The 72,089-nt window shown below is 41.1% G+C and overlaps 3 protein-coding genes, 1 long non-coding RNA gene and 1 pseudogene across 4 annotated transcripts; all 5 read right to left on the bottom strand.

Moving 5' to 3' along the window:
• Positions 1-16,079: 16,079 nt before the first annotated feature.
• On the bottom strand, positions 16,080-33,022 carry LOC115126356 (tumor necrosis factor receptor superfamily member 5-like; annotated as a pseudogene).
• Positions 33,023-34,098: 1,076 nt separating this feature from the next.
• Positions 34,099-45,183, bottom strand: LOC115126354 (tumor necrosis factor receptor superfamily member 14-like). Its single transcript, XM_065021100.1, has 7 exons — positions 45,000-45,183; positions 36,044-36,050; positions 35,642-35,772; positions 35,426-35,551; positions 35,134-35,289; positions 34,813-34,900; positions 34,099-34,686 (listed from the first exon to the last, which is right to left on the bottom strand). The coding sequence occupies exons 1-7, from the start codon at positions 45,181-45,183 to the stop codon at positions 34,485-34,487; spliced, it is 894 nt and encodes a 297-aa protein (XP_064877172.1). The 3' UTR covers positions 34,099-34,484.
• Positions 45,184-52,125: 6,942 nt separating this feature from the next.
• LOC135572593 (uncharacterized) lies at positions 52,126-53,933 on the bottom strand. The gene is made up of 4 exons (XR_010464433.1): positions 53,744-53,933; positions 53,547-53,566; positions 53,267-53,309; positions 52,126-53,082 (listed from the first exon to the last, which is right to left on the bottom strand). It is a non-coding gene; the product is annotated as an uncharacterized LOC135572593 (long non-coding RNA).
• A 113-nt stretch (positions 53,934-54,046) lies between these two features.
• Positions 54,047-55,253, bottom strand: LOC135572666 (tumor necrosis factor receptor superfamily member 14-like). Its single transcript, XM_065021099.1, has 4 exons — positions 55,160-55,253; positions 54,753-54,878; positions 54,461-54,616; positions 54,047-54,138 (listed from the first exon to the last, which is right to left on the bottom strand). The coding sequence occupies exons 1-4, from the start codon at positions 55,170-55,172 to the stop codon at positions 54,047-54,049; spliced, it is 387 nt and encodes a 128-aa protein (XP_064877171.1). The 5' UTR covers positions 55,173-55,253.
• Positions 55,254-63,533: 8,280 nt separating this feature from the next.
• On the bottom strand, positions 63,534-68,127 carry LOC135572592 (tumor necrosis factor receptor superfamily member 14-like). The gene is made up of 6 exons (XM_065020926.1): positions 65,465-68,127; positions 65,033-65,132; positions 64,811-64,936; positions 64,525-64,680; positions 64,012-64,099; positions 63,534-63,895 (listed from the first exon to the last, which is right to left on the bottom strand). Exons 1-6 carry the CDS (start codon positions 65,492-65,494, stop codon positions 63,634-63,636), a joined length of 762 nt encoding a protein of 253 aa, XP_064876998.1. The 5' UTR covers positions 65,495-68,127; the 3' UTR covers positions 63,534-63,633.
• Between the last annotated feature and the right edge of the window lie 3,962 nt (positions 68,128-72,089).

Below are 72,089 nucleotides of genomic sequence, written 5' to 3'. Positions count from 1 at the left end.
TAACACCCCGGCAGTCCTACAATCTAAGATAGATGCCCTCAATCTCACACAAATCATCAAGGAACCCACCAGGTACAACCCTAAATCTGTAAACAAGGGCACCCTCATAGACGTCATCCTGACCAACTGGCCCTCCAAATACACCTCCGCTGTCTTCAACCAGGATCTCAGCGATCACTGCCTCATTGCCTGTATCCGCTACGGAGCCGCAGTCAAACGACCACCCCTCATCACTGTCAAATGCTCCCTAAAACTCTTCTGTGAGCAGGCCTTTCTAATCAACCTGGCCCGGGTATCCTGGAAGGACATTGACCTCATCCCGTCAGTTGAGGATGCCTGGTCATTCTTTAAAAGTAACTTCCTCACCATTTTAGATAAGCATGCTCCGTTCAAAAAAATGCAGAACTAAGAACAGATATAGCCCTTTGTTCACTCCAGACCTGACTGCCCTCGACCAGCACAAAAACATCCTGTGGCGGACTGCAATAGCATCGAACAGTCCCCGCGATATGCAACTGTTCTGTGAAGTCAGGAACCAATACACGCAGTCAGTCAGGAAAGCTAAGGCCAGCTTCTTCAGGCAGAAGTTTGCATCCTGTAGCTCCAACTCCAAAAAGTTCTGGGACACTGTGAAGTCCATGGAGAACAAGAGCACCTCCTCCCAGCTGCCCACTGCACTGAGGCTAGGTAACACGGTCACCACCGATAAATCCATGATTATCGAAAACTTCAACAAGCATTTCTCAACGGCTGGCCATGCCTTCCGCCTGGCTACTCCAACCTCGGCCAACAGCTCCGCCCCGCAGCTACTCGCCCAAGCCTCTCCAGGTTCTCCTTCACCCAAATCCAGATAGCAGATGTTCTGAAAGAGCTGCAAAACCTGGACCCGTACAAATCAGCTGGGCTTGACAATCTGGACCTCTATTTCTGAAACTATCCGCCGCCATTGTCGCAACCCCTATTACCAGCCTGTTCAACCTCTCTTTCATATCGTCTGAGATCCCCAAGGACTGGAAAGCTGCTGCAGTCATCCCCTCTTCAAAGGGGGAGACACCCTGACCCAAACTGTTACAGACCTATATCCATCCTGCCCTGCCTATCTAAGGTCTTCGAAAGCCAAGTCAACAAACAGGTCACTGACCATCTCGAATCCCACCGTACCTTCTCCGCTGTGCAATCTGGTTTCCGAGCCGGTCACGGGTGCACCTCAGCCACGCTCAAGGTACTAAACGATATCACAACCGCCATCGATAAAAGACAGTACTGTGCAGCCGTCTTCATCGACCTTGCCAAGGCTTTCGACTCGGTCAATCACCATATTCTTATCGGCAGACTCAGTAGCCTCGGTTTTTCGGATGACTGCCTTGCCTGGTTCACCAATTACTTTGCAGACAGAGTTCAGTGTGTCAAATCGGAGGGCATGCTGTCCGGTCCTCTGGAAGTCTCTATGGGGGTGCCACAGGGTTCAACTCGGGCCGACTCTTTTTCTGTATATATCAATGATGTTGCTCTTGCTGCGGGCGATTCCCTGATCCACCTCTACGCAGACGACACCATTCTATATACTTCCGGCCCGTCCTTGGACACTGTCCTATCTAACCTCCAAACGAGCTTCAATGCCATACAACACTCCTTCCGTGGCCTCCAACTGCTCTTAAACGCTAGTAAAACCAAATGCATGCTTTTCAACCGTTCGCTGCCTGCACCCGCACGCCTGACCAGCATCACCACCCTGGATGGTTCCAACCTTGAATATGTGGACATCTATAAGTACCTAGGTGTCTGGCTAGACTGTAAACTCTCCTACCAGACTCATATCAAACATCTCCAATCGAAAATCAAATCAAGAGTCGGCTTTCTATTCCGCAACAAAGCCTCCTTCACTCACGCCGCCAAACTTACCCTAGTAAAACTGACTATCCTACCGATCCTCGACTTCGGCGATGTCATCTACAAAATTGCTTCCAACACTCTACTCAGCAAACTGATGCAGTTTATCACAGTGCCATCCCGTTTTGTCACTAAAGCACCTTATACCACCCACCACTGCGACTTGTACGCTCTAGTCGGCTGGCCCCTCAAGCATATTCGTCGCCAGACCCACTGGCTCCAGGTCATCTACAAGTCCATGCTAGGTAAAGCTCCGCCTTATCTCAGTTCACTGGTCACGATGGCAACACCCATCCGTAGCACGCGCTCCAGCAGGTGTATCTCACTGATCATCCCTAAAGCCAACACCTCATTTGGCCGCCTTTCGTTCCAGTTCTCTGCTGCCTGTGACTGGAACGAATTGCAAAATCGCTGAAGTTGGAGACTTTATCTCCTCACCAACTTCAAACATCTGCTATCTGAGCAGCTAACCGATCGCTGCAGCTGTACATAGTCTATCGGCAAATAGCCCACCCATTTTTACCTACCTCATCCCCATACTGTTTTTATTTATTTACTTTTCTGCTCTTTTGCACACCAATATCTCTACCTGTACATGACCATCTGATCATTTATCACTCCAGTGTTAATCTGCAAAATTGTAATTATTCGCCTACCTCATGCCTTTTTGCACACAATGTATATAGACTCCCCCTTTTTTTCCTACTGTGTTATTGACTTGTTAATTGTTTACTCCATGTGTAACTCTGTGCTGTCTGCTCACACTGCTATGCTTTATCTTGGCCAGGTCGCAGTTGCAAATGAGAACTTGTTCTCAACTAGCCTACCTGGTTAAATAAAGGTGAATTTTTTTTTTTTTTTTTTACATCTGCTAACCATGTGTATGTGACAAATAAAATTTGATTTGATTTACTCTGTAGTGCAAAACTCACTCTGAGAGCCCCCACCTATCTACTTACGCAATGTGATCTTTCACGCTCATTTTTCAAAATAAAATAAAAGCCTGAAACTATGTCTAAAGACTGTTGACACCTTAGGGAAGCCATAGAAAAAGGAATCTGTTTGATATACCTTTAAATGGAGGATAGGCATGCATAGGAACAGAGAGGTTTAAAAATAAGAGGCACTTCCTGATTGGATTTTCCTCAGGTTTTCGCCTGCAATATCAGTTCTGTTATACTCACAGACAATATTTTTACAGTTTTGGAAACTTTAGAGTGTTTTCTATCCGAATCCGACATATGCATATTCTAGTTTCTGGGGCTGAGAAATAGGCAGTTTCAAATGGGTACGTTTTTTTGCCAAAAATGAAAATACTGCCCCCTACACGGAAGAGGATAACAGTGTCCTCTATCCCTCTATCCCTGACCCTAACTACAGTATAAAAGTGATTTAACTATAATAGTGTCATCTATCCCTCTATACCTGACCCTAACTACAGTATAAAAGTGATCTAACTATAATAGTGTCATCTATCCCTCTATCCCTGACCCTAACTACAGTGTAAAAGTACTATAATAGTGACATATATCCCTCTATCCCTGACCCTAACTACAGTATAGAAGTGATCTAACTATAATAGTTGTCACGTTCTGACCTTAGTTCTTTTATTATGTCTTTGTTTTAGTATGGTCAGGGCGTGAGTTGGGTGGGTTATCTATGTTCCTTTTTCTATGTTTTGGGATTTCTGTGTTTGGCCTGGTATGGCTCTCAATCAGAGGCAGCTGTCAATCATTGTCCCTGATTGAGAACCATACTTAGGTAGCCTGGTTTAACTTTTGAGTTGTGGGTGATTGTTTTCTGTGTCTTCCACACGGAACTGTTTCGGTTTGTTATTTCACTTTGTTATTTTTGTATTTTGTCGTGTTCAGTTTGTTCTATTAAATATGGACACTTACCACGCTGCGCATTGGTCCTCCTCTTCTCCTTCATACGACGACCGTTACAATAGTGTCATCTATCCCTCTATCCCTGACCCTAACTACAGTATAATAGTCTATCCCTCTGCATTCAAACTAAAGGAAAATAAACAAAAAAGAAACAACTTCATGTTACAAGACGGTTCAAACTAAAATTAAAATTAAACTTAAAACTTTGCTAATCTCATGTTTGTTTCTTTGTCTTGAACAATGTCCTCATCCAATTCACTTACTTTGTCTAAAATGTAAACTAAAATTGAACATATCTGATTGAAAGACAACCTGCTGTAAAATGTATACTGAAACTGGCATGCATTAACTTAAATTAAATAAAGAATATATTAACAAAACTAGACAAATTGAAGTGAACAAAATCATTTCTACATTCAATCAACAGATTCTTCTCCTTCTCGCATCCATTTGGCATTTTGAAAAGTTGTCGGGAACAGGACGAATGATAGACGACATGAGGAATGAGGAAAAACTTCTCCCTGTGTTTCACCCTGTGTTTCTTTGTATTGTAGGTGGAGCCCTGTTGGAAAGAGAATCAACTAACTCACAGACAGAGCAGCAAACAATATAGCATGATGTTAACCCTTAGTCACCGTGGTCAGAGTTAGGAATTCCTCAGTAGTTCATATTTTAAATCTATATAAAAGGCTGCATGTAATGTTACCGTCTGGTATAAGACCTAAAACTGATCTAATCTTGCTTGGTGGCCTTGTCTGAGTCTTGGAACATGGCCACAAATCAGAGATACAGAGAATGCTGTGGACCGTGAGGAGGAAGACAACACAGTATCACTTACTGAACGAATGAGAGAAGTGGAGAGAACCAACAAACCAGTAATGCAGGAGTTAGAGGCCAGGCAGAATCAAATGATCTCTTCTGGTTTGTATGCAAGGAGACACATTATCAAACACAGCTTTAGAGCCCAGCCTAAAATGTGGGAGGATGAGCCCCCAATCCTAAATCCACCCTTAGTCCCCACCTCTGAGATCTGAAAGGTTTGAAAAGGTGTGAGCAATCCTGTCAATAAAAGGTGACACTCTTATTATATATTATCCCAATCAATACTGTATTTGTACTCTGCAAGTACAGTGAGTCCCTTGTGTAGAACTTTGTCCATAAAGAAAGGAGAGTTTATCACCAGCTGGCCTAGCTACAAGCCATGTCCAGGAAGATAGTGAAGGATAGGTTGGTTCAGCTACAGGCCATGTCCAGGAAGGTATAAGCATGCTTTGAGTGTGTAGATTTGTAGATTAGGTTATATATCTATAACTGTGAATCAGACCTGGGTCAAATATGTATTTCAAATTATTGAAATACTACAGCTCTTCATTATTTAGCTTAACCGGCAGACAGAGTTTGCACTTTTGGGACAATTTAGTTGTTTCCATTGTTCCCAGATCAAGCACATCTAAATTCCATTAAAATACATAGAATGTTACTTCTCAGTAAGCTTATTTTCAGTTACCCTGCTTACATGAGGGTATGAGGAACTAACTCATTGTGATACTGGAGGATGAGAAAGACAAGCTGAGCAGGTAGGGACACACCTTTGGGGAATATTCAGTTGTTTCCGTTGTCTAAATACAGCACAACACTTTATTTTCAGTTCACCTGTTTCAATGACGGTATGAGGAACTAACTCATGGTATGGAGGAGGAGAATGACACCCTGATGCAGGTTGCGACACACCTTTCCAGTTACTTAATCAGATAACTTTGTTAATACGCTACACTTCCTCTTAAAGAGACAAAGTTAGAAAGCCTGAATCACAGTTAGGAAGCCTAAATACCTGTGTGTCTGTGCACTAGAATAGAATAGTGGCGCTGCGGTCTAAGGCACTGCATCTCAGTGCAAGAGGAGTCACTACAGTCCCTGGTTTGATTCCAGGCTGTATCACATCCGGCAGTGATTGGGAGTCCCATAGGGCGGCACATAATTGGCCCAGCATTGTCTGGGTTTGGCCTGGGTAGGCCATCATTGTAAACAAGAATTTGTTCTTAACTGACTTGCCTAGTTAAATAAATAAAATAAAAATATCTACTGTGTGTGCTGTTGGAAACGTATGTTTGCGACTTTTACAATAAGAGCAAGCTGTATGTCTTAGTTGAAGTCAAACCTGAAAAACCAGCCTCTTTATAACCGCAGAATTAAAGTGTTCCAACACTTTAAACTCTTGAAAGTGGAACACGGTTACGCCTCTTTCTGCTTTCAGGTTTTTTTGTGGTTCTTAGTGAAAGTCTTGAAAAGCTCTTAATGATAACAAAATAGATAATAAATACGTAACTTTTGCTCATGGATGTCTTAGAAAATAGACTAGGGCAAGTGATTATGTCAAACAATGCTTCAATGAGAAACCTCTAAGATTGGCAGGTAATGTAAAAGAAAGGGTTTAGATCACAGGAGGTTGGTGGCACTTTAATTGGTAACAGCTGGAGCGGAATAGGTGGAATGGTATCAAACACAAGGTTTCCATGTGTTTGATACCATTCCATTTGCTCCATTCCAGACATTATTATGAGCCATCCTCCCCTCAGCAGCCTCCATTGGTTTAGATAATGTATCTCCAGCAATACAGGTCTGTCTTAACTCTGATTTGTGAAGGGAATCATTCAGTGTTCATCATCAAATGTGATCATTATCAAAATCAAATATGATTTGATCGTTAGATCTTATAGTTCGGAGGCTCAGAATCCCTGCTTCCCCAGGAACAGTAGCTACTGGGGATCATAATAAACGTGTCTTCAATGAGAGAAAGTGAAAGTGGTTGAGTCAAGTGAAGCGACTCATAACAATCTTCCAACTGATCCTTTATTCTGACTGATGCCATAGAACGCTACAGCTCCAATCATATTAGATCCGCATGAGGATTGTCACAAATATAATCATATCATCATCATTGACTCTCTCCATGTCCATATCACCATTTCTGTGATATATATTTTGCTGAATCTGCACACTAGTGAATCCATAGTAACAAAATACATGTTCATTATATATAAAGAGCATACATCCGGTCACTGGCTAGGTTGTACTGACCTCTACTGTCAATAATAGATATGAACTAAGTCTAAAGTCAATCCAATATCAATACAAGGAATTTCTCATTGATCCATTGAGATTGTGATCCTCCAGGTTGTCGTCCAGCTGCAGGAGGAAGTGTCCCAGAGGAAACAGCATGCAGCTGAGGTAAAGATCAGTCAGATGAAGCAGCTCAGCTGAACGCTGAAGGTGGAGAGAGGCCCAGGTCTGCCAGGAGACCATTGACTCTCTGAACCTGCAGAGCAACAACAGCCTAGTGGTCCTGGAGTAGATACAGACCAAGGAATTACTGACCTCTCTCCTCATTCATAATCATATGGAGTAGATATAGACCAGGGTATGACTGACCTCTCTCCTCATTTAAAGTCTTAATCATGCTCTATATGAATAGTGACCAATGATGTACTGACCAATGATGTAGTGTCCAATGATGTAATGACCAATGATATACTGACCAATGATGTAGTGACCAATGATATTCTAACCAATGACGTAGAGACCAATGACGTACTGAACAATGATGTACTGACCAATGATGTAGTGTCCAATGATGTAGTCACAGATGACGTAGTGACCATTGATGTACTGACCAATGATGTAGTGTCCAATGATGTAGTCACAGATGACGTAATGACCAATGATATACTGACCAATGATGTAGTGACCAATGATATTCTAACCAATGACGTAGAGACCAATGACGTACTGAACAATGATGTACTGACCAATGATGTAGTGACCATTGATATTCTAACCAATGACGTAGCGACCAATGACGTAGCGACCAATGACGTAGTCACCGATTACGTAGTCACCGATGTAGTGACCAATGATGGCTCTAGTGACAAATTATGTAGTCTCCAATGATGTAGTTATACAAAGGTCTGGACACTACCACCTTTAATGATGTTTCAATCCTTTTTCATCTAGACTTTATTAGCCCAGCACCTATGTTTAAGGATGTGCGTCTCACCACAAACATTTCTATATCAATCATGTAAGGCATCAATATTAAGGCATTCTTAATGAAGGATTTAAAGAGTTAAGTAGATCAGCTATTAAAGGTTTATTAGTTATTACATCATAATTATACCTGGTTCCATGTCTTCCAGCATGAGAGGCTGAGATTGAAGATCATCCAGGCTGTGTTCTCTTCTCCTGGAGCCAAACAACCCCAAACTGAAGTCAGTGATCAGGCTCTTCTCCCCACTATGCAGGTACCTCTAGGGAGTTTAGGTCTGGGTACAGTTTGTGACAAATCACTGTGTAACAAGCTGTGTATATGTCCAGGTAAAAAAGATTTACCCTGTTTAAGCCCTTGAGTCAACTGAATACCAGATAGGCTACACAGGCTACACCCATTTACCAGATATCCACGTTTTATGACACCCTGACTAATTGTTGCCTTTCCTAGCATGTAGCCACAAACTATGGCCATGACAATTTGGGAGCTTAGGTTAAAACGTTAATTGTATTTATTTTAGAAAATCATTGATGACTGTTTAATTTCTACCAAAAAAATGCAGCAGGAAGGAGAGAAAATCCCTCCACTTACACTTAGCAATGTACAGAGAGCTAAAGCTGAGAGTGGGGGAGTGAAAGCAGCAGCTCCAACACCACAGAAGATCTCATGTCACACAGATGAGGGGCTGTTAACACAGACAAACTGGAACAATGCATTTCAAATAATTAACACAGCAAGTGAACGTTGTTTTTTGAGGTAAAACTGCATTTAATTTAACATCTTGTAGTATTATATTCAACCTTTAAGTGCATCCATTACATAAACATTTAGTACTCTCCTTCCAGACTCACAATAAGCATCTCCAATCCAAAGTTAAATCAAGAATTTGCTACCTATTTCGTAACAAAGCTTCCTTCACTCATGCTGCCAAACATACCCTCGTAAAACTGACCATCCTACCGATCCTTGACTTCGGCAATGTCATTTACAAAATAGCCTCCAACACTCTACTCCGCAAATTGGATGCAGTCTATCACAGTATTTCACTGGTCGTCCCCAAAGCCAACACCTCCTTTTGTCATCCTTCCTTCCAGTTCTCTGCTGCCAACGACTGGAATGAATTGCAAAAAAAAAAAAAAAAATCACTGAAGTTGGAGAACATATCTCCCTCACTAAATTTAAGCATCAGTTGTCAGAGCAGCTTACCGATCGCTGCAGCTGTACACAGCCCATCTGTAAATAGCCCATCCAACCAACTACCTACCTCATCCCTGTAATGGCATTCATCCTCCTCGTCTGATGAGGAGTAGCGAGAAGGATCGGAGGACCAAAATGCAGTGTGGTAAGTGTCCATAATGTTTTTTAATAAAGACAATAGAACACTCGAACAAAACAACAACTGATGACGTGAATATACAAAACCGAAAACAGTAGCGTGTGAACCAAACACCCACAACTTTAAAGTGAAACCCAGGCTACCTAAGTATGATTCTCAATCAGGGACAACGATTGACAGCTGCCTCTGATTGAGAACCATACTAGGCCGAACACAGAAATCCCAAATTATAGAAAAACAAACATAGACAACCCACCCAACTCACGCCCTGACCATACTAAAACAAAGATATAATAACAGAACTAAGGTCAGAACGTGACAATCCTCATATTTGTTTTTTGTTTCTGCTCTTTTGCACACCAGTATTTCTACTTGCACATCCTCATCTGCATATATCACTCCAGTGTAAATTGCTAAATTGTAATTACTTCGCTGCTATTGGCCTATTTATTGCCTTACCTCCTTATTTCATTTGCACACACTATATACAGATTATTCTATTGTTATTGACTGTACGTTTATTTATTCCATGTGTAACTCTGTGTTGTTTGTGTTGCACTGCTTTGCTTTATCTTGGTCAGGTCACAGTTGTAAATGAGAACTTGTTCTCAACTGGCCTACCTGGTGAAATAAAGGTGTTCTCAACTGGCCTACCTGGTGAAATAAAGGTGTTCTCAACTGGCCTACCTGGTGAAATAAAGGTGTTCTCAACTGGCCTACCTGGTGAAATAAAGGTGTTCTCAACTGGCCTACCTGGTGAAATAAAGGTGTTCTCAACTGGCCTACCTGGTGAAATAAAGTTGTTCTCAACTGGCCTACCTGGTGAAATAAAGGTGTTCTCAACTGGCCTACCTGGTGAAATAAAGGTGTTCTCAACTGGCCTACCTGGTGAAATAAAGGTGTTCTCAACTGGCCTACCTGGTGAAATAAAGGTGTTCTCAACTGGCCTACCTGGTGAAATAAAGGTGTTCTCAACTGGCCTACCTGGTGAAATAAAGGTGTTCTCAACTGGCCTACCTGGTGAAATAAAGGTGTTCTCAACTGGCCTACCTGGTGAAATAAAGGTGTTCTCAACTGGCCTACCTGGTGAAATAAAGTTGAAATTTGTACAATTTTTTTAAGTAGATAATATTACAATTTTCCCTTTTTTGTCGTATTCATTTTCAGGACACATTTGTATTATTCCAATTGGGAGTATTGCACAGTGTAACACTTTTGTTATAAAAATACACGTATGTAGATAATAATAATGGATAATGTTGACAGCTTGACGGGTCATTTGGTGATTTTGAAGTCACAGCATAAGCTCAAGTTTATCTTAGGGCCTACCTCATATTTCTGTAAACAGTTGGGGACACAAAACATAGTAGTGAAACCTATAGTTATGTAGTAAAGTCAACTGATAAAGACTGATGGACAGATATATTGGTGGCTGGCTAAATGGTGCCAGAAATATGATTTATTTGTAACCAGCTGTTAAATTTCTCCTCCAGTCAACTCGCCTCTTCAGTTTGACTGATTTAACTGGGACATGGTAAATGTGATAACTTCACATTTTGAGGCCAGGTAGGCTGGAAATCCAGTTGTCAGTGCAGTTGCATATTCTTCCCAACGGGGTAGGCCTATATCAACTGATTTTCATACAATTTAAAGTTTAATTGCCGTTGATATCTTAAAGCTGCAATCGGCAGTTGCTATATACATTTTTGTATATAGAAAGGCATTTTATAGCTGTTTGGAGCAGATTTAATATAGTGCATTGTGGATTATTCCTGGCTAATCAGACCACCCCAGCAGCCCCCAAATGAGGGGGGTTGGTTCTCCACGTGCTTTGGGGGCGCCAAACAGAACAATATATAGACACGGTATATTGTATAGGACCACATATATAATGTGATCACGTCATTAGCCATGATTTTTTATGAAAAATGTTGCAGGAAATTAGCATTAAAACTGCTAAACGTTGTCTCAGCCTCATGGCAGAATGTGTAGATTAGCTACAAAACAGAAATGTTTTCTCTCTGCCCCATGGCAAACAAATCTAAGTAAAATAAAAACTTGTGGGGTGCCAATGTAGTATGGATTCAGTTTAGCTTCTGTTCACGTGTTGAATGTTGAGCTTTAACCAAGCCTGTACTTTGAAGGATTTGGGGCGGTTTTTGATGGAGACATGCATGTCATCTGCAAAACTGTGGAGGATAATCCTGTCACCTGATTAACATAGCAGAGTGGAATTATGGAGAGGATGAACATGGTGGGGGACACCACAGGTGATTGAGTGGACCTGCACTCTTCTACAATACTTATTCTGACCTTTAATGTGAGATAGAAGCAGATCAGGATAGTTCCTGAAATATTGTCTTTTCACCCTTCTGTGATCCATATAGTCCATAGTGAGGTTGACTCTTTTTGTTTATGTTCTTGTCATCTTCTATGAGTGTGATGTTGATGTCCATGTAGTGTAAAGATATCCATTTTGAATTTTCCTTCCCTATTTAATCTTCGCCTTATTCAGTATCATCTGAAAGTTGTAACTTCTTTGTTAACTTCACGAACCCTGGCTAACAAGTTGAATCAGCAATACAAAATGTGATTTAATTATTTATTTACTAAATACCCTAAATAATCACACAGAATTACATCTACACAGAATGTTTCATATATTGATTACAAATTATGTCATAAAGGAAAACGTCCCTAGAGGATGGAACAGATACGACAGCTGGTTACACAAAGAAAGGGGGTTGGGTTTGAGTGAAAGAACGGGAAGACTGAGGAGCAAAAAGGTTGTGTGTCTCTATCGGGCCGTAGGCAGCTATGCTATCGTAAATACAGTATCTTATGCATTCTAAATAACCGCCCATTTGAAAAAGGAGAATGCAATAAATATTTACTCTGAGCTGCCCTTTGGTAGATTGGTCGTCGATAGAAGGCTGGTTGGTCCAGCATGGATCTCTGGTCCTCGGAAGAATGTCTCTGGTGGTAAACTGGATCCGTTGTAGTATCGTTGTGTGTGTTAGACTGGGTACGTCGTCCGTCCTTTCCTAGTCCACGTTTACAGCAGCTGCTGTAAACTCAAAGGCTAGGAGGTATCACTTCTGGAGTGAATAAGAGCTCAAAATTCATACCAAGTTGCCATACTTATAAGATCATTCTATATTATGGCTGGTATAGTCGTTATTCATCCGTTCGGCGTGTTGACTGTCATCTTCACGTTGAAATTCGATGCTAATTTCATTAGGTTATTATCAGAGAGCTGTCGAAACGTTGGTAATTACATTTTTGCATCTGAGCTCCTAGAGTGTGCGGCTCTCTTTTATTTTCAAGTTTTCTACTCCGCTAGTCAGTACCTCGCCTAAATAGGTGTGCGTTTCTTTTTCTTCTAGATCTTACCGCGAAAACACAACATATGATTATGTTAGGTCATAGCAGAGTCAAAAAAACAGCCATTTTTCCAGCCAAAGATTGGAGTCACAAAAAGCAGAAATATAGATAAAATTAATCACTAACCTTTGATGATCTTCATCAGATGACACTCATAGGACATCATGTTACACAATACATGTATGTTTTGTTCGATAATGTGCATATTTATATCCAAAAATCTCAGTTTACATTGGCGCGTTACGTGCAGTACTGTTTTGTTTCCAAAACATCCGGTGATTTTGCAGAAATACTCATAATAAACATTGATAAAAGATGCAAGTGTTATTCACAGAATTAAAGATAGACTTATCCTCTATGCAACCGCTGTGTCAGATTTCTTTTAAACTTCACGGAAAAAGCATAATCTGAGAACAGCGCTCAGCCAAAAAGTCTGCCATTTTGTAGTCAACATAAGTTAGAAAAAACACTATAAATATTCACTTACCTTTGATGATCTTCATCAGAAGGCACTCCCAGGAATCCCAGTTCAACAATAAATGACTGATTTGTTCCATAAAGTTCCGTAAAGCCCATCAATTTGCCACTTGTTGTTAGCGTGTTCAGCCCAGTAATCCATCTTCATGAGGCGCGAACACTTCCTCCATGACAAAAAGTCAAAAAGTTCCATTACAGGTCATAGAAACAAGTCAAATGATGTATGCAATCAATCTTTAGGATGTTTTTAACATAAATCATCAATAAGGTTCCAACCGGAGAATTTCATTGTCTGAAGAAAAGCATTGGAACGAGAGCATACTCTCTCGTGACCGCGCGTCATGAGACCGAGGCTCTCTGCCAGACCTCTCACTCAAAGAGCTCCTATGAGCCCCTCCTTTATAGTAGAATCCTAAAACCAGGATCTAAAGACGGTGACATCTAGTGGAAGCCCTAGGTAGTGCAAGCACATCCATATCTAACAGGGATTTGAATAGGCACTGTTTTGAAAATCGACTTCTCACTTCCTGTTTGGATTTCTTCTCAGGTTTTTGCCTGCCATATGAGTTATGTTATACTCACAGACATCATTCAAACAGTTTTAGAAACCTCAGAGTGTTTTCTATCCAATACTACGAATAATATGCATATATTAGCATCTGGGGCTGAGTAGGAGGCAGTTCAGGCTGGGCAGGCTATTCATCCAAAAGTGAAAATGCTGCCCCCTAGGCCAAAAGAGTTAACTTCTTTTTAATCCAGCCACCGTGTCAGATTTAAAAAACGCTTTACGGCGAAGCAAACCATGCTATTATCTGAGGACGGCACCCCATCATTCAAACACATGACAATCATATTTCAACCCGCCAGGCGTGATACAAAACTCAAAAATAACTATATAATTCATGCCTTACCTTTGAAGATCTTCTGTTGGCACTCCAATATGTCCCATAAACATCACAAATGGTCCTTTTGTTCGATTAATTCCGTCATTATATCACCAAAATGTCAATTTATTTGGCGCATTTGATTCAGAAAAACACCGGTTCCAACTTGCCCACTCGCCCAACATGACTACAAATGATCTAATAAGTTACCTGTAATCTTGGTCCAAACATTTCGAACAACTTTCCTCATCCAACTTTAGGTATTTTAAAACTTAAATAATCGATACAATTTAAGACGAGATAAACTTGGTTCAATAGCGGATAAAATCAAAGTGGAGCGAGCTTCAGGTTGCGCGCCCCAAACAAGAGTCCACTTGGTTATACACCCAGAAAGGAAAGGGCTACTTCTTCAGTACTCAAAGGAAAAAGATCAACCAACTTCTAAAGACTGTTGACATCTAGTGGAAGCCATAGGAAGTGCAAACATATTTCTATTAAAACGGGCTTGCCATAGAAAACTAATAGAAAACAGATTGACCTCCAATTTTTTTTCTCCCCTGGATGGATTGTGCTCGGGGTTTTTCCTGCTAAATCAGTTCTGTTATACTCACATACATTATTCAAACAGTGTTAGAAACTGCAGAGTGTTTCTTATCCAAATCTACTAATGAGATGCATATCCTAGCTTCTGGGCCTGAGTGGCAGGCAGTTTACTTTGGGCATGCTTTTCATCTGGATGTGAAAATACTGCCCCCTATCCCAGAGAGGAAGCTAAAAATGACATTTAATCTCTTCACAAATTGTTTAATATTTAAACATTTAAATTTCACAACAATTCCATGTAAATCTGATAACTAGAATGTGTCAACTTTCCAAGATACAGTTTATCATGTCTTAGACGCGAACTGAACTGGCATCATATTCATTAAGTACCAACGCATATTTTCAACTGGTTGGATTACCGAAATATGGTTCCGTTTCCCATCTTTTGATGTCCCCAGAATCTCTATGTTAACAAAGGACTTTTCCAGAGTCAACTCTATAGAGTAGAGAGATGAAACGGGTCATAAACCTCCCCCATTAGGCCAACGTCATGACAATGGACACACCTGACCTTTCCCCGGGAGGAACAGACCTGGCTCCTACTAATGTTTCCTTCATCCCCAGTTTTGGAAGACAGGCTGTCTATTAAGGTCAAGGCCTTTTTCATCTGTACAACACAAAACAATTGTGCCAGCCTGGAGTCTAGATCACGTTTACCATGTAGTGGACAGAAATTCAGCCCTACTGCCTAGTCTAGTTTTCAAGCCAATGAACCACATATTATACTGGATTGTTCTGATGAATGTCCTGAAGGTTTGAATCTGATAAGCATAATATTCATAAGAAGTCAAGTTCACGATAATATGTAATAAATCAGAAATATTTTTTGTTCAAATCTGGCTGAAATGCATGAACTTAAGCATACCATTCTGATAAGTTAAAGGTTACCTGTTCTTGTTCCCACAAACAGCATTGACGGTCCCTCTGTGTCTGATACCTAGTAAAAGGAAACCTCAACTCAATAAAACTTTAAAAAGTGCAACCCTTGAGGTAATAGACATAACTGTCAGCCATCTCCTTACCACACTGAGTATGATAGAGAATACTGCTGTATAAAGTGGGTATTGGGGGATTATTAATTTACATACATCTGTAGGGCTTTGTGTCTCTGGAAAAGTCCTCTCTGGATAGGTACAATAATTAACATAGAGAAACAATTCGATAACATACACTGAATGGTCATGATTTTCATAGCATTGTATATTGAATTTTATTCATCTGTGTGCTCTAGTATTTATTTTATTAATTTAGCAGACCCTTTTTCCAGAGCTACTTACAGTAGTGAGTGCATGCATTTTTCATACTGTTCCTCCATGGGAATTGAACCCACAACCCTGGCAGTGCAAGCACCATGCTCTACCAACTGAGCCACACAGGAACTGTACTGGTGCTCACTGTATATAGCTGCATTCTAGTGTATTTTATTTGAATGCTCATGTAACTATTTTGTATTTATTTTTTAACTGCATCGTTTGGAAGAGCTTGTTAGCAAGCATTTCACGGTAAAGTCTACATCCGTTGTATTTGTAAGTGACAAATAAAATGTGATTTGATTTAGTGATGGATATTTCTCATTTGTTCATCTAGACAATTAAAACAATAAATGAAACTGTACAATTCCCAAAAATAAACTCAAGATACAAGATCTTTTCTTTTTCTTTTAATAGCTACTGTCGTCACTGCTGCTATCACAGCTAGTAACACCACCACCACCACCATCACCACCACCACAGCAGATATTATTTCAGCCATGGAAAGGGAGGTCTGTGGTCCGCATTCAGAGTCGGACCAATGAGTTCCAGGTTTAATTTGCTGAAGCTTCAAGATATCACATCTATGATAAGAGAAACTGGCAATCAACAAGTTTGTCATCCAACTTTCAGTTTATATATCAGTGAGCATTTTATTGTCGTATTTAGTTTATATTTTGATGGAAATTATACATGAGCCACACTTACTGTGTGTGTGTCTGGCAGCATGTAAATGATCCATTTGAATAGGTGTCACCAGTACAGTCAGAACACACAGTATCTGTAGATGTTGTTCCTGCACCAAAACAGGGTGAAACTCATTAAGGATCCTATCCTTCAGATGTGCTTAACTCAAGGTTGCATAAATCATGTACTAATGTCAATGGAAGATTTGCATGAAGACCAACCTGTGTGACTGATGTATTGACCAGGTTTACAGCTGCTGTGTCTCTGGGCTGCTCTACAACCATCCTTAGTTGGGTCTAGACAGTAGAACCCCTCCAGTGTCCCACAGACAGTGTCTGATGAAGGTCTACATGGCTGCTTTACCTTCAAACCCAAACCTAGAGAGAAAACACATCACTTGGTATCTGAAGCTAAATGTAAAGCCTGTTGTAAATCAGAAATGTTTCACTTACAGTCCATATCAAGCTTTTAAACTGTGCCATGGTTCCTCAATCCTCACCAACTGGATTTGTGACTTTTTTAGGAGTTTTGAAGTATCGAAATGAGCTGGCCTGTAGACTTAATGTATTTTAGTACATGTAAATATAATCTGTTCAGTTAGTAAATTATGATACCATGATGAATTAGTAAAAAAAAAACAGTATTAACCTGTTGACGGGTTAGTGTTCCCATTTAGGAACGAACCCTCCCACGTTCAGCTGGAACGTGGTGCATGGAACGCAAAAAAATATTCTTAGAAATATTTAACCTCCACACATTAACAAGTCCAATAGCTCAAATGAAAGATAAACACCTTGTTCATCTACCCAGCGAGTCAGATTTCTAAAATGTTTTACGACGAAAACATAGCACATATTTATGTCAAACAACCACCGAAGACACAGCTAATTTGCATAGCCAAGTTGAACAAAATATGCAATCAACAAACGCAGGATTAAAAGAAAAATAATTCACTAACCTTTTGAAATCTTCATCAGATGACAGTAATAGGACATGTTACACAGTACATTTATGTTTTTTTCAATAATATGCAATTTATATCCATAAATCTCTGTTTACAATGACGGCATGTTCAAAAAATGCTACTAAAATGTCCGGAGAAATGATGATAGCAGACGTTATCTGACGGAGCTAACAAGCAATACACATCATAAACTTTAACTAAATATACATGTTCTACACATAGATAGAAAGATACACCTCTTCCTAATCCAACCGCTGTGTTACATTTATTTTTAACGTTACAGAATTCGTTCACTAGGCTATAATATGAGACGGTGCTCAGAAATTAGCATTATGGCTCCTCTATCTTGGAGTCCACAGAAAACCAAATTTACCACATAAATATTCCCTTACCTTTGATGTTCTTCCATCAGAAGACCTGGAAGGGGTTATACTTACCAAAAGCATCGTTTGGTTTTGAAGTCTGTGTCTTTAGGTTATCAAACGCGACAAATTCCGGTCGAAATGCAGCCAAAATTCTTGTGGATGCGCACCAAAACTTCAAAATTACATATTATATGTCGACTAAACTGGTCAAACTAAGTGCAGAATCAAGCTAAAGCATGTTATAAACGTGGAAAACAATCCTTAGCACGAACAGAAACACCCACATCGTTTGGTCAATCCTGGAAGAAAGAGAGCACTGGAGCGTCCGCGTGCATGAGAGTACTTATTTTTTCGCGTGACCCGGAGGTTTCAGCCCGCCAAAAGTCTCGTGGTCGCGCGATTCTCACAATGGCAAGCCCCATTGAAAGCAGACATCGCGCTGAAGACATACAAACTGTTCCCAGGTCTGTAGGTGCTTGGGAAGGGTGGGGGCGATGATGTCAAAGTTGGGCCAACTTTTATGATGACAAGAGAGAGTTTGGGAGAATGGCTGCCCTGAGAGTTCTGCTTTACATACAGACATAATTTGAACGGTTTTAGAACCTTTAATTTTAATTATTATATGCATATATTAGCAATTTTGGACAGATTTTTTTTCTGTTTACTATGGGCACGCAATTCCTCCAAAGGGGGCAGTAGTCAGCCCTATCTTTAACAGGTTTTAAGATAGTATGAAACCGAAATAGGCAAATAAGTATTAGAGAATGCTGCCAGAAATACATTAACCACAACATCAGATGAGTACACTAGTCTATTCACAAAGTAACTCTGAATATTTAGCCAAAACGTAATAGCAAATTATACCCACCCATACCAGCTAGCTAATTTACCAATGAGGAAATACTGTATAGACGAAAGGCATATCATTCTCACTTGATAAAGACATCAGAACATTGTGACGATACATTAATACTGATACGAGCCAACTATTATGTCTATATATATTATTATATGTCACATATACTTTTAAATACTTATCTGTGCCTCTTGTTAAGCTAGTATAGCAAGCAGGGTGAGTTCACAAACGTCATATTGGCTCCGTTCAAATTCTTAGAAAATGCATATTTTCTTCCAAGAAGTATGACTGGAGACCATTGAATTTGGTCTGTAATAGGTCTGAAATATTAGGAGGTACATTATACAAATAAACTTAACTGGCCCACTCACACCCTTGCAGTTCACATTTAGCTTTAATACATTTTTACAGTGTAAGGTCATTGGAACACTTGAACATAGCATTTTACTGCAGATCCTCTAAATCAAATCACAAATCAAATCACATTTTATTTGTCACATACACATGGTTAGCAGATGTTAATGCGAGTGTAGCGAAATGCTTTGTGCTTCTAGTTCCGACAATGCAGTGATAACCAACAAGTAATCTAACTAACAATTCCAAAACTACTGTCTTATACACAGTGTAAGGGGATAAGGAATATGTACATAAGGATATATGAATGAGTGATGGTACAGAGCAGCATACAGTAGATGGTATCGAGTACAGTATATACATATGAGATGAGTATGTAGACAAAGTAAACAAAGTGGCATAGTTAAAGTGGCTAGTGACATAAGAATGCAGTCGATGATCTAGAGTACAGTATATACATATGCATATGAGATGAATAATGTAGGGTAAGTAACATTATATAAGGTAGCATTGTTTAAAGTGGCTAGTGATATATTTACATCATTTCCCATCAATTCCCATTATTAAAGTGGCTGGAGTTGGGTCAGTGTCAATGACAGTGTGTTGGCAGCAGCCACTCAATGTTAGTGGTGGCTGTTTAACAGTCTGATGGCCTTGAGATAGAAGCTGTTTTTCAGTCTCTCGGTCCCAGCTTTGATGCACCTGTACTGACCTCGCCTTCTGGATGATAGCGGGGTGAACAGGCAGTGGTTCGGGTGGTTGATGTCCTTGATGATCTTTATGGCCTTCCTGTAACATCGGGTGGTGTAGGTGTCCTGGAGGGCAGGTAGTTTGCCCCGGTGATGCGTTGTGCAGACCTCACTACCCTCTGAGAGCCTTACGGTTGAGGGCGGAGCAGTTGCCGTACCAGGCGGTGATACAGCCCGACAGGATGCTCTCGATTGTGCATCTGTAGAAGTTTGTGAGTGCTTTTGGTGACAAGCCGAATTTCTTCAGCCTCCTGAGGTTGAAGAGGCGCTGCTGCGCTTCTTCACGACGCTGTCAGTGTGAGTGGACCAATTCAGTTTGTCTGTGATGTGTATGCCGAGGAACTTAAAACTTGCTACCCTCTCCACTACTGATCCATCGATGTGGATAGGGGGTGTTCCCTCTGCTGTTTCCTGAAGTCCACAATCATCTCCTTAGTTTTGTTGACGTTGAGTGTGAGGTTATTTTCCTGACACCACACTCCGAGGGCCCTCACCTCCTCCCTGTAGGCCGTCTCGTCGTTGTTGGTAATCAAGCCTACCACTGTTGTGTCGTCCGCAAACTTGATGATTGAGTTGAGGCGTGCATGGCCACGCAGTCGTGGGTGAACAGGGAGTACAGGAGAGGGCTCAGAACGCACCTTGTGGGGCCCCGTGTTGAGGATCAGCGGGGAGGAGATGTTGTTGCCTACCTTCACCACCTGGGGCGGCCCGTCAGGAAGTCCAGTACCCAGTTGCACAGGGCGGGGTCGAGACCCAGGGTCTCGAGCTTGATGACGAGCTTGGAGGGTACTATGGTGTTGAATGCCGAGCTGTAGTCGATGAACAGCATTCTCACATAGGTATTCCTCTTGTCCAGGTGGGTTAGGGCAGTGTGCAGTGTGGTTGAGATTGCATCGTCTGTGGACCTATTTGGGCGGTAAGCAAATTGGAGTGGGTCTAGGGTGTCAGGTAGGGTGGAGGTGATATGGTCCTTGACTAGTCTCTCAAAGCACTTCATGATGACGGAAGTGAGTGCTACGGGGCGGTAGTCGTTTAGCTCAGTTACCTTAGCTTTCTTGGGAACAGGAACAATGTTGGCCCTCTTGAAGCATGTGGGAACAGCAGACTGGTATAGGGATTGATTGAATATGTCCGTAAACACACCGGCCAGCTGGTCTGCGCATGCTCTGAGGGCGCGGCTGGGGATGCCGTCTGGGCCTGCAGCCTTGCGAGGGTTAATCCCACGAGGGGACAATGGATTGTCACCATATTTACACAGAAATAAACATACATCAGAGAGACTGAGCACTGATGGCTGGTGAAACAAGCGCAACCCCTGACCAATGCAAATCTTTATTACATGAATAATCTGCTAAACACTGTATAATACAATATGTGCAAAATATGCATCAAAAGCAAATGAACTATACAATCATGGAGGACTGTAAGAAAAGTAATGAATTGTGGATTATTAATTGCAGTCCTTTTGGGATGCATCAGGGTCACACACAGGACATAGCCTTCACTCTGCACCATTACCTTTGTGGGGAACGGGGATTATACAAATCCATGGTCGCACAACAAGTCCATTCTTTCCAAACCAGTGTCCAGGCCATGTTATTCAAAGGTCCTTTGCACAGCTTGTATCAACATAATCTACAGTACACCATTATCAGAAGCACTAGTTCCATGGGGATGTTATGGGACCATCTGTAGGTTTCCGCAGTTTAAGGATAATTGCTCCAAAAATGCAATTGTATCCTGCACCATCATTCAAAGACCAGGTACAGTGTCATACAAAACTCCTTTAGTTCGTTCCAGTTATGCTCGAATGACTTGGACTGACGATTAAAATGAAGGCCACCTGACCTTACCCTGGACAGAACAGACCTGGCTCCTTCTAAGGTTTACATCTTCGTCCCCAGTATTGGAAGATTTTATGTGGCAGCACCTAACTTTTATTTAAAAATGGAGTCTAGATCACATTTACCATGAAGTGGACAGAAAATGGACCCTACTACGTCTCAGGCCAATCAACCTCAGACTGGATTGTTGTAAAGAATGTCATAGGGGCATGAATCTATTAATATTAACAACATGTCAAGTTTCCTAAAAGATGAAAAGTTCTAAATCATACATATTCTGTCATCTGGCTGAAGTTCACGAGAACTCATGCATACCATTCTGTACATATGTAAACAGAACCTTTACCTGTTCTTGTTCTCACAAACAGCGTTGTTCCCTCGGTGTCTGATTCCTACAAATAACACCTCAACTCAATAAAACATAAAAAGTGTAACCCCCAAGTCAATAGAAATAAAGGAACCATTTCTGTCATCTATCTCCTTGCCACAGTGAGTATGATATAAAATGCAGTGGAGGTGCACATGAACATACCTCTATAGGTGTTTGTAGGCCTTTATGTACATCTGTAGGCCTTTATGTACATCTGTAGGCCTTTATGTACATCTGCAGGCCTTTGTGTCTCTGTAGAAATAAACATTAGCGTTGAGACAAAATAATTAATATCGTCATATGACCAATAGGCAGTGGTACTGTCAGAATAGACAAAAACTGGATATTTCTCACTATTCATCTAGGCCGGCCAGGGATGGGCAACTGGCGGGCAGGCTTATGAAGGCCCTCGGATCAATTTTCTCAAAAAACAACCCCTTTTTTTGGAAAACTCAGTCAGGGTCTCAACTTACTGTTTGTAAGTTAGTAAGAACAGCTCTATTATATTCTGCTTAAATATTGTATACACTGCCCAGTTAATAAATACTTTATAGTAATGTATGTTGGCTGGCCAACCCCTGAGTTATCAGTCACGACCATCAATGTGAAAAACATTGAACTGAATCATAATTAAATATAATCACCCTTCAATTAGTAAATTATGGTATCTTGCTGAATTTAAATACATAAAAAAATAGTTTTAAGCTAATTATAAACTTTGAGAAGTATCAAACTGAATATTGGCAAATGATTAGTAGGAGGCAAACTTTCCTCCGGTCTAAAAGAAATATCCCAAAGCCCCAGGGCAGTGATTGGGGACATTTCCCAGTGTAGGGTGCCGTCTTTCGGATGGGACGTTAAATGGGTGTCCTGACTCTCTGTGGTCACTAAAGATGGCACTTATCGTAACCACGGTGTCCTGGCTAAATTCCCATCCTGGCCCTCATACCATCATGGTCACCTAATCATCCCTGGCTTACAATGGGCTTATTCTTCCCCCTCCTCTCCCCTGTAACTATTCCCCAGGTCGTTGCTGTTAATGAGAACGTGTCCTCTGTCAACATACCTGGTAAAATAAGGGATATATAAAATATAAATATTATAGAATACTGCCCTCTAGTGGTGACATAGCCTTGTACATGGAGCAAAGTCCATTCTACCAAAGACAGCACAGGATGAAGACAGACTAAAACTGATTCACCAATAGAAATCCTCAACCATGGGCCTCCCGAGTGTTGCAGTTGTCTAAAGCATTACATCGCAGTGTTTGCTATACCTTTAGAGGTCTTGGTTTGAGTCTAGGCTCTGTGCAAATGGGGGATGATGATGATGATGGACAGGCTTATTTATAACAATAAACAGGTTTGAGGAGAGGAAATCTATTTGATTTATCTTTGCATTTTAAAATAATTACTAATAAGCATCTCTTTCCTAGGCAATTATTTATAAATGTTGTGTTTTGTTTTGATTGCTATATTTTACATTATATTAGTTGTTGTATCTCAAATGCAGATCTGGATCTGTTCTCTCCACCCCTTTCATCTGCACTGATGGGTCAATACTTGATAGTTGAAATCAATATGCTTGATGAAATCGTTTGGTTGATTTTTGCGTTTGCTTTTAACATATTGTTTAATTGATGTGTACGGTGTATTCGGAAAGTATTCAGACTCCATTACTTTTTTCACATTTTGTTATGTTACAGCCTTATTCTAAAATTGATTAAATCAATCTACACACAATACCCCATAATGACAAAGCAAAACCAGGTTTAGATTTTTTTGCAAATATATAAAAAAAATTAAAAAAAGATAACACATTGACCTATGTATTCAGACCCTTTACTCAGTACTTTGTTGAAGCACCTTTGGCAGCAATTACAGCCTTGAGTCTTCTTGGGTGTATGACACAATCTTGGCACACCTGTATTTGGAGAATTTATCCCATTCTTCTCTGCAGATCTTCTCAAGCTCTGTAAGTTTGGATGGGGAGAATCGCTGCACAGCAATTTTCAGGTCTCTCCAGAGATGTTAGATCGGGTTCAAGTCCGGGCTCTGGCTGGGTCACTCAAGGACATTAAGAAATCTTTCCCTAAGCCACTCCTGGGTTGTATTGGCTGTGTGCTTAGGGTTGTTGTCCTGTTGATAGGTGAACCTTTGCCCCAGTCTGAGGTCCTGAGCGCTGTGGAACAGGTTTTCATCAAGGATCCCTGTACTTTTCTCCGTTCATCTTTCCTTCAATTCTCACTAAAACATCCCCACTACACGATGCTGCCACAACCATGCTTCACCGTAAGGATGGTGCCAGGTTTCCTCCAGATGTAACATTTGGTATTTTGGCCAAAGAGTTCAATCTTGGTTTCATCAGACCAGAGAATCTTGTTTCTCATGGCCTGAGAGTCCTTTAGGTGCATTCTGGCAAACTCCAAGTGGGCTGTCATGTGCCTTTTTCTGAGGAGTGGCTTCCGTCTGGCCACTCTACCATGAAGGCCTGATTTGGTACAGTACTGAAGATATGGTTGTCCTTCTGGAAGGTTCTTCCATATCCACAGAGGAACTCTGGAGCTCTGTCAGGGTGACCATCGGGTACTTAGTCACCTTCCTGACCAAGGCCCTTCTCCCTCGATTGCGCAGTTTGGCCAGACAGCCAACTCTAGGAAGAGTCTTAGTGGATCCAAAGTTCTTCCATTTAAGAATGATGGAGGCCACTGAGTTCTTGGGGACCTTCAATGCTGCAGACATTTTTTGGTACCCTTCCCCAGATCTGTACCTCGACACAATTCTGTCTCGGAGCCCTATGGACAATGCCTTCGACCTCATGGCCGGATTTTTTGATCTGACATGCTCTGTCAACTGTGGGACCTGAGCTCAATTTTGAGTCTCATATTAAAGGGTTTGAATACTTACGTAAATAAGGTATTTCTGGTTTTTATTTGTAATACATTTGCAAAACATTCTAAAAACCTCTTTCCACTTTGTCATTATGGGTTATTGTGTGTAGATTGATGAGGACATTTTTTTATTTAATACATTTTAGAATAAGGCTGTAACATAACAAAATGTGGAAAAAAGAGAAGGGGTCTGAGTACTTTCATAATGCACTGTAGATATGTTTAGTGTAATTGATGCTTATTGATATCCATGCAGGGCTCATCTGCGAAAGAGACCATGGGGATGGGGAAAATGGGAGACACCTGGTGGTGGGTGGAGACAAGCACAAGACAGGTGAAACAAATCAAATCAGGGTGTGACAGAAATAAATAATAGCCTTGGAAATAGATGCTTATTTCTAATTATTTTAAAAACCAAAGATATATTAAATAGATTTCCTCTTCTCACTAACGGCAAATGATTGCATCTTGTTATTAACCTATTTATTGTTATTAATAAGCCTGTCCATCATATCCCCCATTTTTCAAAGTACTAGTCTACTTGCCTGTTTTCAAAGCTATACGTCAACCACTAGAAACTGTGCATAGGCATGGTCTAAAGTTTGTGAGAAGAGGAGCACATTTTCACTTCAAGTTCAGTTTTTATAAATGCAACTTTTGCGTGAAAACTGGTGCATGCATGTTTTGGAGTCTATTATGTAAATACTTATGGTATATTAATGAGGCCCCAGGTCTGTCAGGTCTGTTTCACAAGCGTTCCCTGGAAATCTTGCGATGTTACGCCTCTGGGTTTAGAAGTTCTGTGGTTCTACTCCCACAGCAGGGCAAAGAACAAAAAGTAGTCAGGCAAAGTCTGTGTTTTAAAACATGTTCCATGGTCAAATAAATGCCCCCATAGCAAATCACTGTGAAAAATACATATCGAGTTCTAGAGCAAAAACTATTCCCGGTGCCACATTAAAAGTATTGTAGGGAAACTTCAGTAGGGTCTGTAGAATGTATATACAGTATAGTGTCATTTCATGGGGCTCTGAATAATATGGAGTGTTGTTGGCTTTTAAAACTTCTTAGGGCTGAGATCCAGTTAACGAGATCGATATGACAACAGCCAGTGAAAGTGCAAGGGCGCCAAATTCAAACAACAGAAATCTCACAATTAAAATTCTTCAAACATACAAGTGTCTTGTACCATTTTAAAGGTAATATTGTTGTTAATCCCACCACAGTGTCCGATTTCAAATAGGCTTTACAGCGAAAGCACCACAAGCGACTATGTTAGGTCACCAACAAGTCACAGAAAAACCCAGCCATTTTTCCAGCCAAAGAGTGGAGTCACAAAAAGCAGAAATAGAGATAAAATTAATCACTAACCTTTGATGATCTTCATCAGATGACACTCAGAGGACTTCATGTTACACAATACATGTAGGTTTAGTTCGATAAAGTTCATATTTAAAAATCTCAGTATACATTGGCGCATTATGTTCAGTAGTTCCAAAAACATCCGGTGATTTTGCAGAGAGCCACCTCAATTTACAGAAATACTAATTATAAATGTTGATGAAAATACAAGTGTTATACATGGAACTTTAGATAAACTTCTCCTTAACCTCATAGTCCGCCCCATCCCGCATGCGGTATCGTTACTACAGCCTCAAGCTCATTACCATAACGCAACGTTAGCGATTTCTAAAAATCGCAAATGAAATGAAATAAATATGCCTGCTCTCAAGCTTATCCTTTTCTTAACAATCCTGTCGTCTCAGATTTTCAAAATATGCTTTTGAACCAGAGAAAATCAATAATTTGTGTAAGAGTGGTGATAGCTAGCTTAGCATTTAGCGTTAGCATTTAGCACGCAACATATTCACAAAAACCAGCCAAGGAATCAAATAAAATAATTTACCTTTGAAGAACTTCAGATGTTTCAATGAGGAGACTCTCAGTTACATAGCAGATGTCCAGTTTTTCCTGAAAGATTATTGTGTAGGACACATCGTTCCGCTTTTGTTACTATGCATTTGGCTACCGAAACTAACCGAAAATTCAGTCACCTACACGTCGAACTTTTTCCGAAATAACTCCATAATATCGACTGAAACATGGAAAACGTTGTTTGAATCAATCCTGAAGGTGGTTTGGCATATATCTCTCCATTGAAAGCCCAGTCCTTGAAGCAAGCTTTGTTCTCTGATTCGAATGGAAAAATACTGGGACCTGACTTTTGCGCACCAATTGCCACGCAGACACCAAGCGGGACACTTGGCAATTGTAGTCTCTTATGGTCAATCTTCCAATGATATGCCTACAAATACGTCACAATGCTGCAGAGACCTTGGGGAAACAAGATAAAGTGTCCGTTCATTCCTGTCGCATTCACAGCCATATAAGGCGATCATGGAAAACGTAGCCTCAGAAATCCTGTTCATTTCCTGGTCGGTCAAACATCTTGGTTTTGCCCGAAGCATTTGTTCTAGGGGACTCACAGTGAAAATCTTTGCAGTTCTGGAAACGTGAGAGTGTCTTCTTTCCAAAACTATCAATTCCAAGCATATTCGAGCATCTTTTCGTGACAAAATATTGCGCTTAAAACGGGCACGTCTTTTTATCCAAAAATGAAATACTGCCCCTATAGGACTAACAGGTTAATGCAACCGCTGTGTCAGATTTCAAAAAAGCTTTACGGAAAAAGCCAGCCATGCAATAATCTGAGTACGGAGCTCAGAGACCAAACAAGCCAAAAATATATCCACCATATTGTGCAGTCAACAGAAGTCAGAAATAACATTATAAATATTCACTTACATTTGATGATCTTCATCAGAATGCACTCCCAGGAATCCTAGTTCCACAATGAATGTTTGTTTTGTTCGATAATGTCCATCATTTATGTCCAAATTCCTCCTTGTTGTTAGCGCGTTCAGCCCAGTAATCCAACTTCATGAAGCATGAGCAGAAAAAAGTCCAAAAGTTCCGTTACAGTCCGTAGAAACATTTCAAACAATGTATAGAATCAATCTTTAGGATGTTTTATCATAAATCTTCAATAATGTTCCACCCGGAGAATTCCTTTGTCTGTAGAATTGCGATGGAACAGAGATCGCTCTCACGTGAACGAGTGTCACAAGCTTGTGGCATTCTGGCAGACCTCTGACTCATTCCCCTCTCATTCAGCCCCACTTCACAGTAGAAGCATCAAACAAGGTTCCAAAGACTGTTGACATCTAGTGGAAGCACTAGGAAGTGCAAGATGACCAATATCCCACTGTATCTTCAATAGGGGCTGAGTTGAAAAACGACCAATCTCAGATTTCCCACTTCCTGGTTGGATTTTTTCTCAGGTTTTTGCCTGCCATATGAGTTTTGTTATACTCACAGACATCATTCAAACAGTTTTATAAACTTCAGAGTGTTTACTATCCAAATATACTAATAATATGCATATATTAGCAACCAAGACTGAGTAGCAGGCAGTTTACTCTGGGCACCTTATTCATTCAAGCTACTCAATACTGCCCCCAGCCATAAGAAGTTTTAACTCCTCCCATTACATTCGCCACAATTAAAATCACTGTATATGGAATACATAGTCTTTTAGAGCAAAAACTATTCTATGTGCCGCAGTAAAATTATTGTAGGGAATACTCAGTAGGGTCTGTAGAATGTATATTTAAATGATAATGTCCGAGAAGCCGGTGTTTGGAGGATATACTGGCACAGGTGTTAGGTCCAAGGCGAAGTCAATATATCCAATATATCCTCCAAACATCGGCTTCGATATTCAAATAATGATTGACATGTTTTCATAAAAAAATGTATTTTGATGATTTTTTAAAAACTTTATTTAAAGGTCAGTTAAGAACAAATTCTTATTTTCAATGACGGCCTAGGAACAGTGGATTAACTGCCTGTTCAGGGGCAGAACGACAGATTTGTACCTTGTCAATTTGAACTTGCAACCTTCCGGTTACTAGTCCAACACTCTAACCACTAGGCTACCCTGCCGCCCCAAATTCATTCAAACTATTTCATCCTTCCACAAGATATAGTCCCGACACAAATCTAATGGTTGCTACCCAAGCTGGCTGGTTCGGTTGCTAAAGACGCAGCCCAGTCGTTCTTTTTGTTCTGTATCTATGGACGCGATCCAGTCATTCGTTCTAAATGTTTCATACCAAACTGGCTGGCAACGTTTTTATCCCTTGCTTGCAAGCTAGCCAACTACAGCTAACTTAGTGTCACATCATAAAGTGTAGCCAGAATAACACCAAAGTAGCAGCATTTGCATTTGTTTTAGCAGTTTTCTAGTGACATTTATTTGAACACATCCATAACAATGAGCTAATGAGGCGCGATTTCCCCTGGCATAGAAAATGTGCCAAATAAATGTCACTATGTGCTCTCTCATCAGGACACTGTTGTTCAGAGGAGCTAGCCAACAGCACAGCTAACACAATCACTTCAAACTGAAGCTGGAAAGACTGCAAACTATCTGCACTTCGTTTAGTTTGACCTTTTTTCAATTGACATTTCTTTCACACCCGACACGTTCATTACTATGGGACAGCTGGATATTGAAACAATGTTGCAAATGTCGGAGAGGCAGAAAGATTTATACAAATCTCGGCTGTTGAAAACGAAATGTTAGTCTAAAAGAAATGTGAGATAATGTCTAGATGATTTTTATAGTGGAGATTAAGCTTATAAAGTGCCTGGCTGGGCTGATGAGACAGTGGATTGTGCAGTCAGATGGAACAGAGTAAATAGGCATTTTAACATAATAAATTTAGCCTGTAGTAACTTTGGAATAGACACCTGCTGGAATGCGGTTTTAACCAATCAGCATTAGACCCACCTCTTCTATAAATGGTGTAATTTCATGGGTTTCTGAATAATACTGTGTGTTGTTGGACTTCTACTCCACCTATTACATTCACCAAAATTAAAATAACTGCAAATGGAATGCATAAACGTGTTGGGGTCTATTGTTCACATGGTTCATAAATGAGGCAGAACAGACATGGAAAACAAAAGGGAGAGAACAGCGGAACGTACAGTTTTTCCTGCCTATTTGTTGTAGTGAAATTACACAATCATTCATCAATATGAAAATACGTATGTCATTCTTAAAGTTAGGCTACAGCGCGGAAACATGTAAAGTAGATTATTTCTACGTAAACACGTCATATTCATCTTACCCCAGCCTTGATCCCAGTAGTGTAGGGACAAATTTGGACAAATTTGGACAAATTTGACTTGCTTTATGACTACTTAGTTGTTTCCATTGTTCCTCGATCAAGTACAGCTAAAGTCTTTTAAAATATACTGTGAATGTGACTTCTCAGTAACATGGCTTTATTTTCAGTTCTCCTACATGTGGCAGTGTGAGGAACTAATGATAATGCTGTAACATCAGATAACTTCAAATCAAATTTTATAGGTCACATTTAAAAATAAATATTTAACCTTAATTTAACTAGGCAAGTTTGTTCTTAACTATGACAGCCTACCAAAAGGCAAAAGGTCTCCTGCGGGGACGGGAGCCTGGGATTGAAAAAAAAACTAAAATACATTATAAATATAGGACAAAAAACACATCACAACAAGAAACACAACACAACACTACATAAAGAGAGACCTAAGACAACAACATAGCAAGGCAGCAACACATGACAAAACAGCATGGTAGCAACACAACATGGTAGCAGCACAAGACATGGTAAAAACATTATTGGACACAGACAACAGCACAAAGGGCAAGAAGGTAGAGACAACAATACATCACGCAAAGCAGCCACAACTGTCAGTAAGAGTGTACATGATTGAGTCTTTGAATTAAGCGACTGAGATAAAACTGTCCAGTTTGAGTGTTTGTTGCAGCTTGTTCCAGTCGCTACCTGCATCGAACTGAAAAGAGGAGCAACCCAGGGATGTGTGCTCTCTTGGGTAGGGGGGTATTTTCACGTCCGGATGAAACGCGTGTCCAAAGTAAACTGCTTGTTACTCAGGCCCAGAAGCTAGGATATGTAGATTTGTATAGAAAACACTCTAAAGTTTAGAAAACTGTTCAAATTATGTCTGTGAGTATAACAGAACTGATATGGCAGGCGAAACCCCAAGGACAAACCATCCTCCCTCCCAAAAATTCAGCCTACCACTATTTTCAATGGCTATCACTTTTATTATAAGGCCAATTCCTCCCATATTGCAGTTCCTAGGGCTTCCACTAGATGTCAACAGTCTTTAGAAAGAGTTTCAGGAAAAATTGTCCAGAAATTGTAGTTTTTCTTGGTGGCTCCCATTTTGGCTGTAGTGTTTCCAAGAGCGGGGAAGAGAGCGCGTTCTTATTTTTCTCTGGTAAAGACAATAGCGATTTTATCATTTATTTACGTATTAGGGTACCTAAGGTTTGATTATAAACGTTGTTTGACTTGTTTGGAAAAGTTTAACGTTTGGGATTAGTTTTGTATTAATTTTGATGGAGGGAAACTGGGTGGATTATTGACTGAAGCGCGCCAGCTAAACTGAGTTTTTATGGATATAAAGAAGGACATTATCGAACAAAAGGACCATTTGTGATGTAACTGGGACCTTTTGGAGTGCCAACAGAAGAAGATCATCAAAGGTAATGCATTTTTTATATCGCTATTTCTGACTTTCGTGTCGCACTTGCCTGGTTGAAATATGTTTTTCATGTGTTTGTATGCCGGCGCTGTCTTCAGATAATCGCGTGGTTTGCTTTCACCGTAAAGCCTTTTTGAAATCTGACACAGCGGCTGGATTAACAAGAAGTTAAGCTTTATTTTGATGTATACACTTGTGATTTTATGAAAGTTAAATATTTATAATACGGTAGTTTGAATTTCGCGCTCTGCAATTTCACTGGATGTTGGCCAGGTGGGACGCTTCCGTCAACACCGGGCCTCAGGTGTTGAGGATCAGCAAAGTGGAGATGTTGTTTCATACCTTCCCCACCTGGGGGCGGCCCGTCAGGAAGTCCAGGACTCAATTGTACAGGGCGATGTTCAGATCCAGGGCCTCAAGATTATTGATGAGCTTGGAGGGTACTATGGTGTTAAATGCTGAGCTATATTCAATGAACAGCATTCTTAAATAATGTAGGTATTCCTCTTGTCCAGATGGGATAGTGCAGTGTGATGGTGATTATATCGTCTGTGGACTTATAGGGGCGGTAAGCAAATTGAAGTGGGTCTAGGGTGACAGGTAAGGTGGAGGTGATATGATCCTTGACTAGTCTCTCAAAGCACTTCATGATAACAGAAGTGAGTGCTACGGGCGATAGTCATTGAGTTCAGTTAAATTTGCATTCTTAGGTACAGGAACAATGATGGTCATCTTGAAGCATGTGGGGACAGCAGACTGGGATAGGGAGAAATTGAATATATCCGTAAACACTCCAGCCAGCTGGTCTGTGCATGCTCTGAGGACGCGGCTAGGGATGCCATCTGGGCTGGCAGCCTTGCGAGGGTTAACACGTTTTAAATGTCTTACTCACGTCGGCCACGGAGCAGGAGAGCCCACAGGCTTTGGTAGCGGGCCGTGTCAGTGGCACTGTATTGTCCTCATAGAAGGCAAAGAAGGTGTATCATTTTTCTGGAAGCAAGACATCGGTGTCCGCGACGCGGCTGGTTTTCCTTTTGTAGTCCATGATTGTCTGTAGACCCTGCCACATATGTATCATGTTTGAGGCGTTGAATTGCAACTCCCCTTTGTCTCGATACTGACGCTTTGTCTGTTTGATTGCCTTGCAGAGAGAATGGCTAATCTGTTTGTATTCTGCCATTTGGGGCAATGCAAATAGTTTGGTAACCATTAGATTAGCTGTTCAGGAATCTTATGGCTTGGGGTAGAAGCTGTTAAGGAGCCTCTTGGACCTAGACTTGGTGCTCCGGTACCGCTTTCCGTGCGGTATCAGAGAGAACAGTCTATGACTAGTGTGGTAGGAGTCTTTGACAATTTTTAGGGCCTTCCTCTGACACCGCCTGGTATAGAGGTCCTGGATGGCAGGAAGCTTGGCCCCAGTGATGTACTGGGGCGTACGCACTACCCTCTGTAGTGCCTTGCGGTCGGAGGCCGAGCGGTTGCCATAGCAGGCAGTGATGTAACCCGTCAGGATGCTCTTGGTGGTGCAGCTGTAAAACCTTTTGAGGATCTGAGGACCCATGCCAAATCTTTTCAGTCTCCTGAGGGGGAATAGGTTTTGTCCTGGCCTCTTCACGACTGTCTTGGTGTGCTTGGACCATGTTAGTTTGTTGGTGATGTGGACACCAAGGAACGTGAAGCTCTCAACCTGCTCCACTACTAAACTTCAATAAGAGAACCTGAAAGTGGTTGAGTCAAGCGAAGCGAGTCATAATAACCTCCCAACTTGCCCTATATTCTGACAGATTCCAAATAATAACATGGGATAACCAGAACGGATACCCCTGTATCAGCCATTCCCATAGTAATGCTAGTTTACCTATGAAATATACCCATGAACATTTGGAAGCTTTAGAACATTGCATAAAATACTGAATGTTTGTTTGTTTTAGAAAATCATTGATGACCGTTCAAAGTTCTACATGAACTGCCGCAGAAAGGAAAGAGAATCCCTCCTGTTACTCTCAGTGATGTACAGGGAGCTAAATATGAGACTGGGGGAGTATAAGCAGCAGCTCCAACACCACAGAAGAAGATCTAATGTGAGAAAGCAGCAGCTCCAACACCACAGAAGAACATCTAATGTGAGAAAGCAGCAGCTCCATCACCACAGAAGAAGATCTAATGTCACACACAAGTGGAGGAACTCCTGAGAGCTGAAACTGGAAGGGATATTTTTGAAGTGGGCATCCTCCATGTATTTCAAATAATAAACACTTACGGCAACTGGACATACTGTTGTAATCGCCAATCAGAATGCTACAACCAAACAGACTGACCTGCCTATTTAATCTCACCTCCAGGGTTAACCTAGAACAGAGTAAAGTCCTTGAGTGTGGCTGTAACTGTTACACTTGCACGCCATCTCATGGAATGACATGTCAATTAATTTAGGCTACTGCTGGAATGAATTCACTAGTGGCCTAGGACTTTTTTTAAATTGAGCAACACGTTTTTATTTGTCAAACAGCAAAAAATAATGCACACTTTTGTATTGGTCACATGCGCCGAATACAACCTAACCAACAATGCAGTTCAAGAAATAGTTAAGAAAATATTTACTGAATATAATTTTTTAAATAAAAAGTAACAATAAAATAACAATAATTATTTTCTTTATTGAACTAGAAAGAAAGAACAAATTCTTATATTCAATGACAGCCTAAATTCTATCAGCCTTGTTCAGGGGCAGAGCGACAGATTTGTACCTTGTCAGCTCGGGGACTTCAACTTTCAACCTTTTGGTTACTAGTCCAATGCTCTAACCACTAGGCTACGCTGCCGCCCCAATATATACAGGGGGTACCAGTACCGAGTCAGTGTGTGGGGGTACAGGTTATTTGAGGTAATTTGTACATGTAGGTAGGAGTAAAGTGACTATGCATAGATAATAAACAGAGAGTAGCAGGAGTGTAAAAACAAAGGGGGGGGGGGGGGGGGTTGTAAATAGTCCGGGTGGCCATTTCATTAATTGTTCAGCAGTCTTAACAGCAGAAGCTGTTAAGGCTCCTTCTGGACCTTCTTCTGACCATTATTAAAAAGAAAGCCCCTCCAGCTAATATAATGACAACTGCCAGGGCACCAATAATTCCGCTTCTAGCTGTGGAATGGGATAGTAGTGATCCACACTCTGAATCCGACCAATGAGTTCCTGGTTTAATTTCCTGAAGTCCCAACGATTCACATCTGTAAACAGATCAATACTGGCCATGAATGATTCATTTATAACTTGGTGATACATCTTTCAGTTTTAGATTTGTGGTAGGTAAATTTGTATTTAGGGTAAAAACTATTTGTGTAAGCCACACTTACCCAGTGTGTGACTGGCAGGCTGCTAATGATCCATCTGAATAGGTATCACCAGTACAGTCAGAACACACAGTATCTGTAGATGTTGTTCCTGCACAAATGGAGGTTTAAAATATAAGTTTAAATAAAAATATATAAAAACTGTCTTCCCAAAACAAACTTGTGACCATCGTACTTAAACTTTCCCCATGTACTAATCTTAACTATGGATTTTAATTGTCTAATGATTTCAATCAAACAATCAGCTACTTTTAATTCAGTAGAATAACTTGGCACACTAGAAATCATGACAAAATCATGTTGAATACTTGAAAGGAGACAAACCTGTGTGATGGATGTATTGACCAGGTTTACAGCTTCTGTGTTTCTGGGCTATTTTACAACCATTTTTGTTTGAGAACCAACAAAAGAACCCCTCCTGTGGCTCACAAAAATCATCTGATTGTGATGTGCATGGCTGTTTCACCCTCAAACCCAAATCTATGGAGAACACATTTAATTCATTATCTTAAGCAAACATATTAAGCCAGTCAAATGTCAATCATAAATCACATCTGACAGCCTGTAGCACATGATGTCAGTATTAATGTCTGGCTGTTATAAATGTAGAACTCACCTGAATCACATCTGGAACATGGTGCACATTTCATGAGACCATTGGGCTCATCAAAGAATGTAAAAGCAATACAGGACACACAGGAGGTAGTGGTGAATTTTGTAAAATGCTTATGTACACGATTTCCTGGGGAAGAGAGAATCACAATGTCATGTTTTTCTATTGGTGTTGATCATTTATGAACCTCTGGTGATGATGTAAAGACAGGTTCCTCACCTGGTGAACACAAGGGACAACATTCCTCCCCTATTCTGTACTCGGCTCTACCACATGCAATACAGGATCCAATGCTTCCAAGCACCAATATAATAGTTGAAAAAATTGTCAACAAATTCCCAAAATCAAAACTTATGTGTATTTATAAAACGTACAGAACTAGTTAGCACAATTCTAACCTATATAATCTAATTTCAAATATAATATAATTATGTAGGACCAGGTGGAGCTTCCGTCAGTGAGGTGGCACCCCCCATGGTGTGTAAGAATTGAGCATACTGTGTAGTGCCAGGAATTTATGCTGTGTGAAACATGCCATGCCACAAAATGTGCAAAACAGAAATGTTTAACTTACAGTCCATATCAAGATTTCAAACTGTTCCATGGTTTGTCAATCCTCACCTATTCACTGGAAAACACACACAATGGATTTGTTAAATTCTTAAGAGTTACGGAGTATGATGAACTGACCTGAAGACTTCATCAAAACTAATTGGAATATTAGTGGATCTATGAGTGCTTAACAGAAATGGTCAAAAAGTTCTAGTAAAATAGACATGCGAGGTGGATATACAACTGGTTAACAAGAATAATAGATTGTGCCTCATCAAAAACTCTGTTTGCAAGTTAAAACTGGTGTCTGGCAGATTTATAAAATACCCTTATTTAATTATTACCTGGACAACTAGAATACTCACCATGTGCTACCAGGTTCATGGAAAAAAGGGAACTCAAATAAAAATCTCCAAGTTTAAAATTAATATGAACTCCAACACACTCGCAATCTTGATGCTTCCAACAATTGAATGGATCACAATGTTATTGATGTATTGATCCAGTCAGTCGTTGGAAGCATCAAGATTTCCAGTGTGTTGGAGTTTTTCTTGATTGAAAACACAACCATAGAAAAATATTTTTTCACTAACGATATGAAGTTGAATTTGAGACTGAACAAAGCAGGTGTCACTGTCCTCTATTCTAACCCTTGAACACAGTACTGCCTGCTACTTCTCTCTTCTCTATGATAGTGGCACATAGCATGTGAATATCCATGTAAAGTATGAGTGGGTGTACATGAAGGGAAGTCCTGCTTTATCCATTCTATCAAATTAGTCATTTCTCGAAGAAGGGTAATGGAGGACACACGTTTAAGAAGTTTAGCCTATTTGTGAAGGCTTAGATATTCTACACTAGAGTTCCTTTGGTAACTATGGAGCTATGTCAGTTCCAACATAGATTTTATTTGAATTGCAGAATTTAGAATGTGTAATAGGATAATGAATTATTTTTAATGCACAAATTGAATCATTGCATTAATACATTTAACTTGTATCACTACTGGTTGTGTTTATGCCACGCTAAAAGTTAGGCTAATACATTTTTACTGTTCAGTTACATGTCGTTACTATAAAACCCACAAGAGATCTGCTAAAGCAGTCATTTGGACTGCTCCTGAATTTAAAAAAATTTAACACTACCATTTTTTAATACACATTTTTTATTATTCTGCCATTTTTTAAATCGTGCCCCACTATAGGTCTACTGCTGCATTGGCATCTCTGAATTCCATGCGCTCATTTCTATAGCTACGTACCATTGGATCACAGTGTATCAAAATTAAACTAATGCAAGAGTACCAGCCTTTGCAATATGGACTATTGCAAAGGCTGGTACTCTTGCATTAGTTTAATTTTAATTCAGATTTGTATGACTAAACAAGTGACAATAATTTTGAGAAACAAAAACGTTATTATTGAAATGAAATTGTTCCATGAAAATGGGCATTATAAATAATCATAACTGGCATCGATAGAAAAGGTAAATAAATTGTAAGCTTCTCCAAACTTGAAACTCAACAGCTGCCTATGGTCTGTATTATAACACCCATTAACAACATTTGCAAGCGGTCCGCCTATAAAAATCAAATGCCCATGCATGAAGCATGAAGCAATGTCCTACACTGGCAGCAGGCAAAACATAACTATGAAAGCCTACAGCCAGGCCTACAGCCAAGTCAGGGCTGCTCACATTCACAATAGTATTTTGTCCGTTTTCTTGTTACAAACAAGCAAGCTTTTAAATATTTTTGTTAAAAAAATTACTTGGCCAAAGTTTTCCATTTTTCAAGAACAAGGGAAAAAAATCGATGGAGTTCAGCAGCGCATTTCCTAATCAAAATGCAGTTGAGTCACCAGAGGCAGAACAGACATGGAATAAAATGGAGAGAACAGCCTTGTAAAATTACAAATACAGTCATTCATCAAGATTAAGATGTCATCATTTTTTCAGTTACGGCATGTTAAAGTAGGCTATTTCTACATATACACACATCATCTGTATCTTACCCCGTCTTGGTTCGCAGTTGGACTATTTTACTTTCACTCTGACTTTCCAAATAACGTTGAGAAAAGTGGGAGGCAACCTACTGATAATCCACTATACAGTTTAAATGGATAATCCACCCCAGAAATACAAATCAATTTGGTAAAAGCCTATATTTTATCAGTGGGTAAAATACATTTCCCCCCATTAATTAACTTCAAAGCGGTCTGCCTAGGAAAATCATGAAATCGTGTAGGAACGCATCATAGCCACAGTATATAATTATTGTCACTTGAGATGGTGTGTAATCCTCTAACACATTTCATAACGCTTTTAAAACAATGTCCTACACTTCAAATTGCCAAACCAGCCAATAGATGGAGGCTATGGCCATACTTCGTTTATCGTCATGTAGTCACCTCATACAAGTACTTGGGAGTATGGCTAGACGTACACTGTCCTCTCAGCACATCAAAGCTGCAGGCTAAGGTTAAATCTAGACTTGGTTTCTTCCAGCTCCTCTTTCAACACAGCTGCCGAACTAACCCTGATTCAGATGACCATCCTACCCATGCTAGATTACGGAGACATAATTTATAGATCGGCCGGTAAGGGTGCTCTCGAGCAGCTAGATGTTCTTTACCATTCGGCCATCAGATTTACCACCAATGCTCCTTATAGGACACATCACTGCACTCTATACTCTTCTGTAAACGGGTCATCTCTGTATACCCGTCGCAAGACCCACTGGTTGATGTTTATTTATGAAACCATATTAAACCTCACTCCCCCCTATCTGAAATATCTACTGCAGCTACTCATCCTCCACATACAACACCCGTTCTGCCAGTCACATTCTGTTAAAGGTCCCCAATGCACACACATCCCTGGGTCGCTCCTCTTTTCAGTTCACTGCAGCTAGCGACTGCAACAAGCTGCAACAAACACTCAAACTGGACCGTTTTATTTCCGTCTCTTCATTCAAAGAATCATGGACACTTACTGATAGTTGTGGCTGCTTCATGTGATGTATTGTTGTCTACCTTCTTGCCCTTGTGCTGTTGTCTGTGCTCAATAATGTTTGTACCATGTTTTGTGCTGCTACCATGTTGTGATGCTGCCATGTTGTGTTGCTACCATGCTGTGTTTTTATGTGTTGTACATACTTTTAGAGGATCTCTGTGGTATGCTAACGCCCATATAAATATAACAGGCTTGAAACCTCTAACCCTGGCAATTAATTTGATTTTACATTTAGCAAATATTCTTAGGATTAATGGCCTTGTTGAAGGGCACATCGGCAGAATGTTTTTTTCCTTCCACCTTGTCTGTTTAAGGATTCGAACCAGCAACCTTTCGGTTACTGGCCTAACACTCTTATCCCGTTAGGTTACCTGACGCTCATCTCTCTGACGCTCCTCTCTCTGACTCACAAACACATACACAAAAATAAAAATTAACTCACTAAACAATAATTTACAGATGCAATAGAAAAAGATACAATTCCTAGTTTTCTTTTTCTAACTATTATTAATTAGAAAACAGCTCCAGCTAATATCATGACAACTGTTTTCTTCTTACCAACCTTATATTTATTTGACATTTTCTTCATTGGGGGAGGGGGCAGAGGGGGTTACAGGTACAATATTTAAATTCATATAAAATAATATTCCATAATGTATATACATACATTTTACCCACGGTCTGCTACTCAGAAGAAAACTAACTAAAAGAAGAGTAAAGAACCCCAGCCTCCCATCCATTCCTCCAACCCCACCCAGCTAACATGTCTCCACCCCAACCTCCCATCCCATTCCTCCAACCCCACCCAGCTAACATGTCTCCCACCCCAACCTCCCATCCCATTCCTCCAACCCCACCCAGCTAACATGTCTCACCCCAACCTCCCATTCCATTCCTCCAACCCCACCCAGCTAACATGTCTCCACCCCAACCTCCCATCCCATTCCTCCAACCCCACCCAGCTAACATGTCTCCACCCCAACCTCCCATCCCATTCCTCCAACCCCACCCAGCTAACATGTCTCCACCCCAACCTCCCATCCCATTCCTCCAACCCCACCCAGCTAACATGTCTCACCCCAACCTCCCATTCCATTCCCCCAACCCCACCCAGCTAACATGTCTCCATCCCAACCTCCCATCCCATTCCTCCAACCCCACCCAGCTAACATGTCTCCACCCCAACCTCCCATCCCATTCCTCCAACCCCACCCAGCTAACATGTCTCCACCCCAACCTCCCATCCTATTCCCCCAACCCCACCCAGCTAACATGTCTCCATCCCAACCTCCCATCCCATTCCTCCAACCCCACCCAGCTAACATGTCTCCATCCCAACCTCCCATCCATTCCTCCAACCCCACCCAGCTAACATGTCTCCACCCCAACCTCCCATCCCATTCCCCCAACCCCACATGTCTCCATCCCAACCTCCCATCCCATTCCTCCAACCCCACCCAGCTAACATGTCTCCACCCCAACCTCCCATTGTGGTGAAGTAGTGGTGAAGTAGCCTTGTGCAATGTCCATTCTACCAAAGACAGCTCAGTATGAAGACAGACTAAAACTGCTTCATCAATAGAAATCCTCACTCACACTTGTAGGGGATTTCATGGCGACTCGTGCGTAGAAACACGTAATCGGGTCTAATGGTCTCTCGGGCCGAACTGCGCATTTTTATTTTATTTCACCTTTATTTAACCAGGTAGGCTAGTTGAGAACAAGTTCTGATTTGCAACTGCGACCTGGCCAAGATAAAGCATAGCAGTGTGAACAGACAGCAACACAGAGTTACACATGGAGTAAACAATTAACAAGTCAATAACACAGTAGAAAAAAAAATTAAACATAAAAAAAGAGTATATACATTGTGTGCAAAAGGCATGAGGAGGTAGGAGAATAATTACAATTTAGTAGATTAACACTGGAGTGATAAATGATCAGATGGTCATGTGCAGGTAGAGATACTAGTGTGCAAAAGAGCAGAAAAGTAAATAAATAAAAACAGTATGGGGATGAGGTAGATAAATTGTGTCGGCTATTTACAGATGGACTATGTACAGCTGCAGCGATTGGTTAGCGGCCACATGAGGTGTTGGCTTTAGGGATGATCAGTGAGATACACCTGCTGGAGCGCGTGCTATGGGTGAGTGTTGCCATCGTGACCAGTGAACTGAGATAAGGCAGAGCTTTACCTAGCATGGACTTGTAGATGACCTGGAGCCAGTGGGTCTGGCAACGAATATGTAGCGAGGGCCAGCCAACTAGAGCATACAGGTCGCAGTGGTCGGTGGTATAAGGTGCTTTAGTAACAAAGCGGATGGCACTGTGATAAACAGCATCCAGTTTGCTGAGTAGAGTATTGGAAGCCATTTTGTAGATGACATTGCCGAAGTCGAGGATCGGTAGAATAGTCAGTTTTAGGAGGCTTTGTTGTGAAATAGAAAGCCGATTCTAGATTTGATTTTGGATTGGAGATGTTTGATATGAGTCTGGAAGGAGAGTTTGCAGTCTAGCCAGACACCTAGGTACTTATAGATGTCCACATATTCTAGGTCGGAACCATCCAGGGTGGTGATGCTAGTCGGGCGTGCGGGTGCAGGCAGCGAACGGTTGAAAAACATGCATTTGGTTTTACTAGCGTTTAAGAGCAGTTGGAGGCCACGGAAGGAGTGTTGTATGGCATTGAAGCTCGTTTGGAGGTTAGATAGCATAGTGTCCAAGGAAGTATACAGAATGGTGTCGTCTGCGTAGAGGTGGATCAGGGAATCGCCCGCAGCAAGAGCAACATCGGCCTGAGAATTGAACCCTGTGGCACCCCCATTGAGACTGCCAGAGGACCGGACAACATGCCCTCCGATTTGACAGACTGAACTCTGTCTGCAAAGTAGTTGGAGAACCAGGCAAGGCAATCATTAGAAAATTTGTCACTTTCACGAGGTTGAAGAAATAACATGTTCAACTACTTAAGGCATTGGCTCCAATCTAGGTTGTGCCTTTAGATTGAGAAAATGTCCAACTAATGCGGAATTTTTCAAAAACGGTATTTATAAACCGTTCATATGTACAAATGGACCATGCCTGCGTGTGACAGTTTTAAAACAAAAATTGTAATTTTTCTAGTTGACATGAAAATGTGCTCACCTTCCCACAAACTTTAGACCATGCCTATGCAAAGTTTCTAGTTGGTGAAGTATAGCATTGAAAATAGGCAAGTATTGTGTGCAAATGGGGGATATGATGGACAGGTTTATTCATAACAATAAGGTTAATAACAAAATGCAATCATTTGCCATTAGTTAGAAGAGATAATCTATTTAGTTAATCTTTGCATTTTAAAATAATTACATAGGCATCTATTTCCTAGTCAATTATTTATAAAATGTTGTGTTTTGAGGATCTATTTCATTGTATCTCCACCCCTTTCATCTGCACTGATGGGGCAATACTTGACAGTTAATCAATATGGTTGCTGAAATCATCATCAGGTAGATTTTTGTGTTTGCTTTTCATTTATTGTGTAATTGGTGTATATAGATATGTTTAGTGTAATTGTTGTTGATTGATGTTCATGCAGGGCTCATCTGCAAAAGAGACCATGGTCTCAGCATGACTCATTCCATTGTATGCTTAAATAAATACAGTGTTGATGGCCTTTAACTCCACCCATTATTCACCACAAATAAACTCACTGTATATGGAATACATACTGGCTTTTAGAGCAAACACTATTCTATGTGCCGCAGTAAAATTGTGCATGTTTTGGGGTCAGTTGTTTTTACATACACACGATTTATAAATGAGGCCCAAGGTCTGTTTGGCAAGTATTCTACCCCCACAATGGGGTAACGAACAAAAAGTAACCAGGCAAAGTCTGTCTGAAAAGAAAAGGTAGAGAACAGCAGAGCGTACAGTTGGCCTGCCTATTCGTTGTTGTAAAATTACACAATCATTCATCAATATGAAAATATATGATTCTTAAAGTTAGGCTACAGCGCGGTACATGTAAAGTAGGTTATTTCTACGTAAATACGTTATACTTATCTTACCGCAGATCAGTAGTGTAGGGCCCTGGACTAAATTTACTTTCACTTTCCGTTCAGCGTAACAAGAAACACGTTTTCAAAATAAAAGTTCCCATCAGAATAACAGAAACGCGTCAATAACCGATATTTACTCATGAGAAATAATTGGGCTATTTTTTTCATATTTAAGTGACATTTGCAACACGTAGGGTTTTTAAACATGTTCAAATAAATGCCCCCAGTGCAAATCACTGTATTTGAAATATATATTAGCTTTAAAAGCAAAAACTATTCTAGGTGCCAAAGTAAAACAAAAATATTGTAGGGAATACTTAGTAGGGTCTGTAGAATGTATATTTAAGTGATAATGCCCGAGAAGCCGGTGGTTAGAGGATATATTGGCACCGGTGTTGCAGTGCAGTGCCTTAAGACATTGTAAATAGATGAGTATTAAAACTGTCACCTGATAAAGCGAACTGTCACCTGATAAAGGGCGCTACATTATACTGTTTAGGCAGAGGTAAGGATTTTTAAAATATTATTAATATTTTTGAAGCAGGAGTCCTCCATGCATTTCAAATAATAAACAAAGCAACTGTACTTTGTTTTATCCAGTTCTTCACTAACAAAATGTACACCCATTACTATGTGAGAGATTTATAATAGTTTCATATTTCTATTATCTTATGTCTGTTGACAGATTTATTGGTGATTACGTGATGTTGAAGTCACACAGCTAAATATTTTAACAAACTAAAAACTGTTAACCACTTTGAGTAAAACCAGTTGATTTATAAAGTACCAGACTCAATATTTCTGTAGCCTGTGGGATACCTTCTAGAGGGCAGTCATGTATTGTCATTAGTGCACATTTTATGAAATTCTAATGCCTTTGTAGAATGAGTGAGTTAATAACCCTCTTACTTGGATTCATAGAATAGTGACATTCAGAGAATAGTGACATTCAGGAGGTCATAAGGTCAATCATGTTGTAGCAGTCTGGTGTAATAGTTGTGCTTCCATTTACAGTTCAGTAGTGCTCTAAATGTGCAGTATTTACTAAAACAATCTAAATGGTAATTTCCCATGCTAATGGAAGCATTTACCCAGGAACGGTGGGCATGACAATTTGAAAGATTTAAAACATAACATGAAATATTGACCGTTTTTTGTTTTGTAGATGACCTCCATGCATTTCAAGTAATAAACCCAGCAAGTGTACATTGTTAGGCAAAACTGTATTTAATGTAACATCTTGTACAGTATTATATTATATTTAACCTTCAACAAGTTACATAAACATTTAGTAGATCACATTTAGTAGATCACATTACCATTTTTCCAACAGAAAACATTTCTTTCTAAATAAAATTATATTATTCAATTCGGAGTAATGCAGTGTCAAACTTTGGTTGTACAACTTGTTTTTCTGTAAAGAACTTTGCTGGATAATATTGACAGCTTGACTGGTCATTTGGTGATTTTGAGAACAGTTAAGGCTGAGGAGTACGTTTCAAACATCCCCATGTGATACAAATACACAGTGGTCCTCTGTCAACAGGCATCTAGAAGTCATATTGTTCCTACTGGAGGATGTGTTTCAGTGTTTCATTTCTTTATATTACAATACAATGTTCTGTAGAATCCTGTTTTTATACCAACCAGATTCTACAATATCACATTTAACATGTAGTGTTAAGATATAGATGTCTGGACCAGCCAGCCAGTGGAAAACAGATTACAGAATGTTGACTCCTTGACTGACGGGGGGGCTTGAATCTTTTTATTTTATTTTACCTTTATTTAACTAGGCAAGTCAGTTAAAGAACACATTCTTATTTTCAATGACGGCCTAGGAACAGTGGGTTTAACTGCCTGTTCAGGGGCAGAACGACAGATTTGTACCTTGTCAGCTCGGGGGTTTGAACTTGCAACCTTCCAGTTACTAGAGAGGTCAGGTCCTTTTTCCCCCATCTTCAAATATGTACTGGGGACACTGGAGGAAAGGGTCTGGGCCTCTTCATTGCTGATTGTCAGGGAAATAGGAACTGTTGGTGTTCTGATTTCCTTGTGGCCAGACCACATCCCTCTGTGGTTGATTTCCTCCACGACCTCCTTGGTGGCCAGGACCAGGCTGGTAACCTCCTTGTGCCTGCTGGGGAGGTCCTCCATAGGTTTGGGATTGCTGCTGATATCCACCTTGTTGTTGGTATCCTCCTCCGTTTCCTCCTCTGAAATATCCTCTCCCTCTTCGGTTCACTCCAGGTGTTGTAACCCATCCTTGATATTGAGGATTTTGTGGACATTGGTTCCTCATGTGTCCAAATTCTCCACACCACCAGCATTGCATAGGTGGCATTCTGGGTGATGGTGTTCCCTATGGATGTGGGTTCCCACAGGTCTGAGGGGGAAATTGTACAAAAGGCACTATGGGCTGTGGTTACTGGGTCCTGGGTCTCTCTTTTTCCCTTGTTCCGCCACCCATTGACTCTTCAACTGTTTCAACTGACTTTGAGCATAAAACGTCTGTCCTTCAGTTCGAGTTAGTCACAATATAGTGGCTGACAGTATGGTAACCTTATTACTCTTCTTCTTACTGGCTTGCCTTCCTTGACTATGTCACATCACACTTAGTGTTATCAAATGTTCCTGTGACTGGATTTCTGTACTTTTCTTCTTTGTTTGTCCATTTACAAAACACCCAGTCCAGGTCGGTTTTCAAGTAGGGATATTTGTCCTGTAAATATTGTTTAGGACTAAGTTTAGGACTAATACGTTTCATTGGTGTGGGACCCACTTTCTCTGCACTGCCTTTGGTCGAATCTGTCATGGCGCCCCGTGATTTTGTTTTAACCAGGTTCTATGTAATGTGGACTGAGTGACTTATCTGTATGGTACTGTAGAAAAACCCAGTTCAATCCCCTTACACAGGTAGTAAAACCTAACATAGGATGATCTACCCAACGCAGGTATATTGTCTCTAACCCCTCTTTCTTTAGTTTCGCTACATTCATTCACTAACCACACTACTGTAAATGATTCCACATATATGTGGTAAATAACCACAATTAGTTTCAATTGTATTTTAACTTCAGTACGGGGGGGGGGGTCTCCCTGTCTCCTCTCTTGTGGATGTAATGGAAGAGTAAACTCACATGTCTTTCCCAATATGCAATTCACAAATGTATCCCTTCTACTAGTCTATACATGTCTAGATTTATTTCAGTACATAGAAATTCTTGATATTGACTAGCATATATCCATTCACTGTTATCAAATACACTCAACTCATACAACAATTGTCCCACCCCAAATCTATAATCACACCCCTTATATATTTTAAAAAACAATGCCTTCCCTCATTTAAGGTCATCATACTGTTTTTTTGCGTCTTCCTTCCGGTAAGAGCACCGTACATAAATCCAGTATCTTCCCTCAGGTAAGAACACCATACATAAATCCAGTGTCTTCCCTCAGGTAAGAACACCATACATAAATCCAGTGTCTTCCCTCAGGTAAGAGCACCATACATAAATCCAGTGTCTTCCCTCAGGTAAGAGCACCGTACATAAATCCAGTGTCTTCCCTCAGGAAAGAACACCGTACATAAATCCAGTATATTCCCCCAGGTAAGAGCACCGTACATAAATCCAGTGTCTTCCCTCAGGTAAGAGCACCGTACATAAATCCAGTGTCTTCCCTCAGGTAAGAACACCATACATAAATCCAGTGTCTTCCCTCAGGTAAGAGCACCATACATAAATCCAGTGTCTTCCCTCAGGTAAGAACACCATACATAAATCCAGTGTCTTCCCTCAGGTAAGAGCACCGTGCATAAATCCAGTGTCTTCCCTCAGGTAAGAACACCGTACATAAATCCAGTATATTCCCTCAGGTAAGAGCACCGTACATAAATCCAGTGTCTTCCCTCAGGTAAGAGCACCGTACATAAATCCAGTATATTCCCTCAGGTAAGAACACCATACATAAATCCAGTGTCTTCCCTCAGGTAAGAACACCGTACATAAATCCAGTATATTCCCTCAGGTAAGAGCACCGTACATAAATCCAGTGTCTTCCCTCAGGTAAGAGCACCGTACATAAATCCAGTGTGCTTCCGGGTTGGAGCGATCTGGTCGCATCCGCGCTTCGGTCTGCAGGTTGTATAACTTTTTCATTACATTTCATTACATTTCATTATAGTACAACGGTCTGATTTGTCTAATCTTAGCAATTTCCTCTTAGCTAGCTACATAGTCGTCGTTGTATCAAAGATAATTGCGTAATTATCGTATTTCGTCGTCTCCTATCTGTCCAACACGTTCACCGTCTACCGTAGCACTGTAGTACTATCACACTCAACTGAACGTCTTGATTAGTGTAGTGTTAGCTAGCTACATAGCTAGCTACATAGTTGTCTTTGCTGTCTTCGTATCCAAGATAATTGTGTAGCTTAGAGTGTGGAGTCTTAGAGTGATAATTGCGTTATTATCGTATTTTCGTCGCCCTCCTATCTGCCTAGCAGCTAGCATACGTTCACCGGCTACCGTAGCACTGTAGTAACTATCACACTCAACCGAACGACTTGATTAGTGTAGTATTAGATAGCTACATAGTTGTCTTTGCTGTCTTCGTATCCAAGATAATTGTGTAGTTTAGAGTGTGTAGTCTTAGAGTGATTATCTTAATTCACCGAGGTTAGCTAGCCAGCTATTTTGTCGTCCTTAACGTAGGAGACACTCCTAGCTAGCCAATAGCCAGCCAACGTCTACTGAATAGAACTTTCGCATTCCGGTCGCATTCCGCGTCGCTCCACAGGTAGTATCACTTTTTCACTTCATTTCATTACAGTCCCAACGGTGTGATTTGTTTGATCGTAGCTAGCTACATAGCTAGCTACATAGCCGTCTTTGTTTCAAAGATAATTGTGTAGTCTAGAGCGATTTTCTAGGTTAGCTAGCCAGCTATTGTCGTTCTCCTACGCAACGTAACGTAACCAACACTGCTAGCTAGCCAGCTAGCTCCCGATAAGCAGCATTGTAGAAACTTCACACTCAACGGTACGACTTGATTAGGGTAGTGTCAACAACGCAGCTAGCCTACCCCAGCAGTACTCTATCATTTTAATCATTTTAGTCAATTAGATTCTTGCTACGTAAGCTTAACTTTCTGAACATTCGAGACGTGTAGTCCACTTGTCATTCCAATCTCCTCTGCATTAGCGTAGCCTCTTCTCTAGCCTGTCAACTATGTGTCTGTCTATCCCTGTTCTCTCCTCTCTGCACAGACCATACAAACGCTCCACACCGCATGGCCGCAGCCACCCTAATCTGGTGGTCCCAGCGCGCACGACCCACGTGGAGTTCCAGGTCTCCGGTAGCCTCTGGAACTGCCGATCTGCGGCCAACAAGGCAGAGTTCATCTCAGCCTATGTCTCCCTCCAGTCCTCGACTTCTTGGCTCTGACGGAAACATGGATCACCACAGACAACACCGCTACTCCTACTGCTCTCTCTTCGTCCGCCCACGTGCTCTCGCACACCCCGAGAGCTTCTGGTCAGCGGGGTGGTGGCACCGGGATCCTCATCTCTCCCAAGTGGTCATTCTCTCTTTCTCCCCTTACCCATCTGTCTATCGCCTCCTTTGAATTCCATGCTGTCACAGTTACCAGCCCTTTCAAGCTTAACATCCTTATCATTTATCGCCCTCCAGGTTCCTCGGAGAGTTCATCAATGAGCTTGATGCCTTGATAAGCTCCTTTCCTGAGGACGGCTCACCTCTCACAGTTCTGGGCGACTTTAACCTCCCCACGTCTACCTTTGACTCATTCCTCTCTGCCTCCTTCTTTCCACTCCTCTCCTCTTTTGACCTCACCCTCTCACCTTCCCCCTACTCACAAGGCAGGCAATACGCTCGACCTCATCTTTACTAGATGCTGTTCCTCCACTAACCTCATTGCAACTCCCCTCCAAGTCTCCGACCACTACCTTGTATCCTTTTCCCTCTCGCTCTCATCCAACACTTCCCACACTGCCCCTACTCGGATGGTATCGCGCCGTCCCAACCTTCGCTCTCTCTCCCCCGCTACTCTCTCCTCTTCCATCCTATCATCTCTTCCCTCTGCTCAAACCTTCTCCAACCTATCTCCTGATTCTGCCTCCTCAACCCTCCTCTCCTCCCTTTCTGCATCCTTTGACTCTCTATGTCCCCTATCCTCCAGGCCGGCTCGGTCCTCCCCTCCCGCTCAGTGGCTCGACGACTCATTGCGAGCTCACAGAACAGGGCTCCGGGCAGCCGAGCGGAAATGGAGGAAAACTCGCCTCCCTGCAGACCTGGCATCCTTTCACTCCCTCCTCTCTACATTTTCCTCCTCTGTCTCTGCTGCTAAAGCCACTTTCTACCACTCTAAATTCCAAGCATCTGCCTCTAACCCTAGGAAGCTCTTTGCCACCTTCTCCTCCCTCTTGAATCCTCCTCCCCCTCCCCCTCCTCCCTCTCTGCAGATGACTTCGTCAACCATTTTGAAAAGAAGGTCGACGACATCCGATCCTCGTTTGCTAAGTCGAACGACACCGCTGGTTCTGCTCACACTGCCCTACCCTGTGCTCTGACCTCTTTCTCCCCTCTCTCTCCAGATGACATCTCGCGTCTTGTGACGGCCGGCCGCCCAACAACCTGCCCGCTTGACCCTATCCCCTCCCTCTCTTCTCCAGACCATCTCCGGTGACCTTCTCCCTTACCTCACCTCGCTCATCAACTCATCCCTGACCGCTGGCTACGTCCCTCCCGTCTTCAAGAGAGCGAGAGTTGCACCCTTCTGAAAAAACCTACACTCGATCCCTCCGATGTCAACAACTACAGACCAGTATCCCTTCTTTCTTTTCTCTCCAAAACCCTTGAACGTGCCGTCCTTGGCCAGCTCTCCCGCTATCTCTCTCAGAATGACCTTCTTGATCCAAATCAGTCAGGTTTCAAGACTAGTCATTCAACTGAGACTGCTCTTCTCTGTATCACGGAGGCGCTCCGCACTGCTAAAGCTAACTCTCTCTCCTCTGCTCTCATCCTTCTAGACCTATCGGCTGCCTTCGATACTGTGAACCATCAGATCCTCCTCTCCACCCTCTCCGAGTTGGGCATCTCCGGCGCGGCCCACGCTTGGATTGCGTCCTACCTGACAGGTCGCTCCTACCAGGTGTCGTGGCGAGAATCCGTCTCCTCACCACGTGCTCCCACCACTGGTGTCCCCCAGGGCTCTGTTCTAGGCCCTCTCCTATTCTCGCTATACACCAAGTCACTTGGCTCTGTCATAACCTCACATGGTCTCTCCTATCATTGCTATGCAGACGACACACAATTAATCTTCTCCTTTCCCCCTTCTGACGACCAGGTGGCGAATCGCATCTCTGCATGTCTGGCAGACATATCAGTGTGGATGACGGATCATCACCTCAAGCTGAACCTCGGCAAGACGGAGCTGCTCTTCCTCCCGGGGAAGGACTGCCCGTTCCATGATCTCGCCATCACGGTTGACAACTCCATTGTGTCCTCGTCCCAGAGCGCTAAGAACCTTGGCGTGATCCTGGACAACACCCTGTCGTTCTCAAATAACATCAAGGCGGTGGCCCGTTCCTGTAGGTTCATGCTCTACAACATCCGCAGAGTACGACCCTGCCTCACACAGGAAGCGGCGCAGGTCCTAATCCAGGCACTTGTCATCTCCCGTCTGGATTACTGCAACTCGCTGTTGGCTGGGCTCCCTGCCTGTGCCATTAAACCCCTACAACTCATCCAGAACGCCGCAGCCCGTCTGGTGTTCAACCTTCCCAAGTTCTCTCACGTCACCCCGCTCCTCCGCTCTCTCCACTGGCTTCCAGTTGAAGCTCGCATCCGCTACAAGACCATGGTGCTTGCCTACGGAGCTGTGAGGGGAACGGCACCTCACTACCTCCAGGCTCTGATCAGGCCCTACACCCAAACAAGGGCACTGCGTTCATCCACCTCTGGCCTGCTCGCCTCCCTACCACTGAGGAAGTACAGTTCCCGCTCAGCCCAGTCAAAACTGTTCGCTGCTCTGGCCCCCAATGGTGGAACAAACTCCCTCACGACGCCAGGACAGCGGAGTCAATCACCACCTTCCGGAGACACCTGAAACCCCACCTCTTTAAGGAATACCTAGGATAGGATAAAGTAATCCTTCTCCCCCCTTAAAAGACCTAGATGCACTATTGTAAAGTGGCTGTTCCACTGGATGTCATAAGGTGAAAGCACCAATTTGTAAGTCGCTCTGGATAAGAGCGTCTGCTAAATGACTTAAATGTAATGTAAATGATATTCCCTCAGGTAAGAACACCATACATAAATCCAGTGTCTTCCCTCAGGTAAGAACACCGTACATAAATCCAGTATATTCCCTCAGGTAAGAGCACCGTACATAAATCCAGTGTCTTCCCTCAGGTAAGAACACCATACATAAATCCAGTGTATTCCCTCAGGTAAGAACACCGTACATAAATCCAGTATATTCCCTCAGGTAGGAACACCATACATAAATCCAGTATATTCCCTCAGGTAAGAACACATTACATAAATCCAGTGTCTTCCCTCAGGTAAGAACACCATACATAAATCCAGTGTCTTCCCTCAGGTAAGAACACCGTACATAACACTTTCAATCACTTGTCACCCAGTACCTCAGTACTGACTTGGTTCATCCTCATCTATAACCAAGTTCCTCACACAAGGTTCCATTAGACCCTCAGGAATTTCTAACTATTACACCTGGGATTCTGGGTCATTTATCACATATACATAATATTACGGGCTTGTACATGCATGTAGGTATTGACTGTTCCTGTAATTATCAACCCTATGAGTGAGATGCCACTTACATACTGGAATGAGTCCTCAACCACACAGTGCTTTTTCTAATTTCAGACTTTTGGTTTAACAGGCATCTGTAAATTACCTTCTAATTTGATACGCTGCACAGTGGGATGAAGATCATCCAGACGCAGTGGTCACTCACTCCTGGCGAGCTCACCAAATGTTGGGTGGTCCTTTGGGGTGATGTAAGTTTCCTTTAACAATCAGTCTTTAAGATAGATGACACAGGAACCTTGGTATAAAACGCTTTAGTAATAAAATGCAATTGCAGACAGTTTCACATACAGAATACCTCAGTAGTCTATAGTAAACATCTGTGTGGCGAAACAGGAGACCACACTCTTTATACAACCTACCGTCAATCATATCTTAACATTATTTCATTGGATTAGATAAAGCAAAGATTGTAGAAAAGTTATCCATTTGAATTTTCCTTCCCACCCTTTTGACGATGTTTCTCATTTCTGGGGCACCTTCCCCAAGCGAAAGCTGCATCCTGCACCAGTATCCAGTAATCTGTGTCTCAAGATATTATCAAGTCCCATTTGGAGTTCCATAGTCTGGGCTGACATAGATGTTGTGGTCCTGAAGTTATGAACACATTTGACTTTCCCCCTGGGCAGAGCCGAGGGTTCTCAGCTACTGAAGCTGTTTCCTAGCAAGGTGAAGCTAATTTATACTCATCACATGCTCTTTTCCATTTTAGACCAGTCTGTAGGCAGAGCAGAGGGTTCTCAGCTACTGAAGCTGTTTCCTAGCAAGGTGAAGCTAATTTATACTCATCACATGGTCCTTTCCATTTTAGACCAGTCTGTAGGCAGAGCAGAGGGTTCTCACCTCCCGAAGCTGTTACCTAGCAAGGTGAAGCTAATTTATACTCATCACATGCTCTTTTCCATTTTAGACCAGTCTGTAGGCTGTAGGCAGAAGCTGATATGTGACCTCCCCTCTGAAGCATCTTACCAGTGGTGCCCACATGAAAAGCTAGCTATTCGGTGACACAAGTGGGGACAGTTCAGGCTGAGGAGTAAGTTTCAAACATCCCCATGTGATACAAAGGCACAGTGGTCCTTATACCAACCAGATTCTACAATATGAAATTTAACATGTAGTGTTAAGATTTACTAGAGATGGCTGGACCAGCCAGATTACACAATGTTGACTCCCTGACTGTGACAGGGGCTTGAATCTGGGGAGAGAAGTCATTATCAGATATTCATTTACATAGCTTGTCCTATATTATTGTATCATATCATTGGTCTTGACTTGACAAAGTTATAAACCATATACATTTACTTATAAATATGTTTGAAATTCTTTTAACTCAAACTATTGTGTACACATATTTAGAAAACCTTGAAGGTGTGCCTTACCATTTCCCCCAGACAGCATTGGTATTTCCTGATCTGGGGATGCCTATCAAATGGAATCAGTAATTAGTAGAACACATTGGGCCAGTTTCCCAGACAGAGATTACACTCAGTCCTGGACTAAGAAGCACATTCAATGGAGATAAAATGGACAAAGTGCTTTACATTCCAAAACAAGGCGTAATCTCTGTCTGGGAAACTGGCCCAATAAATTCAAATTTCACAGAAGAAAGAACAAAGTAGTACAATGTGATGAAAGATATTCATAGATTTCCAAACATACCTGTGTAGGTATTTGAGGGTCTATAAAAAAAGACAGATGACCAATATTGTAATAAACATACCATGTAACCATGACGATAACAAACAGTAGTAATCTACTCTATATGAGAAGTAAAACATGTAGCATTCACAGAGTAAACTGAATATCACAGGCAATGAAAACAATGAATGGTTCAAATACAATTCCAGTCATCTTACCTAAGTTTTGTCTTGTTTTCAATATTTCTCTTCTCACCATTTCTCTTTTTATCATAAATAAACAAACACCAGCCATGATGGCTATCGGAAAAAATAGAACACCAGCTATGATTCCAGCTATGGGAAGTGAGGATACTCCACATTCTGAATCCGACCGAGGAGTTCCTGGTTCAATTTCCAAGAATTCACATCTACGTTAAAGACATAAACCGAGGTATGTTTTTTAAAGTTTCTATTTGAGTATATTAATGTATTTATATCTTCAGGGGAATAACCTTTTGAACTAACTAATCATGTTCACACTTACTCTGTATGTGGTTGACAAGATGTTAATGATCCATCTGAATAAGTTTTATCAGGGCAGACAGCACACACAGTATCTGTAGATGTTGTTCCTGCAGAAATACATGTTGAAATGTTAATGATCCATCTGAATAGGTATCACCAGTACAGTCAGAACACACAGTATCTGTAGATGTTGTTCCTGCACAAATGGAGGTTTAAAATATAAGTTTAAATAAAAATATATAAAAACTGTCTTCCCAAAACAAACTTGTGACCATCGTACTTAAACTTTCCCCATGTACTAATCTTAACTATGGATTTTAATTGTCTAATGATTTCAATCAAACAATCAGCTACTTTTAATTCAGTAGAATAACTTGGCACACTAGAAATCATGACAAAATCATGTTGAATACTTGAAAGGAGACAAACCTGTGTGATGGATGTATTGACCAGGTTTACAGCTTCTGTGTTTCTGGGCTATTTTACAACCATTTTTGTTTGAGAACCAACAAAAGAACCCCTCCTGTGGCTCACAAAAATCATCTGATTGTGATGTGCATGGCTGTTTCACCCTCAAACCCAAATCTATGGAGAACACATTTCATTCATTATCTTAAGCAAACATATTAAGCCAGTCAAATGTCAATCATAAATCACATCTGACAGCCTGTAGCACATGACGTCAGTATTAATGTCTGGCTGTTATAAATGTAGAACTCACCTAAATCACAGCTGGAACATGGTGCACATTTCATGAGACCATTGGGTTCATCAAGGAATGTAAAAGCAATACAGGACACACAGGAGGTAGTGGTAAATTTTGTACAATGCTTATGTACATGATTTCCTGGGGAAGAGAGAATCACAATGTCATGTTTTTCTATTGGTGTTGAGCATTTATAAACCTAGTGGTTAGAGCGTTGGACTAGTAACCGGAAGGTTGCGAGTTCAAACCCCCGAGCTGACAAGGTACAAATCTGTCGTTCTGCCCCTGAACAGGCAGTTAACCCACTGTTCCTAGGCCGTCATTGAAAATAAGAATGTGTTCTTAACTGACTTGCCTGGTTAAATAAAGGTAAAATAAAAATAAAAAAACCTCTGGTGATGATGTAAAGACAGGTTCCTTACCTGGTGAACACATGGGACAACATTCCTCCCCTATTCTGTACTCAGCTCTACCACATGCAATACAGGATCCGATGCTTTCAAGCACCAATATAATAGTTATCTGGAAGTAGAGAAAGAAATACACTATTCACTCAAATTGAAACTGATGTGTATTCATAAAACTTACAGAACAAGTTAATTTTCCTAACTAAAATATTCACTATTCAAATGTGTAATTATATAGAACTATTTTTTAAACTGGCTTTTGTAAATGTGGTGTCGTACTGTGAATTGAGCACACTGTTTGGTGCCAGGAATTTCTGTTGCGTGAAAAGAGCCTCGTACAAACCATCCTGATCTCATGAGTTTACATTCTGTTTCACGGCGTACAAGGCTAGTAAAAAGACTCAAAGCCACAACATGTGCAAGTCAGAAATGTTTCTCTTACAGTCCATATCAGGCTTTCAAACTGTGCCATGGTTCCTCATTCTTCCCCAACTCACTGGAAAGACCCACGTACCAGATTTGTGACGTGTTTAGGAGTTCAGAAGTATTGAGATGAACAGACCTGTTGACTTAATGTATTTTAGTACATGCACTGTATAGTAATAGCTCTTGTATTCTGCTTAAATATTGCATACACTGCACCGTTAATAAATATAATATAGTAATGTACGTTGGCTGGCTACCCCTGAGTTATTCACATTGATGGTGGTGACTAAAAGTTTACTGAATCATAATAAAAAATAACCTTTATTTTTGAAAATTATGATCTTGCCGAATTAAATCACAGAAAAAAGTTTGTAATAAGCTCATCTGAGAAGTGTGAAACAGAAATTGGCAAATTATTATTAGAGAATGCTGCCATCTTGTGGTGAAGTAGACTTGTACATTGAGTAAAGTCCATTCTACCAAAGACCGCACAGTATGAAGACAGACAAACTGATTCACCAATAGAAATCCTCGATCACAATTGTAGGCGATGTCATGGCTACTTTGGCTTGCCAAACTCATGCGTGTAGCAACACGTCATCGGGTGTAACGGTCGTAGAGCTGAACTGCGCATGTGCAAAATATCAACTCAAAGGCCCTCCTTCGATATAGAATTGTTTTTGACGAAAATGAAAACGTGTGAATTTGTCACTTTCACGAGGTTGAAGAAATAACATGTACAACTACTTAAGGCATTGGCTCCAATCTAGGTTGTGCCTTTTAGATTGAGAAAATGTCCAACTAATGCGGAATTTTTCAAAAACGGTATTTATAAACCGTTCATATGTACAAAATGGACCATAAAACCTGCGTGTGACAGTTTTAAAACAAAAATTGTAATTTATAAAATCTGAATTTGACATGAAAATGTGCTCACCTTCCCACAAACTTTAGACCATGCCTATGCAAAGTTTCTAGTTGGTGAAGTATAGCATTGAAAATAGGCAAGTATTGTGTGCAAATGGGGGGGATATGATGGACAGGTTTATTCATAACAATAAGGTTAATAACAAAATGCAATCATTTGCCATTAGTTAGAAGAGATAATCTATTTAGTTAATCTTTGCATTTTAAAATAATTACATAGGCATCTATTTCCTAGTCAATTATTTATAAAATGTTGTTTTGAGGATCTATTCTCTCCACCCCTTTCATCTGCACTGATGGGGCAATACTTGACAGTTAATCAATATGGTTGCTGAAATCATCATCAGGTAGATTTTTGTGTTTGCTTTTCATTTATTGTGTAATTGGTGTATATAGATATGTTTAGTGTAATTGTTGTTGATTGATGTTCATGCAGGGCTCATCTGCAAAAGAGACCATGGTCTCAGCATGACTCCCTGCTTAAATAAATACAGTGTTGATGGCCTTTAACTCCACCCATTATTCACCACAAATAAACTCACTGTATATGGAATACATACTGGCTTTTAGAGCAAACACTATTCTATGTGCCGCAGTAAAATTGTGCATGTTTTGGGGTCAGTTGTTTTTACATACACACGATTTATAAATGAGGCCCAAGGTCTGTTTGGCAAGTATTCTACCCCCACAATGGGGTAACGAACAAAAAGTAACCAGGCAAAGTCTGTCTGAAAAGAAAAGGTAGAGAACAGCAGAGCGTACAGTTGGCCTGCCTATTCGTTGTTGTAAAATTACACAATCATTCATCAATATGAAAATATATGATTCTTAAAGTTAGGCTACAGCGCGGTACATGTAAAGTAGGTTATTTCTACGTAAATACGTTATACTTATCTTACCGCAGATCAGTAGTGTAGGGCCCTGGACTAAATTTACTTTCACTTTCCGTTCAGCGTAACAAGAAACACGTTTTCAAAATAAAAGTTCCCATCAGAATAACAGAAACGCGTCAATAACCGATATTTACTCATGAGAAATAATTGGGCTATTTTTTTCATATTTAAGTGACATTTGCAACACGTAGGGTTTTTAAACATGTTCAAATAAATGCCCCCAGTGCAAATCACTGTATTTGAAATATATATTAGCTTTAAAAGCAAAAACTATTCTAGGTGCCAAAGTAAAACAAAAATATTGTAGGGAATACTTAGTAGGGTCTGTGGAATGTATATTTAAGTGATAATGCCCGAGAAGCCGGTGGTTAGAGGATATATTGGCACCGGTGTTGCACTGCAGTGCCTTAACACATTGTAAATAGATGAGTATTAAAACTGTCACCTGATAAAGCGAAGGGCGCTACATTATACTGTTTAGGCAGAGGTAAGGATTTTTAAAATATTATTAATATTTTTGAAGCAGGAGTCCTCCATGCATTTCAAATAATAAACAAAGCAACTGTACTTTGTTTTATCCAGTTCTTCACTAACAAAATGTACACCCATTACTACGTGAGAGATTTATAATAGTTTCATATTTCTATTATCTTATGTCTGTTGACAGATTTATTGGTGATTACGTGATGTTGAAGTCACACAGCTAAATATTTTAACAAACTAAAAACTGTTAACCACTTTGAGTAAAACCAGTTGATTTATAAAGTACCAGACTCAATATTTCTGTAGCCTGTGGGATACCTTCTAGAGGGCAGTCATGTATTGTCATTAGTGCACATTTTATGAAATTCTAATGCCTTTGTAGAATGAGTGAGTTAATAACCCTCTTACTTGGATTCATAGAATAGTGACATTCAGAGAATAGTGACATTCAGGAGGTCATAAGGTCAATCATGTTGTAGCAGTCTGGTGTAATAGTTGTGCTTCCATTTACAGTTCAGTAGTGCTCTAAATGTGCAGTATTTACTAAAACAATCTAAATGGTAATTTCCCATGCTAATGGAAGCATTTACCCAGGAACGGTGGGCATGACAATTTGAAAGATTTAAAACATAACATGAAATATTGACCGTTTTTTGTTTTGTAGATGACCTCCATGCATTTCAAGTAATAAACCCAGCAAGTGTACATTGTTAGGCAAAACTGTATTTAATGTAACATCTTGTACAGTATTATATTATATTTAACCTTCAACAAGTTACATAAACATTTAGTAGATCACATTTAGTAGATCACATTACCATTTTTCCAACAGAAAACATTTCTTTCTAAATAAAATTATATTATTCAATTCGGAGTAATGCAGTGTCAAACTTTGGTTGTACAACTTGTTTTTCTGTAAAGAACTTTGCTGGATAATATTGACAGCTTGACTGGTCATTTGGTGATTTTGAGAACAGTTAAGGCTGAGGAGTACGTTTCAAACATCCCCATGTGATACAAATACACAGTGGTCCTCTGTCAACAGGCATCTAGAAGTCATATTGTTCCTACTGGAGGATGTGTTTCAGTGTTTCATTTCTTTATATTACAATACAATGTTCTGTAGAATCCTGTTTTTATACCAACCAGATTCTACAATATCACATTTAACATGTAGTGTTAAGATATAGATGTCTGGACCAGCCAGCCAGTGGAAAACAGATTACAGAATGTTGACTCCTTGACTGACGGGGGGGCTTGAATCTTTTTATTTTATTTTACCTTTATTTAACTAGGCAAGTCAGTTAAAGAACACATTCTTATTTTCAATGACGGCCTAGGAACAGTGGGTTTAACTGCCTGTTCAGGGGCAGAACGACAGATTTGTACCTTGTCAGCTCGGGGGTTTGAACTTGCAACCTTCCAGTTACTAGAGAGGTCAGGTCCTTTTTCCCCCATCTTCAAATATGTACTGGGGACACTGGAGGAAAGGGTCTGGGCCTCTTCATTGCTGATTGTCAGGGAAATAGGAACTGTTGGTGTTCTGATTTCCTTGTGGCCAGACACTTCCCCTTCTCCCTCTGTGGTTGATTTCCTCCACGACCTCCTTGGTGGCCAGGACCAGGCTGGTAACCTCCTTGTGCCTGCTGGGGAGGTCCTCCATAGGTTTGGGATTGCTGCTGATATCCACCTTGTTGTTGGTATCCTCCTCCGTTTCCTCCTCTGAAATATCCTCTCCCTCTTCGGTTCACTCCAGGTGTTGTAACCCATCCTTGATATTGAGGATTTTGTGGACATTGGTTCCTCATGTGTCCAAATTCTCCACACCACCAGCATTGCATAGGTGGCATTCTGGGTGATGGTGTTCCCTATGGATGTGGGTTCCCACAGGTCTGAGGGGGAAATTGTACAAAAGGCACTATGGGCTGTGGTTACTGGGTCCTGGGTCTCTCTTTTTCCCTTGTTCCGCCACCCATTGACTCTTCAACTGTTTCAACTGACTTTGAGCATAAAACGTCTGTCCTTCAGTTCGAGTTAGTCACAATATAGTGGCTGACAGTATGGTAACCTTATTACTCTTCTTCTTACTGGCTTGCCTTCCCTTGACTATGTCACATCACACTTAGTGTTATCAAATGTTCCTGTGACTGGATTTCTGTACTTTTCTTCTTTGTTTGTCCATTTACAAAACACCCAGTCCAGGTCGGTTTTCAAGTAGGGATATTTGTCCTGTAAATATTGTTTAGGACTAAGTTTAGGACTAATACGTTTCATTGGTGTGGGACCCACTTTCTCTGCACTGCCTTTGGTCGAATCTGTCATGGTGCCCCGTGATTTTGTTTTAACCAGGTTCTATGTAATGTGGACTGAGTGACTTATCTGTATGGTACTGTAGAAAAACCCAGTTCAATCCCCTTACACAGGTAGTAAAACCTAACATAGGATGATCTACCCAACGCAGGTATATTGTCTCTAACCCCTCTTCTTTAGTTTCGCTACATTCATTCACTAACCACACTACTGTAAATGATTCCACATATATGTGGTAAATAACCACAATTGGTTTCAATTGTATTTTAACTTCAGTACGGGGGGGGGTCTCCCTGTCTCCCTGTCTCCCTGTCTCCTCTCTTGTGGATGTAATGGAAGAGTAAACTCACATGTCTTTCCCAATATGCAATTCACAAATGTATCCCTTCTACTAGTCTATACATGTCTAGATTTATTTCAGTACATAGAAATTCTTGATATTGACTAGCATATATCCATTCACTGTTATCAAATACACTCAACTCATACAACAAATGTCCCACCCCAAATCTATAATCACACCCCTTATATATTTTAAAAAACAATGCCTTCCCTCATTTAAGGTCATCATACTGTTTTTTTGCGTCTTCCTTCCGGTAAGAGCACCGTACATAAATCCAGTATCTTCCCTCAGGTAAGAACACCATACATAAATCCAGTGTCTTCCCTCAGGTAAGAACACCATACATAAATCCAGTATCTTCCCTCAGGTAAGAGCACCGTACATAAATCCAGTGTCTTCCCTCAGGTAAGAACACCATACATAAATCCAGTATATTCCCTCAGGTAAGAACACATTACATAAATCCAGTGTCTTCCCTCAGGTAAGAACACCTTACATAAATCCAGTGTCTTCCCTCAGGTAAGAGCACCATACATAAATCCAGTGTCTTCCCTCAGGTAAGAGCACCATACATAAATCCAGTGTCTTCCCTCAGGTAAGAGCACCGTACATAAATCCAGTGTCTTCCCTCAGGAAAGAACACCGTACATAAATCCAGTATATTCCCCCAGGTAAGAGCACCGTACATAAATCCAGTGTCTTCCCTCAGGTAAGAGCACCGTACATAAATCCAGTGTCTTCCCTCAGGTAAGAACACCGTACATAAATCCAGTATATTCCCTCAGGTAAGAGCACCGTACATAAATCCAGTGTCTTCCCTCAGGTAAGAGCACCGTACATAAATCCAGTGTCTTCCCTCAGGTAAGAACACCATACATAAATCCAGTGTCTTCCCTCAGGTAAGAGCACCATACATAAATCCAGTGTCTTCCCTCAGGTAAGAACACCATACATAAATCCAGTGTCTTCCCTCAGGTAAGAGCACCGTGCATAAATCCAGTGTCTTCCCTCAGGTAAGAACACCGTACATAAATCCAGTATATTCCCTCAGGTAAGAGCATCGTACATAAATCCAGTGTCTTCCCTCAGGTAAGAACACCGTACATAACACTTTCAATCACTTGTCACCCAGTACCTCAGTACTGACTTGGTTCATCCTCATCTATAACCAAGTTCCTCACACAAGGTTCCATTAGACCCTCAGGAATTTCTAACTATTACACCTGGGATTCTGGGTCATTTATCACATATACATAATATTACGGGCTTGTACATGCATGTAGGTATTGACTGTTCCTGTAATTATCAACCCTATGAGTGAGATGCCACTTACATACTGGAATGAGTCCTCAACCACACAGTGCTTTTTCTAATTTCAGACTTTTGGTTTAACAGGCATCTGTAAATTACCTTCTAATTTGATACGCTGCACAGTGGGATGAAGATCATCCAGACGCAGTGGTCACTCACTCCTGGCGAGCTCACCAAATGTTGGGTGGTCCTTTGGGGTGATGTAAGTTTCCTTTAACAATCAGTCTTTAAGATAGATGACACAGGAACCTTGGTATAAAACGCTTTAGTAATAAAATGCAATTGCAGACAGTTTCACATACAGAATACCTCAGTAGTCTATAGTAAACATCTGTGTGGCGAAACAGGAGACCACACTCTTTATACAACCTACCGTCAATCATATCTTAACATTATTTCATTGGATTAGATAAAGCAAAGATTGTAGAAAAGTTATCCATTTGAATTTTCCTTCCCACCCTTTTGACGATGTTTCTCATTTCTGGGGCACCTTCCCCAAGCGAAAGCTGCATCCTGCACCAGTATCCAGTAATCTGTGTCTCAAGATATTATCAAGTCCCATTTGGAGTTCCATAGTCTGGGCTGACATAGATGTTGTGGTCCTGAAGTTATGAACACATTTGACTTTCCCCCTGGGCAGAGCCGAGGGTTCTCAGCTACTGAAGCTGTTTCCTAGCAAGGTGAAGCTAATTTATACTCATCACATGCTCTTTTCCATTTTAGACCAGTCTGTAGGCAGAGCAGAGGGTTCTCAGCTACTGAAGCTGTTTCCTAGCAAGGTGAAGCTAATTTATACTCATCACATGGTCCTTTCCATTTTAGACCAGTCTGTAGGCAGAGCAGAGGGTTCTCACCTCCCGAAGCTGTTACCTAGCAAGGTGAAGCTAATTTATACTCATCACATGCTCTTTTCCATTTTAGACCAGTCTGTAGGCTGTAGGCAGAAGCTGATATGTGACCTCCCCTCTGAAGCATCTTACCAGTGGTGCCCACATGAAAAGCTAGCTATTCGGTGACACAAGTGGGGACAGTTCAGGCTGAGGAGTAAGTTTCAAACATCCCCATGTGATACAAAGGCACAGTGGTCCTTATACCAACCAGATTCTACAATATGAAATTTAACATGTAGTGTTAAGATTTACTAGAGATGGCTGGACCAGCCAGATTACACAATGTTGACTCCCTGACTGTGACAGGGGCTTGAATCTGGGGAGAGAAGTCATTATCAGATATTCATTTACATAGCTTGCCCTATATTATTGTATCATATCATTGGTCTTGACTTGACAAAGTTATAAACCATATACATTTACTTATAAATATGTTTGAAATTCTTTTAACTCAAACTATTGTGTACACATATTTAGAAAACCTTGAAGGTGTGCCTTACCATTTCCCCCAGACAGCATTGGTATTTCCTGATCTGGGGATGCCTATCAAATGGAATCAGTAATTAGTAGAACACATTGGGCCAGTTTCCCAGACAGAGATTACACTCAGTCCTGGACTAAGAAGCACATTCAATGGAGATAAAATGGACAAAGTGCTTTACATTCCAAAACAAGGCGTAATCTCTGTCTGGGAAACTGGCCCAATAAATTCAAATTTCACAGAAGAAAGAACAAAGTAGTACAATGTGATGAAAGATATTCATAGATTTCCAAACATACCTGTGTAGGTATTTGAGGGTCTATAAAAAAAGACAGATGACCAATATTGTAATAAACATACCATGTAACCATGACGATAACAAACAGTAGTAATCTACTCTATATGAGAAGTAAAACATGTAGCATTCACAGAGTAAACTGAATATCACAGGCAATGAAAACAATGAATGGTTCAAATACAATTCCAGTCATCTTACCTAAGTTTTGTCTTGTTTTCAATATTTCTCTTCTCACCATTTCTCTTTTTATCATAAATAAACAAACACCAGCCATGATGGCTATCGGAAAAAATAGAACACCAGCTATGATTCCAGCTATGGGAAGTGAGGATACTCCACATTCTGAATCCGACCGAGGAGTTCCTGGTTCAATTTCCAAGAATTCACATCTACGTTAAAGACATAAACCGAGGTATGTTTTTTAAAGTTTCTATTTGAGTATATTAATGTATTTATATCTTCAGGGGAATAACCTTTTGAACTAACTAATCATGTTCACACTTACTCTGTATGTGGTTGACAAGATGTTAATGATCCATCTGAATAAGTTTTATCAGGGCAGACAGCACACACAGTATCTGTAGATGTTGTTCCTGCAGAAATACATGTTGAAATGTTAATGATCCATCTGAATAAGTTTTATCAGGGCAGACAACACACACAGTATCTGTAGATGTTGTTCCTGCAGAAATACATGTTGAAATGTTAATGATCCATCTGAATAAGTTTTATCAGGGCAGACAGCACACACAGTATCTGTAGATGTTGTTCCTGCAGAAATACATGTTGAAATGTTAATGATCCATCTGAATAAGTTTTATCAGGGCAGACAGCACACACAGTGTCTGTAGATGTTGTTCCTGCAGAAATACATGTTGAAATATGAATGAAAAATTAATTTGTCCCCCCATTTATGTAAATCCCATTAACTGTAATGATGATTCACAATGAAGTTAACAACTTGACTCAATTGAATTATGACAACACAATTAGTATTATGATGAAACAGAAGACCAACCTGTGTGACTGATGTATTGACCAGGTTTACAGCTGCTGTGTCTCTGGGCTGCTCTACAACCCTCCTTAGTTGGGTCTAGACAGTAGAACCCCTCCAGTGTCCCACAGACAGTGTCTGATGAAGGTCTACATGGCTGCTTTACCATCAAACCCAAACCTATAGAGAAAACATGGCATGTATTATCTGATGTACACACAACTGACATATCCTCATAGCATAACATCATAGACTAACATATCCGTGTTTGTGTCTGGGTTTCAGTACAGACACACAGCACCACTCTTACCTGGATCACAGTTGGTACACACTTTGCATTTTATGAGACCATTGGGCTCATCAAGGAATGTAGAATCAACACAGGGCACACAGCTGGTACTGGTGAATTCAGTACAATACCTATATACACGATTTCCTGGGGAAGAGAGAATCACAATGTCATGTTTTTCTGTTAGTGTTGATGATGTATTATTGTCTGGTGATTCATATGATGTATAGAGAGGGTCCTTACCTGGTGAACACATGGGACAACATTCATCCCCTATTCTGTACTCAGCTCTACCACATGCAATACAGCATCCAATGCTTTCAAGCACCAACAAAATATGTATCTGGAAGTAGAGAAAATATACACCAATAACTCAAATTGAAACTGATGTTGTGTGTTTGTAAAACTTACAGAACAAGTTAGGAAAATGCAAACAAAAATATGCACAATTCAAATATAATGTAATTACATAGAACCATTGTAAACAGGCTTTTGTAAATGGGGTGTCGTACTGTGAATTGAGCACACTGTTTGGTGCCAGGAATTTCTGTTGCATGAAAAGAGCCTCGTACAAACCATCCTGATCTCATGAGTTTACATTCTGTTTCACGGCGTACAAGGCTAGTAAAAAGACGCAAAGCCACAAAATGTGCAAGTAAGAAATGTTTCACTTACAGTCCATATCAGGCTTTCAAACTGTGCCATGGTTCCTCAAGCCTCTCCAACTCACTGGAAGACCCACACACTGGATTTGTGAAGTTCTTAGGAGTTGAAGTATCGAGATGAACTGACCTGTGGACTTAATGTATTTTAGTACATGTACTGTATATTTAGAATAGCTAAATTATATTCTGCGTAAATATTGCATACACTGCCCAGTTAATAAATATAATATAGTAATGTAGTTTGGCTGGCCACCCTTGAGTTATCAGTCACCATCAATGTGAATAAAACTGAACAGAATCATAATAACATATAATATCCTTCCACTTTATAATCTTGCTGAATAGAATTTAAAAATAAATGTAATAAGCTAGTTATCAACTTTGAGAAGTATGAAAGAGAAAAAGGCAAATGATTATTAGAAAATGCTGCCCTCTTGTGGTGAAGTAGCCTTGTACATAGAGCAATGTCCGTTCTACCTTAGACAGTCGTGTGAACAGACTACAACTGCTTCACCAATAGAAATCCTCGGCCAGACTTGTAGAATACGTCATCGCTACGTTGCTTAGCTAAACTCGTGCGTAGAAACATGTAATCGGGTCTGCTGTTTATTGATGTTCATGCAAGGCTCATCTGTGAAAGAGAACCATGGTCTCGGCATGACTCCCTGCTTAAAGAAACGTTAAATACATGTGTTTATTCATTTCCATGATCATTGCATAATACATTCCTCACCTTCTCTGTGATCTTTTCATACTCACGAGGTAGCATAGGCCTACAAAAAGGAAGACAATCATCCAATCTCTTATTTAATTGGACCCACTTCACAGTAGGAAACAGATATGATAGTGTTTTTCCGGCGCCGACAGAGATGGCCGCCTCGCTTCGCGTTCCTAGGAAACTATGCAGTTTTTTTTTTTTACGTGTTATTTCTTACATTGGTAACCCAGGTCATCTTAGGTTTCATTACATACAGTCGAGAAGAACTACTGAATATAAGAGCAGCGTCAACTCACCATCAGTACGACCAAGAATATGACTTTCGCGAAGCGGATCCTGTGTTCTGCCTTTCACCCAGGACAACGGAATGGATCCCAGCCGGCGACCCAAAAAAACGACTTCGTAAAAGGGGGAAACGAAGCGGTCTTCTGGTCAGACTCCGGAGACGGGCACATCGTGCACCACTACCTAGCATACTTCTCGCCAATGTCCAGTCTCTTGACAACAAGGTTGATGAAATCCGAGCAAGGGTAGCATTCCAGAGGGACATCAGAGACTGTAACGTTCGTTCTTTGCTTCACGGAAACATGGCTCACTGGAGAGACGCTATCGGAGTCGGTGCAGCCATCTGGTTTCTCCACGCATCGCGCCGACAGAAACAAACATCTTTCTGGTAAGAAGAGGGGCGGGGGCGTATGCTTCATGGTTAACGAGACGTGGTGTGATCACAACAACATACAGGAACTCAAGTGCTGATTTAGAATTCCTCACATTCAAATGTCGACCGCATTATCTACCAAGGGAATTCTCTTCGATTATAATCACAGCCGTATATATTCCCCCCCAAGCAGACACATCGATGGCTCTGAACGAACTTTATTTGACTCTTTGCAAACTGGAATCCATATATCCTGAGGCTGCATTCATTGTAGCTGGGGATTTTAACAAGGCTAATCTGAAAACAAGACTCCCTAAATTGTATCAGCATATCGATTGTGCAACCAGGGCTGGAAAAACCTTGGATCATTGCTATTCTAACTTCCGCGACGCATATAAGGCCCTGCCCCACTCTCCTTTCGGAAAAGCTGACCACGACTCCATTTTGTTGATCCCTGCCTACAGACAGAAACTAAAACAAGAAGCTCCCGTGCTGAGGTCTGTTCAACGCTGGTCCGACCAATCTGATTCCACACTCCAAGACTGCTCCCATCGCGTGGACTGGGATATGTTTCGTATTGCATCAAACAACAACATTGACGAATACGCTGATTCGGTGAGCGAGTTCATTAGAACGTGCGTTGAATATGTCGTTCCTATAGCAACGATTAAAACATTCCCAAACCAGAAACCGTGGATTGATGGCAGCATTTGTGTGAAACTGAAAGCTCGAACCACTGCTTTTAATCAGGGCAAGGTGACCGGAAACATGACCGAATACAAACAGTGTAGCTATTCCCTCCGCAAGGCAATCAAACAAGCTAAGCGTCAGTATAGAGACAAAGTAGAATCTCAATTCAACGGCTCAGACACAAGAGGTATGTGGCAGGGTCTACAGTCAATCACGGATTACAAAAAGAAAACCAGCCCCGTCACGGAACAGGATGTCTTGCTCCCAGGCAGACTAAATAACTTTTTTGCCCGCTTTGAGGACAATACAGTGCCACTGACACGGCCCGCAACCAAAACATGCGGACTCTCCTTCACTGCAGCCAACATGAGGAAAACATTTAAACGTGTTAACCCTCGCAAGGCTGCAGGCCCAGACGGCATGCCCAGACGGCATCCCCAGCCGCGCCCTCAGAGCATGCGCAGACCAGCTGGCTGGTGTGTTTACGGACATATTCAATCAATCCCTATCCCAGTCTGTTGTTCCCACATGCTTCAAGAGGGCCACCATTGTTCCTGTTCCCAAGAAAGCTAAGGTAACTGAGCTAAACGACTACCGCCCCGTAGCACTCACTTCCGTCATCATGAAGTGCTTTGAGAGACTAGTCAAGGACCATATCACCTCCACCCTACCTGACACCCTAGACCCACTCCAATTTGCTTACCGCCCAAATAGGTCCACAGACGATGCAATCTCAACCACACTGCACACTGCCCTAACCCATCTGGACAAGAGGAATACCTATGTGAGAATGCTGTTCATCGACTACAGCTCGGCATTTAACACCATAGTGCCCTCTAAGCTCGTCATCAAGCTCGAGACCCTGGGTCTCGACCCCGCCCTGTGCAACTGGGTACTGGACTTCCTGACGGGCCGCCCCCAGGTGGTGAGGGTAGGCAACAACATCTCCACCCCGCTGATCCTCAACACTAGGGCCCCACAAGGGTGCGTTCTGAGCCCTCTCCTGTACTCCCTGTTCACCCACGACTGCGTGGCCACGCACTCCTCCAACTCAATCATCAAGTTTGCGGACGACACAACAGTGGTAGGCTTGATTACCAACAACGACGAGACGGCCTACAGGGAAGAGGTGAGGGCCCTCGGAGTGTGGTGTCAGGAAAATAACCTCACACTCAACGTCAACAAAACTCAGGAGATGATTGTGGACTTCAGGAAACAGCAGAGGGAACACCCCCCTATCCACATCGATGGAACAGTAGTGGAGAGGGTAGTAAGTTTTAAGTTCCTCGGCATACACATCACAGACAAACTGAATTGGTCCACCCACACAGACAGCATCGTGAAGAAGGCGCAGCAGCGCCTCTTCAACCTCAGGAGGCTGAAGAAATTTGGCTTGTCACCAAAAGCACTCACAAACTTCTACAGATGCACAATCGAGAGCATCCTGTCGGGCTGTATCACCGCCTGGTACGGCAACTGCTCCGCCCACAACCGTAAGGCTCTCCAGAGGGTAGTGAGGTCTGCACAACGCATCACCGGGGGCAAACTACCTGCCCTCCAGGACACCTACACCACCCAATGTCACAGGAAGGCCATAAAGATGCTTTTGATCATCAAGGACAACAACCACCCGAGCCACTGCCTGTTCACACCGCATTCATCCAGAAGGCAAGGTCAGTACAGGTGCATCAAAGCTGGGACAGAGAGACTGAAAAACAGCTTCTATCTCAAGGCCATCAGACTGTTAAACAGCCACCACTAACATTGAGTGGCTGCTGCCAAAACACTGACTCAACTCCAGCCACTTTAATAATGGGAATTGATGGGAAATTATGTAAAATACATCACTAGCCACTTTAAACAATGCTACCTAATATAATGTTTACATACCCTACATTATTCATCTCATATGTATACGTATATACTGTACTCTATATCATCTACTGCATCTTTATGTAATACATGTATCACTAGCCACTTTAACTATGCCACTTTATTTACATACTCATCTCATATACTGTACTCAATACCATCTACTGTATCTTGCCTATGCTGCTCTGTACCATCACTCATTCATATATATTTATGTACATATTCTTTATCCCCTTACACTGTCTATAAGGTAGTAGTTTTGGAATTGTTAGCTAGATTACTTGTTGGTTATTACTGCATTGTCGGAACTAGAAGCACAAGCATTTTGCTACACTCACATTAACATCTGCTAACCATGTGTATGTGACAAATAAAATTGGATTTTGATTAGATTTTTTGCGCTCTGCCATCGATCCGGAGTGCAGTTTATTAACGGTGGAAAATGTGGTTTTCTATCTTCTCTTGTGCCTTCGGAAAGTATACAGACCCTTTGACTTTTAGCAAAAATTTCTTACATTACAGCCTTATTCTAAAATGGATTAAATATTGTTTTATCCCCCTTCAATCTACACAATGCCCCATAATTAGAAAGCAAAAACAAGTTTAGATGTTTTTCTAATTTATTAAAAATAAAAAACAGCAATACCTTATTTCCATTAGTATTCAGACCATTTGCTATGAGACTTGAAATTGAGCTCAGGTGCATCCTGTTTCCATTGATTATCCTTGAGATATTTCTACATCTTGATGGTAAACTGTAAATTCAATTGCTTGGACATGATTTAGAAAGGCACACACCTGTCTATATACTATCCCACAGTTGACAGTGCATGTCAGAGAAAAAACCAAGCCAAGAGGTCAAAGGAATTGTCCGTAACACTCAGAGAGGATTGTGCCGGGGCACAGATCTGGGCAAGGGTACCAGAAAATGTCTACAGCATTGAAGGTTCTCAAGAACATCGTGGCCTCCATCATTCTTAAATGGAAGGCGTTTGCCTGGCCAAACTGAACAATTGGGGGAGAAATGCCTTGGTCTGGGAGTTAACCAAAAACCTGATGGTCACTCTGACAGAGCTCCAGAGTTCATCTGTAGAGATGGGAGAACCTCCCAGAAGGACAACCATCTCTGCAGCACTCCACCAATCAGGCATTTATGGTAGAGTGGCCAGATGGAAGCCACTCCTCAGTAAAAAAGCACATTACAGGCCACTTGGAGTTTGCCAAAAGTCACCTACAGACACTCAAGACCACGAGAAACAAGATTGTCTTTATACATTTGAAAACATTTCTAAACCGTTTTTTTCTTTGTCTTTATGGGATATTGTGTGTAGATTAATTAAAATATATGTTTAGAATAAGGCTGTAACGTAATAAAATGTGGAAAAAGTCAATGGGTCTGAACACTTTCTGAATGCACAGTAGGTTACTTCTGTAGCTTGAATACTGTAATTAAAAATGTATTTAGTAGACAATACTGCATTTCTACACATCCATCTTTTCATAATTATTGCAGAATAAATAGCATATCTAATAGGTCCAATTAAACAAGAGATGAGCATGGTCATTTGTTGTAGACTATAGCCTTGGAAATAGATGCTTTTTTTCTAATTAGATAAGTAAAATAGATTTTCTATCTTCTCACTAACGGCAAATGATTGCATCTTGTTACTAATCTGTTCATTGTTATGACTACGACTGTCCATCATATCCCCCATTTGTACAAAATACTATTCTACTTGCCTGGAGATGATTGTGGACTACAGGAAAAAGAGGGCAGAGCACACCCCCATTCTCATTGATGGGGCTGCAGTGGAGCAGGTTGAGAGCTTCAAGTTCCTTGGTGTCCACATCACCAACAAACTAACATGGTCCAAGCACACCAAGACAGTTGTGAAGAGGGCACGACAAAACCTATTCCCCCTCAGGAGACTGAAAAGATTTGGCATGGGTCCTCAGATCCTCAGAAGGTTCCACAGCTGCACCATCGAGAGCATTCTGACTGGTTGCATCATTGCCTGGTATGGCAACTGCTCGGCCTCCGACCACAAGGCACCCCCAAGCCATAAGACTCCTGAACATCTAGTCAAACACCTAACCAGACGATTTGCCTTGCCACCCCCCTAATCAGGATCGAGGGAAAGGTGAACGGAGCAAAGTACAGAGATCCTTGATGAAAACCAGCTCCGGAGCACTCAGGACCTCAGACTGGGGCGAAGATTCACCTTCCAAAAGGACAACGACCCTAAGCACACAGCCAAGACAACGCAAGAGTGGCTTCGGGACAAGTCTCTGAAATCTTGCAATATTGTGCCTCTGTGTTTAGAAAATCTGTGCTTCTACCACCACAGCAGGGCAAAGAACAAAAAGTAGGCTACAGCAGGGCAAAGTCTGGGCTGCTGACTGGCAATCATGTGATGTTGTGTTCCTTATATTATTTTGCAGTGAAGGAAAAAGTACTCCGTTGTCATACTTGAGTCAAGTAAAGATACCTTAATAGAAAATGACTGAAGTAAAAGTGAAAGTCACCCAGTGAAATACTACTTGAAAAAGTCGAAAAGTATGAAGTATATTTATAACCTAAGTATTACAAGTAAATGGAATTGCTCAAATAAACTTAAGTATAAAAAGTATAAATAATGTAACATTCCTTATATTAAGCAAACCAGACGGCACAATGTCCTTGTTTTCTTTTATTGC

This window comes from Oncorhynchus nerka, linkage group LG7 (genome assembly GCF_034236695.1).
Source record: "Oncorhynchus nerka isolate Pitt River linkage group LG7, Oner_Uvic_2.0, whole genome shotgun sequence".
NCBI classification, from domain to species: Eukaryota; Metazoa; Chordata; class Actinopteri; order Salmoniformes; family Salmonidae; genus Oncorhynchus; species Oncorhynchus nerka.
Note: the sequence above shows the minus strand (reverse complement) of the source record. Positions and strands in the feature narration are given on the sequence as shown.

Excerpts from the sequence above, each read along its gene's own strand:
- LOC115126354 (XM_065021100.1), bottom strand. The coding sequence starts at position 45,183 with ATGGAGGACCTCCCCAGCAGGCACAAGGAGGTTACCAGCCTGGTCCTG. Across the intron at positions 35,552-35,641 it reads TTGTCCCTTGTGTTCACCAG|GAAATCGTGTACATAAGCAT; the intron begins GTGAGGAACCTG and ends TCTCTTCCCCAG. Across the intron at positions 34,901-35,133 it reads TCAATACATCCATCACACAG|GAACAACATCTACAGATACT; the intron begins GTTTGTCTCCTT and ends CCATTTGTGCAG.
- LOC135572666 (XM_065021099.1), bottom strand. Across the intron at positions 54,617-54,752 it reads ATGTTCCAGCTGTGATTTAG|ATTTGGGTTTGAGGGTGAAA; the intron begins GTGAGTTCTACA and ends TGTTCTCCATAG. Across the intron at positions 54,139-54,460 it reads TCAATACATCCATCACACAG|GAACAACATCTACAGATACT; the intron begins GTTTGTCTCCTT and ends GTATTTCTGCAG.
- LOC135572592 (XM_065020926.1), bottom strand. The coding sequence starts at position 65,494 with ATGGCACAGTTTGAAAGCCTGATATGGACT. Across the intron at positions 64,937-65,032 it reads TTGTCCCATGTGTTCACCAG|GAAATCGTGTATATAGGTAT; the intron begins GTAAGGACCCTC and ends TCTCTTCCCCAG. Across the intron at positions 64,681-64,810 it reads GTGTACCAACTGTGATCCAG|GTTTGGGTTTGATGGTAAAG; the intron begins GTAAGAGTGGTG and ends TTTTCTCTATAG.